The following is a 72,089-nucleotide window of genomic DNA, read 5'->3' as shown; positions in this document are numbered from 1 at the left end:
TCCGACCCAGGGTCGTACTAATTCGAATTGTCTTAAAGCTAAATGGATTTATCTTAATTCAGGGTCATACTAATTCCGGATTGTCTTAAAGCTAATTGGAATATGTCTGACCCAGGGTCATACTAATTGGAATATGTCTGACCCAGGGTCGTACTAATTCGAATTGTCTTAAAGCTAAATGGATTTATCTTAATTCAGGGTCGTACTAATTCGATTTAGTATGATACTATATAGAATATGTCTGACCCAGGGTCGTACTAAATATAATTAGCTTAAAGCTAATTCACAACCAGGGTCATACTATATAGAATATGTCCGACCCTGGGTCATACTAATTGGAATATGTCCGACCCTGGGTCGTACTAAATCGAATTGTCTTAAAGCTAAATGAATTAGCTTAAAGCTAAATGATTCTTATCAATTAGTACGACCCTGACGCTAAATATAGTAACTAAGATGTGGCCAATCAAAATACCTGTTACATACTCGGCACTCGTCAAGCAAGTTGCTCGCATCTAAACTCTCTTTATCCAGTACAGCGATTGTCTTTTCCAAGTACTCATGCAATTAAACCTGTCAGTTTGGCAGAACATCGCAGAATTCACTAAACCACTTATTTACATCAATTTTGTAACCGTTAATGCGTTATTTGTAGAAGAGAAAAAAATGACTCCTGGTATCAAGCGACAGTTAGACTCAGATAAATAGCTAAGATACTGCCTGTTTATATGTCTTTCCAAGACAGATCGTAGATTTTTGAGTAAAAAAAAAACAGAAAAAAAACTGCTAAAGCCTTTGGTGAAGTTTATGTATCTTTTAACCTAGGCCCTATTTCTAAAAAAAAAAAGAAGAAAAAAAAGACAACAAAAATGAAAAGTATAGAAAAATTTCATTTGTAATGTCATATTGATTATCGATTGATATAACTTTTGATCTTTGTTTTACATTTTTCTTTAACATACTCGTGAGGACAAAACCTGTTTTGTTGAAAATAAAAAAAAAACGAAATTTGTTTAGTGATTTGGTAGATAAATTGACCCTTTGGGACATAGATGATTAAACATTTATACCGTGTCTGTTAGCTGTGATTCCTAATGGGCAGTTTGCCGTAGTTCCAAATGGCCATTTATCAAATTAGATTGCTAAACGTTTATACAAGACAAAGTTTAATGGATTCCTAACAATTTCATACTTGGATGGCATTAAAATTTTCGGTTTTCCAAGACCAGGATTAAGTCGGGTTTTTAATTTTTTATGCGTTTCTTGTTGCAACATCCATTCGATATAACTTCAATTTAACTTCTACATTAGTTTATACACACTTAAATATAAACTTTGTATATTTTAAAACTATCTATTTTTAATTTAATAATATTTATTGTTAATATCAATTACAATGGGAATAATTTAGTAACATTTTCAAATAGATTCGGCCACGAGTTATATTAAAATTAGCTAACGGTCCTCTCCACAAAATGACATTAAAACGGAATATTGTAAACAAAGTCCATAAATATCATTTTAGTTTGGAAACTATACGTTGTACAGGCAATATTTTATTTATCGTTATGGCGTAGATCTGTATGCCAATATTACGAAAATTATTTTGCGAAAACAACCCCTTTTTGCGAGCAGTAAACAATTGGATGTACATTAATTAAAGGACTCGAACTTTACGTCGTTAGACATGTGACTGGAAATTTGAGTGGTCTAAGAGTTTTGTCATTCCACTAATTGCTCCTTTCACTGGTTACGAAAGTTCTAAGTTACGAGATACCTATGTAGTGAGAGAGATCGTTAAGTTATACACACAGAATCTGCCTTACTCTATTAGCTCTAATATCGAATGCATCCGTGCAAACATTGGTTGCAATTAGGTCACCAAATAGCGTGCAGCATTATCATTTACAAAAAAGGAAGTTACAATTGGTGCTTTTCAAAATCCAAATTCATTAAAAACGCAATTTAGGGGCTAGGGTTTAAGTTGCATACCTGTAGCACTTTGCGTATCATGCGCAACCCTAAATATTTGGCTACATGATTGCTATTTCTGTGTTGCGTTTGCTTCGGGAAATGGTTGAAATGCACGTGTATGATATGCGCGTGTCTGTATAAAGTAGTGGTCGAAATGCACTTTCTGTATGCAGTAGTGATCGTAACGCACGTGTCCGTATGCAGTAGAGGTTAAAATGCACGTGTCCGTATGCAGCAGTGGTTGAAATGGACGTGTCCGTGGCATAGTGGTTGAAATGCACGCGTTCGTATGCAGTTTTGTTTTCTGAAACCGTTGATATTGTGTTGCGATTTGCTATTCTAGTACTTTGGAGTACAGTACAGTGGCTAACAAAATATAATGCTGACCGTTTACATAACGATGTCGTAAATATAATATAGCACCAGTATTAGGCAGGTACTTCTATTCAAAGCAGGCAAGTTCGAACTTTCAGACTTGTAGAATTTTCAAATCAGTTCAACTGTAGCAACAGTTGGTAACTCAGTGAACCATATAGCGGCCATATAATACGGAAAATCTTTCATTATATCTGCCATACCTATCATAGGAAACATTTCTTACTATTTTAAAACAACTGAGTAAAAAATAAGACCTGACATAGTCGTAGAAATGTAGCGGTATTGCGTCACCGTGGCAACGGCTGATGAAACTGGTCAAATTGACAAATGCTGCTTTTTAAAAACTGATTTTAAACTAAAACGACTGAATACTTTTCAGTAAAACTTGACACACGATAGGCCTATAAGTACATCAGTTCCCATCGCATTGATTTATGATGATGAAGATTACTGTCTAAATGACCAAATTTGGGGCGAACATGCAGAATCACATAGTTGACCCGTCCGTACTTATTATTATTTTTTTTTTTTAAATGATTTCTTCATAAAGTAGACATTAATTTTATAGCGCCATTTGGTGTTACGCCAAAATCTCAGCTGAAACGTCATTTGTTAGAAATGTTTCCCAGTCCATTTGTCTTTTCTTTCACATTTGATGAATATAAATCGGTCACTTTAAAATTAAAAATATTTATTTCAGGGGACGCACGCTTCAGTTAATTGGATTAGTCGTATTCTTGTCGAGGGATGATGTAAAAAGATCACTTCCAGACTAAGATCATTTTACTTGAAATAGTGATCGCTTAATAATCGAATATTATTCGCATGCCATAATCATAGTAGACTACCACAAGACTGATAATAAATATATTTCTGCATTTTTCACCTTTTTTTGACGAACCCAATTTCATAGAGACAAAAGCCAGTCTATTCTACAGATTTTCACAGAGGAATGATGTTAAAATTATCATATTGGCCATAGGATATAGACTGTCTCAGTTCGTTACATTCAATTATAAAAATGTAAAAAATATATGTCATAGTCTAGGAGCTAGTCCGTAATCATAATACAGTATCCACAAAAAAGCGAACGCTTTGCCGGAAATGCACACATATCAAATAAACTCTCTTTAAAGTTGAGAAATAGAGGATATTACATGACTGTCTTTACATATTGAATTTATTAAACGAGTTGAATAAAATTATATAATGCGATGCTCTGCCGAGCATTTTATCAATTTTATTCAAAGAGTTTAATAAATTCAATGTGGAAAGTCACAAATGTAATATTCTTTTTATCACATGATAATTTTTCCTGCCGAGCATCAAAAATTCTTCTTTCTTTAGCTATCAAAACAAGTCAATTTGACCAACGTCTCCTATACTTTAAACGACGTCGACGTCAAAGGTTTATTACACTAGTGTATTATCATTTTTATGTAATGGCTTTATTACATTCCCGCGACGTCAATCATGTGATAATAACGAATATCCAACAGTTACAGCCAAAACAGCACATCATAAGTTTGAAATTCCAGTTTTTGTTCAGTAATAAGGGCTTGTAAAAGTTACTAAATTACCTTCAATACTATATTTGTCCCGAATCACCCTTTAATTAATTAAAAAACTTAATTTGTATTGTTATAGCTTTTGAAAATGTCGATAGCCGCTTGACCCAAGATTCGAGTCCAACTGAGGTCACGATCGAGCCTAATCATAATTCACCAGTACTGGTCTTTCCAGGGAGAGGACTCAAGAGAGTACGATCAATACTTCTACTACTACTACTACCACTACTCTGCTACTGCTTCTGCTGCTGCTGCTGCTGGTACTACTACTACTGCTACTTCTACTACTATTACTACTGCTGCTGCTGTTATTACTACTACTACTACTGCTACTTTTACTACTACAGCTGCTACTGTTACTGCTACTGCTAGTACTACTGCTACTGCTTCTGCTACTACACTGTTACTGCTGCTGTTTCTACTTCTACTACTTCTACTGCTACCGCTGTTACTACTCTGCTACTGCTGCTGCTTCAACTGCTGCTGCCACTGCTACTGCCACTGCTACTGCTACTGCTTCTGCTACTACTACTACTACTATTACTACTGCTGCTGCTGCTACTACTGCTACTACTATTACTGCTACTGCTACTGCTACTTCTACTACTACTGCTGCTACTGTTATTGCTACTGCTAGTGACTAATTTTAGTGACATACATCGTCACAGATAGCTACGTGAAATATTTTTAGTGCAGGCTTCTACAGTGAGTGTATCAGCATCGTCACAGATAGCCACGTGAAATGTCATCAGTGCATGCTTTTGCAATAGACATATGTTTTTACATACATAGCCGCGTGAAATATCATCCGTGCATGCTTCCACAATGAGTATATCTACTATTCTGCTACTGCTGCTGCTGCTACTGGTACTACTCTGCTACTGCTGCTGCTGCTGCTTCTGCTACTACTGATACTGCTACTACTGGTACTACTCTGCTACTGCTACTGCTACAACTCTGCTGCTGCTGCTACTACTACTACTACTACTACTGCTGCTGCTGCTGCTGCTGCTACTGCTACTACTACCACTGGTACTTCTCTTCTGCTACTGCTGCTACTACTACTGTTACTACAACTGCTAGTAGTGCTACTGCTGCTGCTGCTACTGCTACTACTCTGTTGTTGCTGCTGCTGCTGCAGCTGCTACTACTGCTACTACTACCACTGGTACTTCTCTTCTGCTACTGCTGCTACTACTACTGCTACTACAACAGCTAGTACTGCTACTGCTGCTGCTGCTACTGCTACTACTGTTACTACTACTGCTACTGCTACTACTGCTACTACTCTGCTGCTGCTGCTACTACTACTGCTACTACTCTGCTACTGCTGCTACTACTACTGCTACTACAACTGCTAGTACTGCTACTGCTGCTGCTACTACTGTTACTACTACTGCTACTACTCTGCTGCTGCTGCTACTACTACTTTGCTGCTGCTGCTGCTACTGCTGCTACTACTGCTACTACTACTGCTACTGCTGCCGCTGCTGCTGCTACTACTACTGCTACTGCTGCTGCTACTACTACTGCTACTACTACTGCTAATACTCTGCTGCTGCTACTGCTACTACAGTTACTACTACTGCTACTACTCTGCTGCTGCTGCTGCTGCAAACTACTACTGCTACTACTCTGTTGTTGCTGCTGCTGCTGCTGCTGCTGCTGCAGCTGCTACTACTGCTACTACTACCACTGGTATTTCTTTTTTTTTTTTTAAATCTCTTACTGATACTGCTGCTACTAACTACTGCATACTACCAACAATGCTAGTACTGCTACTGCTGCTGCTGCTGCTAATGCTACTGCTACTACTTTACTGTAGCTGTGCTACTGTACTGCTACTGAACTGCTAGCTACTACTGCTACTTACTACTTTACTACTCTGCTGCTGCTGCTACTACTACTGCTACTACTGTGCTACTGCTGCTACTACTACTGCTACTACAACTGCTAGTACTGCTACTGCTGCTGCTGCTACTGTTACTACTACTGCTAATACTCTGCTGCTGCTGCTGCTGCTACTACTACTGCTACTACTCTGCTGCTGCTGCTGCTAGCTATCACTGCTATACTTATCTGCTGTACTGCTGACTCTGCTGCTGCTGCTGTACTTACTACTGCTACTACTCGCTGTGCTGCTGCTGCTACTAGTACTTGCTACTAACTGCTCTGGCTGCCATGCTGTAACTGCTAACTACAAGGTAACTACTTCTGCTACTACTCTGCTCCTGCTGCTGCTACTACTACTGCTACTACTCTGTTGTTGCTGCTGCTGCTGCAGCTGCTACTACTGCTACTACTACCACTGGTACTTCTCTTCTGCTACTGCTGCTACTACTACTGCTACTACTACTGCTACTACAACAGCTAGTACTGCTACTGCTGCTGCTGCTGCTACTGCTACTACTGTTACTACTACTGCTACTGCTACTACTGCTACTACTACTCTGCTGCTGCTGCTACTACTACTGCTACTACTGTGCTACTGCTGCTACTACTACTACAACTGCTAGTACTGCTACTGCTGCTGCTACTACTGTTACTACTACTGCTACTACTCTGTTGCTGCTGCTACTACTACTCTGCTGCTGCTACTACTGCATCTACTACTGCTACTGCTACCGCTGCTGCTGCTACTGCTACTGCTGCTGCTGCTGCTACTACTACTGCTACTACTACTGCTAATACTCTGCTGCTGCTACTGCTACTACAGTTACTACTACTGCTACTACTCTGCTGCTGCTGCTGCTACTACTACTGCTACTACTCTGTTGTTGCTGCTGCAGCTGCTACTACTGCTACTACTACCACTGGTACTTCTCTTCTGATACTGCTGCTACTACTACTGCTACTACAACTGCTAGTACTGCTACTGCTGCTGCTGCTTCTGCTGCTGCTACTGCTACTACTGTTACTACTACTGCTACTGCTCTGCTGCTGCTGCTACTACTACTACTGCTACTACTGTGCTACTGTTGCTACTACTACTGCTACTACAACTGCTAGTACTGCTACTGCTTCTGCTACTACTGTTACTACTACTGCTACTACTCTGCTGCTGCTGCTGCTGCTGCTACTACTACTGCTACTACTCTGCTGCTGCTGCTGCTACTACTGCTACTACTGTTACTACTACTGCTACTACTCTGCTGCTACTACTACTGCTAATACTCTGCTGCTGCTGCTACTACTACTGCTACTACTCTGCTACTGCTGCTGCTGCTGCTGCTACTGCTACTGCTACTGCTACTGCTACTGCTACTGCTACCGCTTCTACACTACTACTACTACTACTGCTACTGCTGCTGCTGCTGCTGCTACTGCTATTATTACTACTGCTACTACTTCTGCTACTGCTGCAACTACTACTATATACAAAATGGTTACTGTCAAATGCTAAATTTTATACAAACTAATTCTTATAGTCAAATGATAAATGGTAATTCTCAAATTATTGAGCTTTATACATATATGATCAGTTTTTTTTTCTACTAATGAATGTCACTTTACTCCTTTGAAAAAAATCTACCTGACTGATTTGAAGCAGTAATATGTTGCACCTATTATGGGGACATGGAACCGTAACTTTTTGCTGTAAAATGCTTACTAAAATATCACATAGAGCGATGAACAATGAGTATATACTATATAAAGAATGCATTCATCCACTGATATTGTCAGCTATTTACTCAGCAATAAGCATTTAGCGTTTATTGTTTCAACAGTTAGCATTTACCATTGACAATTACCGTTTGACAGCCAATATATGATTCAAGCATTTGGTAAAAAGCATTTTTCAGTAACGATTTGCCAATTAGAAAGGCGCATCGGCCTTCCACAGGCACATGTATATACCAATGATAAATTCAAGTACTTAATCCGAAATGGCATTTTTTAACGCTAAATGCCAAATACTTAATGCTCAATATTACATACATTGCATTTATTATTACATATTTGTCATTTTTTTGCATTACGTAATTAGATGTAGCATTAAAATATTTGCTGTTTAGCATTTGGCAATTAGCATGGTGCATCGGCCTTTCATTGTAATATATGTCACTCGTTTTCGAAATATTCTTCATAAGGTATTTGGCAATTGACAATTAGCATGGCGCACTGGACTTCCATTACAAGATAAGCAACACTTCCGTAGATAGGTCAGATGTTGTTATTGAGACACGGCTTTGGATAGGTTGAACAAATGTAGGAAACCCGTTAAATTCAAGGCATGAGCTGATTGGAAGAAAAGGTAATAATTAAGATAGAGTCAGATTCAAGCAATACAATGTTTTATGTGAAACTTGGAATATTAGTATTTTACAAGTGTTTGACTGAATGTCTGACTTTTCAATTTGGCCTTTGCTAGACGTCTAGTAATAACACTCTATGACGGGGTAGGGGTAAGGAAATGGGTGAGTGATGATACGGGAATCTAAGACACAAATAGTAAAAAAAATAAGAGGGGGGGGGGGGGGGGGGGGGGGGGGGGGGCTGGGCAGTAAATTTGTAGGGATGGAAAGGGAGAGTTAGGGAATATTGTCGGTAGTGATGATCATCGGATAATGAGTTACTATGGCCTTGATTGTATAATTCAAACAAAGAAATAAGAACCCATGATCAATTAAATAGGTATCATTCGTTTTCTACTACGCACGGTACAAAACACAGGAACGATGATAGGTAATTGACTGCGGGCATATACAATTAATATAATTGATAATACGAACAGGTTGAAGTCTCCCTTGTGCACGTCTTTATATGAACAAGCGTTATCAAAGTCGGTGGAATTTCGTATTACTCGCATGTCCATCAATTTATGACTGGTTGTCTTTCAACATATCAGGGTTCGATCCTTCGGTGGCAAGGCCGTTTCATGTCGCATTTATCAAACATTTCCCTATTACAAAAATATAACTTGTTGCAGCTTTTACTTAAACGAATCAGACCGGACTGGGCTGGGCTAGTAAAGCCTTCTTTTTTTGACAGGTCAATTGTCTTTTTTAAATGTATCGTGTATGAAAGTTATCGGCGACTACGTTATGATTTTTAAATTAAATTATTACGAGCAATCGAAATAAAATTTCGTGTGATCGAAATAAGACATCGTCAATTCGAAAAAGGATCCCGTGCGTTCGAGATAAGATATTGGTGCTCGAGATAAAATGTTGTAGTGTAGCTTAGACCTAAAACAATTCTAAGTACCGCGGCGAGTACCGCATCCAGGCCCAAACCTTTAAAAATCAAATCAATTACATTGAAAAAACAAACATGCAGTTCAGAACAGTATGTAATTTCTAAACCTTTTCAATAGTCCACTCAGTGCATACTTTGGCACGCACGTACACACTTTATCTTATCTCCGGTTGTTATGACCCCTGAACATACCTTAGTTATTTCTTTCGTTATTTACTGTGTGGTGTTGCTACAAATAACGATGGGCAAGTTCTTGCGACATATGTAACGTTAAAGGTGCGACATACAGCGGCAGATGATTTTGTGACATTTAACACTGCTGCGACATTAAGCGTGTGTTGCGACATTGGACTGGGGACATTCGTATGCTATCGACAGAATTCTAGTTTTGTTTGTGCAGAAGCCCCTACAAAAACAACGCAGTAACCCTCTTTAAAAGAACTCGCGATAATGGATAATGTCACGATGTTTCAACGGTAACTTAATTTTCTAACCGGTCTGTCATTCTCTATCAAATGCCTCACATTGAGCATGACCGTCAGGTGCGAGTTTCAAACCCGACATTCATTTTTTGCTTGTTTTTGCTAAATCTTTTTGTTCAGTCAAATATAAAAATTGATGCTAGTGGCCGTGCTCGGTTTTCGTTTTTCACTATATAAATACGAATGCTGAGTTCTAATCCTAGAGCCATTGTCTCACACATTACTGAAAAAAAAATGTGGATACGGACTATTCTATATTTAAAGTTGCTTTTTAGAAATCAGTCTCAATATCTTAAATCATATAAATGAATTACTAGTAACAACTACGTGGTCATGTTGCAACAAGACCGGGGAGCTATATGCGGAACATTTTTCATATCACTCTCTCAGGAATGCAATATCTACATAATGTCATATTACAAATGACAAAATCTTCACCACAAAAAATTAAAACCTATGACAAAAATAACATAGATAAATTCAAATTGATAATTTCTATTTCCGTTAATTTTGCATTTATGAAATCATCAGTTTTTTCTTGTGGTAATTCATTCAATCAAGAAAGTTATTTACCACTGAAATATTGTTAATTGAATCATGAAACATATCTAGCACTATTACGTTATACTTTGTAAATACATTGTATAATGGAAATGTTTAGCAAAAGTATGTGGTTCAATGTAACTTTCTGTTTATCCAGTTCCGAATTTGACAAATCTGGCCTCGATATTCAATGGAAACTGTGGAATATCAAATGAAAAGTTTGCTTGACACTTCCTATTTATGTCTTGCGTTGCTTTTGATAAGTTTCATTAAAATCCAGATCAGTTAAAATTTTTGAAACTTTTGTGTTGATAATAAATTTTGTTTTTGGATACCAAGTAGTTTACTAACATACTGGTATCCAAAATAAGTATATTTGTATAAGAATATTGTTACTGCAATGTGTGTTGTTTTACAACAATTTCTCTATAAGCACATCAACATATTATGTTTTATCAATGAATAACAAATATAAAACCAGATTTTAGATTGACAAAAATGATGAAATGAAGTTTTTTTTCTTCGATTAAATTTCAAAAAGAATGAAAGGTGAGTATTACCACTATTTTTCTAAGACAATTTGTTCAAAAGATATTAAAGAAGTAAATAATGCATTTTTTCTTTTCTTTTCAGTGTATTATAACAAACGTTATGTTATTATTATTTATATTTTTATTGTATTTGTATTTCGTGCCATTTATTTGATCTTGCTTACGTAACATTTTTCCTTTTTTGCAATCAGTAATAATAATCTTAAGTGATTGTTGCAGTGATTCAGGTATATGGCTATATATGCATTCTCAACAGATACGTTATTTTGCCTAGGACAAGTGTCTGCAGCTGGAAATCAATTTTGATTTTGAAATTTCAGGCTTGTTGTCTCGTCAGCATGATGTCCCATTAAGAATCAGATAATGTGTATTTATGGCACTGGCCATCTGATAAGCTTGGAACCTGGTACATATGCGCATTAATGTTTAAAAGCAACTAATTAAGCCTCATAAGCGAATATTTAATCGATTGATCATTTACCCCGTTTTGTGTACGCGTATCAAATACACCATTACTATATCCCTCACACGATCAAGGAAAACTTGAAAGCGACATTTTATGATAACTGTTTTCAAGATTTCAAAATTTATTTCAACTGACCTATGGTGGCCTTGGATATAGACGAATTATGTACAGGAAAATGTAACACCTGATTTCATTGGTCAGTGAATTTGGTGCATTCTGGTATTTTGTCCGAGGGTCATACTAATTCAATTGTCTTAAAGCTAAATAATATGTCTTTAAGTTAATTCAATTTAGTACGACCCAGGGTCATACTAATTGGAATATGTCCGACCCTGGGTCGTACTAAAGATGGCGGCTGTAATTGAGGGTCATACTAATTCCGAATTGTCTTAAAGCTTATTAGAATATGTCCGACCCAGGGTCATACTAATTGGAATATGTCCGACCCTGGTCGTACAAAGATGGCTGCTGTAATTGAGGGTCATACTAATTCGGAATTGTCTTAAAGCTAATTGAATATGTCCGACCCAGGGTCATACTAATTGTAAATATGTCCGACCCAGGGTCATACTAATTGGAATATGTCCGACCCAGGGTCGTACTAAAGATGGCTGCTGTAATTGAGGGTCATACTAATTCCGAATTGTCTTAAAGCTAATTGAAATATGTCCGACCCAGGGTCATACTAATTGGAATATGTCCGACCCAGGGTCGTACTAATTCGAATTGTCTTAAAGCTAAATAGATTTATCTTAATTCAGGGTCATACTAATTCCGAATTATCTTAAAGCTAATTGGAATATGTCTGACCCAGGGTCATACTAATTGGAATATGTCCGACCCAGGGTCGTACTAATTCGAATTGTCTTAAAGCTAAATAGATTTATCTTAATTCAGGGTCATACTATTTCGGAATTAGCTTAAAGCTAATTGGAATATGTCTGACCCAGGGTCATACTAATTGGAATATGTCCGACCCAGGGTCGTACTAATTCGAATTGTTTTAAAGCTAAATAGATTTGTCTTAATTCAGGGTCGTACTAATTCGATTTAGTATCATACAAATTGAAATTGTCTGACCCAGGGTCGTACTAAATGAAATAGCTTTAAGCTAATTCTCAACCAGGGTCATACTTATTGGAATATGTCCGACCCTGGGTCGTACTAAATCGAATTGTCTTAAAGCTAAATCGGCATTTTCGACCCCAACGGTACGCCATACACAAGTGTTTATCGTTGTATTCATTGATGAAATATTTTGTTTAAAAGCTATTGAATAGTCGATTGACTGTTGCTGTCCCTGAACAGCTCTTTTTACAGATTACATGCATCAACAAAATTTATTTTTGATTGAATGGTATATGTACTTTTTAATAAAAACATTTCAGTTGAATCATATTTAGTATGTTTTCTTACTAGACCCAGTATGTTATGATACGTCTTGTGACTATTCTATTATTCAGTACACTTTTGTTTAAAACCATAGACTGTTGGGGTTTTTTTGTGCTTTTAGACGAAACAACATTGAGAAAAGATGTCATTCAAATGTAAAAAATACATCTTTCCAAAGTTGTGAAAAATATGTAGTTCCAACACTGCAGAAGACGTCAAAACACCTTTCACAATCAAAGAAAAAACTACGTCTTTCAGACGTTGTGAAAAAGACGTCTTTCCAAGGTGGCAAAAAAGACGTCAACGCACCTTTCATTATCAACCAAAAAACAACGTTTGTCCAACGTTGTGAAAAAGACGTCAACACACCTTTCATTATCAACCAAATAACAACGTCTTTCCAACGTTGTGGACAAGACGTCTTTCCAACGTTGCAAAAAAGACGTCTTTCCAACGTTGCGACAAGACGTCAACGCACCTTTCATTATCAACCAAAAAACAACGTTGTTACAACGTCAGGAAAAGACGTCATAACAACGTTGTAACAACGTGGTGTGTTTGCTGGGTAATACTTTGATATAAAATTCGGCAGGCGAAAGTTTTTTTATATAAGCAATAAACGGCCAGTAGATTCATCTCATAATACATTTTAAAGTCATATACAGCATATCCAAATTCCTTGGTGAATATTTCTATCATTCGATTTGTGTTAGTCCTACCTGGTTATATGGTAATTATTATTGATTTTGATTTTCACTAACCCACACCTCTTATGGTGCTAGCTACGCTCTGATCGTCATGTGAAGAAGCCATCTGACTGATATACAGAAGAAGGTTGGTGATTCTGCGCAAGTGCTTTCTTGTCTTTGAAGGTCGCCATATGGTCTGAACTTTGAACCAAACGGGTAAACATTTAGACAATAATGCAGATGTTGAAATATGCTTGGTTTTAACTTCTAGTATTTTGTCTGAAGTGATGTGCTTATCAATTATTTGCTAAATGTGGTTTATATTCCATTAATACCGTGTTCATCTGTATTGCAATTTACAAGAAACTGTATACGCGTACTGTCATTGATTAATATAATTATAATGATATATAATGATATATATTCGGGGAAAAACACTCGTGTTTATTATGATACTTATCGCCATTTCGAGAAATGCTGGAAACTTGGTGTATGATATTCTCAGCAAATGCGTTTTTTGTATTATTTTTCCTTGTCATGAGGATTGACACTAGCTGAATGATAACGGATTTAAAAGGTACAAAGACATCCTAAAGAGGGAAAATAGGGTAATTTAGTTTTGGGATTTCTGATTAAATCAAACACTATGTTAATGTTAAATTTGTTTTAAACAGACATGCCATTAAACGTTCATCATTATACCAGTGCTGATGAAATATGAAAAAAACAGCAGTTTTATTTAAGTTGTAAGCAGACAGCTATTCTGTGTCTACATGTATGTATTTGTAACAGATTCAGTAATGAGCACATGAAAGTATTTCCTAAAATTCGTAAAATTAACCTACTAAATCAAATTTAAAAAGATGACACAATTCCTACTAATATACGTTTATATTATATGCATATGTGAGAAACAGTTTAACGGATGTTTTAGTAGGAAATGGAGACGTACATACAGTTTTGACTTGTTCAAAAAGACATTTCCAACGTACAGACAAAATTTTAACAGTACCCTGCATTGTCTCAACCATGTAGACTTAGAATAAAAACAAATGAAATTTGGTAAGAAAAACGCGTTTCTATATTGAATATTTGCTTATGTTTTAAAAATGCATCTTAACTTGGTTACTTATGAATTAAAAAAAGGATATTTTTAGTTTATATTTATCTTTCGCTTTTCATTTAAATTATAGGCCCCATTGGATTTGTTTTGGGTAGTAAAGTGTCTTTTATATGCTGAGTCTATAATCGTAGAAGTGTAAAATTAATGTTACCATACATATAAATGCTCTTAAAGGGAATTCCTATAGTTTTTTATGCGCATCTTTCTGCGCAGCCGACACTTTCTATGGAAAACTGAACTGAAGTCAACATTTGTTGAAACATGTGACAGACAATCTTAAATATGAGGAATCTTGAATGAAATAACATTTTTGATAAGTTTTATCAGTAATCAAATGTTGATACTGGTTTATGTTGTATTGACAAGTACCATGCCTGACAGGTATCTTGCTATTTTTGTGGTTGTGTTTTCACATCGCATTTTAGTACAAAGACAGTGTTGTTCATATAATGTAAGATAATTGACTTAGTACTGATAAGACAATATCACCTTTCAGAATATTTAGTATTCGATTATAGAAGGAATTAAGAATTTTTAAAACTTTTTTTAAAATTTTAGCAGACATACATTTAATCAATTTGGCCAGGTTCGCGCCATTTCCGTCCGAACAGGTGTTGTATTCTAGCGGTTTTAACATAAAATTTAGCCTGGTGACCCATACATTTTTAGCCATTTTTATGCTCACAATACAATTATCTATACACAAGAAAAACAGGAAAAAATTCTATGAAAGAGTTTTTTCAAAATTTAAAGAAATATTCTTCACTCTGGGTATTTTTCATAGAAAAAAGTTCACAAAAGTAAATATGAAACAATATTCTTTTTTCATTTGTACCCATTATGGTAAGGACAGAGTATTACAAATATGACTATGATATCAAATAAGCATATAATAAAATCTGTAAAAAGAAAAAAACCGTATTGTGCTGTCTTGATGTATATTTTGGTTGGTGTTTATAAAAAAGCAGAAAATTATGAAAATGTTGAAAAATCGCTGGCAATTTCAGCAACAGTGGGTGTGTTCAAACAATTTTCCACAAAAACAAGCCTGGTGACCTATTGTTTTTATTTGTTCATTGTTTTCAGCACAAATTTTCCTATCATATATGTGAATTTAAAAAAATTCTATGAAAGGAAAAAAACTATAGGAATTCTCTTTAAGCTAGATGAAATAGGCATTATGTCTCGCATTACTACAAATCAAATAATTCAACTAATTGCTTCCTGCCTTTAAGGCCAAGGAGGATGTATAAAAGGGATCCAGGCAGTGAAGAGGCCACTTTTATACTGACAATGTCTCAGAGGATAAACTCAATTTCGAAGAAATGTAATGAACAGATTATTTTAGTTTTTGAAATGAATAATCTCCAGTAAATTTGGTTACTAAATTCCGAAAAATTTGAGCAATAAGCATTTGAATCATTGCAGAAATGTATTTCACAGAAAAAGATTCAATTGTCCGCCGGAAAAAAATGAGTATACCATCAAGATTATGGGATGCGTGCACCTTTGACTGAGTGCTACAAGGTATTAAATACCGCTGAATTAATCTGTCTGACATCAGCGAGAAAAAATCGCGTTTCATTTTCCAAATGTTAGTTTAATTATACTATATTACCATTTGGATATACACAATTCAACAACATATTTCTACAAAAAAATATCAAAAGGTAACAAGTTCAAACCATGTAACTGAGTCAAAATTTACCCCGCCTGAGGTTCAATTGTTTTACACAAATATAGTAAATACTTTTAAAATCTAAAATCTTCTTGTGACAATTAACTAATATTATGGCACACTCATTTTAGTTTATTCTTACAGTTGTGATCTTCTTAAAAATAGAATCAGTATTGATACTAGACAGACACCATACAATTACCTCTTACACACGAGTGAATTTCGTTATAAGGCAGGAAAATCATGAAAGAAACAAAATAACTTCATATTCTGGAAATTGAACAATCTTTCTACACTGAAACTTTATATATCAACACAAAATTACCCCTGAAAACCAAAAAAAAATCTTAAATAATGTCTGACTGTTGGCACTTGCATTAATTAAGGATATGCTGAATTCACTTCAATTGTTAACAGAACAGAACAGAACAGAAAATGTATTAGTCGAATGCATGATACAGCATATAGACATAAACAATGGTAAATACTAGAAATGCATGGCAACAAATAGTACAGAAGTATGAAATAACCTTTAGAAATAAACACAATAATAGCAATATTTAAAGCCCTCTACAGACGGTAGGTTTTTGTTGTACAACACCAATTAAATTCAAGATGTACAGCCAAATATTATCGTGTGTATGATGCTATTCCTTAATTTCGTAAATCTTAAGTCTTGACTTACAGATTAGGACATGTTCTATTTCGTAAGTTTTGCCTTACGTACCACCCACGTTGACAAGCAACAAATTGGTAAATAATTAGTTGATAAGAGGCAAGTGAATGAAATTCCAGAAACAACTGGCCAAAAAATAAACACAAATCTGAATATAAAATGGCTTCTAATGCATAATGGAAGAAGGATGACACTGAAAAGTTAAATGATTTGAGCCGCGCCATGAGAAAACCAACATAGTGCGTTTCCAACCAGCATCCGCGCTGTCTGATCCATGCCGTTCGCTAACGGTTTCTCTAATTGTAATAAACTTTGAAAGCAACCATCACTGATCCTGACCAGACTGCGCGGATGCACAGGTTGGTCTGCATCCATGTTGGTCGCAAAGCCACTATGTTGGTTTTCTCATGGCGTGGCTCATTTGTGTCATGCGTAATCAAATTCATGGGACATAAAAAGGTGAATATTATTTTTTATAATATTAATAGTTACATTCTTTTCAGTACCTGATGCACTATGTTTACTAGGTAAATCTCTTTGATTTATATGGGAATGGAATACTGTCTGTATGTGAAAAATGTACAATTTCAAAATTGTACATCTTTGAGATAATTAGTGTTGTACAACAAAAACCTACCGTCTGTAGAGGGCTTAACAAGAGTGTCTATTTGATTCATTCACGATTCAGTAAGTCATTTCTCTTTTGAAAAGCTTTTAATAAGTATAGAGCAATGTTATGGAGTAAACGTTTAGTGGTCCTCTAACACGTTTGTTCAAACCATGTAACTGAGTCAAAATTTACCCCGCCTGAGGTTCAATTGTTTTACACAAATATAGTAAATACTTTTAAAATCTAAAATCTTCTTGTGACAATTAACTAATATTATGGCACACTCATTTTAGTTTATTCTTACAGTTGTGATCTTCTTAAAAATAGAATCAGTATTGATACTAGACAGACACCATACAATTACCTCTTACACACGAGTGAATTTCGTTATAAGGCAGGAAAATCATGAAAGAAACAAAATAACTTCATATTCTGGAAATTGAACAATCTTTCTACACTGAAACTTTATATATCAACACAAAATTACCCCTGAAAACCAAAAAAAAATCTTAAATAATGTCTGACTGTTGGCACTTGCATTAATTAAGGATATGCTGAATGCTGAATTCACTCCAATTGTTAACAGAACAGAACAGAACAGAAAATGTATTAGTCGAATGCATGATACAGCATATAGACATAAACAATGGTAAATACTAGAAATGCATGGCAACAAATAGTACAGAAGTATGAAATAACCTTTAGAAATAAACACAATAATAGCAATATTTAAAGCCCTCTACAGACGGTAGGTTTTTGTTGTACAACACCAATTAAATTCAAGATGTACAGCCAAATATTATCGTGTGTATGATGCTATTCCTTAATTTCGTAAATCTTAAGTCTTGACTTACAGATTAGGACATGTTCTATTTCGTAAGTTTTGCCTTACGTACCACCCACGTTGACAAGCAACAAATTGGTAAATAATTAGTTGATAAGAGGCAAGTGAATGAAATTCCAGAAACAATTGGCCAAAAAATAAACACAAATCTGAATATAAAATGGCTTCTAATGCATAATGGAAGAAGGATGACACTGAAAAGTTAAATGATTTGAGCCGCGCCATGAGAAAACCAACATAGTGCGTTTCCAACCAGCATCCGCGCTGTCTGATCCATGCCGTTCGCTAACGGTTTCTCTAATTGTAATAAACTTTGAAAGCAACCATCACTGATCCTGACCAGACTGCGCGGATGCACAGGTTGGTCTGCATCCATGTTGGTCGCAAAGCCACTATGTTGGTTTTCTCATGGCGTGGCTCATTTGTGTCATGCGTAATCAAATTCATGGGACATAAAAAGGTGAATATTATTTTTTATAATATTAATAGTTACATTCTTTTCAGTACCTGATGCACTATGTTTACTAGGTAAATCTCTTTGATTTATATGGGAATGGAATACTGTCTGTATGTGAAAAATGTACAATTTCAAAATTGTACATCTTTGAGATAATTAGTGTTGTACAACAAAAACCTACCGTCTGTAGAGGGCTTAACAAGAGTGTCTATTTGATTCATTCACGATTCAGTAAGTCATTTCTCTTTTGAAAAGCTTTTAATAAGTATAGAGCAATGTTATGGAGTAAACGTTTATTGTCTGTTTTCATTAAATCCACGAATTTGAACATACTTCTCTGTCTATAATATCTAGGTAATACTATGTAGCTAATACGCAAGTATTTAAAGACATCACACTCCAACACAAAATGAAACTCGTCTTCAATGGTTAGTTTATCACACAGCTCACACAGTCTATTATGCCTCTCAATATTCCTATGCCTTCCATATTCAATGTTCAAACATTGCGAAGACACTCTTATCTTTGACAGTATTTGCCTATGTTTAAAATTCTTAACTTTCATGAGATACACCGAAAGCTCAAGTCCATTTTCCAACTCTCTAAACAGTGTCAAACTAGGACTACTGTCCATTTGTATTCTACACTCAGTAATGAAATTTTGTTTTAAGTACATGCAGAAATACATCGACCTTAACAGATGCAGGAAAGAACCATAAATATGCAAAACCTAACTCATGTAACAACATTTTAACATTATACAACCAGTTCTTTTTACCATTTTTTACAGTCAGTTAACAATGACTTATACACATTTTCTATAATAAAATTCTCACTCATTACTATCTTCAACCAATATTTTACCGACGAACGTACGAATCTTCCAGTTTACATATACTGGAAACCTGCCTGTTTCAACATACACAGCAGCATTACATGTTGACATTTTCATATTTAACATTCTCTTAAGAAACTTTCTATGTAGTCTTTCAAGTTTACCTCCATTAGTAAAACCCCATATCTCACATGAGTAACACAATGGGATGAAACATAGGAATCAAACAGATTAAGTCTGATATTAACAGGTATTTCCATGCCTCTAGTTAACATGTGTAGAGAGTTCATAGCTTTCAAAGCCTTGCCAGCCAAAGTTTCAATACCGTGCTTGAATGAGCCATTACTTGATTCAACAAAGCCTAGATGATTGAATTGATCAACAATTTCAATATTTTCACCTGCATACTTCCAATTTTCATTTACAATTAATCGTCCTCTCTTTTTAAAAAAAACAATTTTGGTTTTATTAATATTCACCGTTAGCTTCTAAAGTCTACAATAATCATACAATAAATCTAAATGAGATTGTAAACCTTCAGTTGTATCACTTAACAATACGGCGATATATGACCATTTTGTGTCGATTCGCCGTAAAACCCAACTCACTCACTCACTTAACAATATACAATCATCGGCAAATAAAATAAGGTATATACATATTTGGTCTAGATTAACTCCAGAAAATATATTACTTTGCAAAAAAAAAAAATTAATGCGTTTCAAGATCATTTATGAAAAATGAGAACAAGATTGGCGAAGTTGTTTCCCCTTGGAAAAGACCCATATCACATGAGAAAAATCAGACAATGAATTCATATGCTTTACACATGACTGTGCATCTTCATACATTGATCTCTATAATTTTAACATTTTGCCATCAATACCTTCTCTAATGAGCTTATACCATAGACCATTTCTATAAATAGTATCGTATGCTTTTTGGTAGTCAACAAAAGTTGCATATAAACGCTTGTTTTTACTATTGTACATATTAATAAGAGATTATAAAGTGAACATAGCATCAGTCGTATTGTGCCCAGACCTAAACCCAACTGCGCATCAGTTAACGCTCGCTGAAAACTTCCACGTCCGGGTTAACGTCATCCGTACCTGCCGCGAGGTTCTTGAAATGTGTGTAAAATTCTTCCATCGATATATTTTCCCTGGATTGTTTGCCCTTTGCACGAAACATGTTCCAGAATTCACGCGGCTTTTTATGCCTCATTTCATTCATTTCCCGCGCACGTTTCAGATTAAATTACCTCTTGCATTTTTTAACACAATATTTGTAATCTTTTCTACACTGCTTCATTTGAACAAAATTCTCTTCATTTCTTCTACACGTATAATGCTCAATTCATTCCTTATAATTCTGAAGTTTCTCTTTGCACTATAATTATCGAACCACTTATTCATAACATGTGGCTTTCCGTTGAGAAAACCTGGTTTCTTACGATATAAGGATTTTTCAAAGTACTTATTCGCACGAGATACCACAAACTCTGAATAGAACTGGGTTATTTCCTACGTTGAATAATTCTCATTAATCATGAATTCATCTAAGACATTTCTCTCAGACATTAATTCATGCCTGAACTGCTCCTTGAACGTGTCGTTCCATTTGTAATACACCTTCGGGCGTTGATTCGTATCGTTGTCACAGTTAAGCACCTTTAATCCAAATGTAACGTGATTGGAATACTCTGTATATTTATGCACTTTAAAATCCACAATATGTTCAAAGTTCAAATAACGGGTAATTACGAGATCAATCAAACTTTCACCGTTATGCGTCATGCACGTGAACCGACCGTTATCGTCACTTGACCTTGATCGACCGTTGACCAGACAGATATATGTAGCTTAATATAGGTCAAGGATTAAATCCCCAAACTGACTGTTCCCATAATCCATTGAACGTCGCTGGCAGGGCACATCATTCAAATTTTGATTAAGATCAACATTTTGGTTTCAACTTTATTTAAGCTCTGCACAACAGACTCAAGCTCCTCTTGTTTTTTCTTTAACTCTTCAACTGTCTTACTGTCAAATTTTCGGCTTGCTTCTAACTCTTTGATCTTTGTGTCGACATTATCAATTTTTTTTCAAGAATTTTGACATTTACCGTTAATCCAGTCATCATGTTCTTAATCTCCTGAACAGTTGAGAGTTGTTGATCCAATGCCGCTAAACGATTTAATATCTGACTGAACTGATCTTGGCTTGGGGGCGCTTGCTGTGCTGGAGTGCTCGTCATCTGTAATCCTGGTATATTTGGCCCAAGGGTTGTCATTGGTGGACCTAGATTCACCATGTTTGCACTGTTTTGACCAGAAAATGGCGACCCTTGAATTTGTTGTCCTGGCATATTATAAGTCATATTGTTCATACTTACCGGTTGGCCAAAGCTTTGATTCATCTGATTTCCACTGTTAAATCCTATATTTACAGCATATTGTCCATTAGCTGTATTCTGCATTTTGAAACTCTTTGACATGTTTGTCCTTTGTTGTTTGTTGTTTGTTGTTTGTTTGCCCGTTACTCGTATTTGGTGAAGGATTGTCTCGATAAAAGTTAGCAACGATATAATCAAACATTTTTAAACACTGAATCGTGATTGAATCCAAATTTAACACTTTAAATCCAATTTTTCCACATTTAAATTTTTCATTTTCAAATTGTACGTCAATTTTGTTGCGCATGCGTATCGTTCCATATGTGCATAAAGTTGATATTTCACGAACTAACCAAAAAGATCAGAATCTTAAATGTATCAGGTTTTTAGGTACCTATATAGGTACTTATATATAGCTACTTTTACTATTTAGCATGTATTCAACCGATGAAAACCAGTCTAAATTGAAAACCCATCAAAACCAAAATTTAACTCTGGTCCCGCCGTAGTTGTTCGGTTTAGAATGGTTTCACTGTATCTGGTATATAACAAAACTACTCATCGTCAGGTTCTGTTTTGTATCCGGTCCGTAAGACATTTCGATATTACTAATTTTCTTCGTAATGAGATGATTTCTCTTGCCTTTTGCATGACCTATACAAAGACGTTTAAGGTCAAAATCACACGTAAAGGTCAAAATGGGGTTTATCAATATGTGAATGTCTCGGCTAAACCTATCATATTGCTTGGAAAAAAAGTCTTACAGAAATTCGCCAAAATTTTAGAGTGCTGCCTAGCAAAAGATAAAAAGTAAGGGTAGATGTCCCGGAAGCACAGAGCACTGCAAACACAGCTATAGAAGAGTCATGTATCGCAAAGTAGGTCCACAACAAAAGACTCCTACTGTCTGTATTTTAGTTGGAGTTGAGTGTCTACTTTTAATGACAGTATTAGGGAGTAAAGAGTTGGGCGGCAGAGTGCCTGCTGCCCTGCTGCTAACGCATGACTGCACAGGAACAATAGGGTGGGTATCGTATGACGTGGTTTTGAAATCAACAATACCCCTATCGCGTGTAGCATGTATCCATGTCAACAATTCAATTTCAATATAGCCACGCGCCTAGTGTCCGATTAATTTACCTGTGCTTTTTGATGATAGACTACACATTATCTGCGTGCTCAATTACAACATTGTAAAGAACCAACGTGTCATTTACAGTGTGTGCGGGAAGCGTAAAATGATATCTAGAAACAAAAATTTGATAAATTAACTAGCAAAAAAAGTCAACGACTTCTGGAGTTTTTGATTTTACTTTACTTTTATTTACATTTAAAATTCATTTTTAATTAGTCTTAGTTTATCTTTCAGCTGATGCACGAGCTCCGTCATTTTTCCTTCAATATAAGTAATGTTTCTGAGTGCCTCAGCCTAGAAAACAAAGAAAACAACGTAGATAACACGAGATAGTTTTAGTCAAGAATCGTTTTGCTTCACAGAGTATACATGTAACACTTGAGCTTAAAGCAAAGTTATATCGGGAACTTGTGAATACTAGATTTGCGACAGTATTCAGGAAGAAATGAGAATGTAGTGACTGTTTTTGCATTTTCCACAATGGTTATCTTGTTTGTCCATTTGTTGAAGCGGATATGTGTTATAGCATTGCCTTTTGGATTTTTCCGATCTACATTTAATGTGAACAGCACTCTGAATGTTTTGCACAGTGCATCGATCTGGATAACTTGATACGCACATGCCAAATAGATGTTATCTTCACTGTCAAAGACCAGTTCTCGTGGGTATACGTCTAAATTGAATGCTATTTTCCTAACAAGTTTACCATTTGTGCCAAAAACAGAGACCGTGCAACTCGTCTGGTCGCACACATACAGTAAATTCCCAGTATTGTCGGCCGTTAGACTGTAAATATTCTTAAACAAAGGGCGCCCTTCTGCATCGTAAACCACATAACTGTTTATATTTCCTTTAAAATCGAGAAACTGAATACTCCAACTTGGCACAGAGTAGCGGGTTGATATATACTGAGCAACTGCAAGGCCGTGATTAAATTTAGTAACACTTGTGCAGTTAGTTAGGGTGACAAAACAGTTGACTGCTATTTTATGCTTTGTGCAAAATCGCATTATGCATTTGTTCTTGCCAATGATGAACACTGTTTCAGGATCTTGATACTTGTGGGCGCAATACTTCTCAGCTGTAATATTGTGATACCTTTTATAATTGGAAGACGTAGATAGGGTGCAGAGGCGTCCGCCCTCCTGTAGAATAGGAACAAAGTTTCCCTCCTTTCCATCAATCAGTATTGTAAAGAAATTACTTATATCTTTCGCATACACTGGGACAAGTTTTCTCCCGAACATTGATACTTGCTTCTTAGAAAATAAATAATCCTCTTTCCCTTTCAGCACATGGTTTTCGCTAAATCTTATCTTTTCATGATGTTTGCAACATTTCAGGCATAAATATTGTTCACACCAAAGACAGAATCCAACGGCCTCTTTTCCAGCATCACATATTTCACAGACAAAGTCGAATGCTTCATCTGATCCTAAATCCCGTGTGTCGAATTCTGTTAACCTTTCTGTGAACCATTTACTTTTTACTGTTTGTGTTTTCGTGGACACAAGAATGCTTTTGTCTGTTTGTGTTTTCGAAGACAAAAGTGCGCATTTGTCTGTCTGACTTTCTTTCGTGTTCAATTCTTTCTTCTCAATATTTTTCGTCTTTAAATGTCTTTTTTTCCATACAAAATAGACCACTAGTACAACAACAATTGTGACAATCCATTGGACAGTCCATTTTTCGTCATATCTATTATGGTAAGCCATTGAAATATGTACATGTGAACTCACGACATGGTGCTATTTAATATTTTATCAAAACCTAATTTATGAAACACTCGAATGTTCATGGGTTTTCATCTTTAACGTTTAGTCTATCCTTTTTGCTTTAGACGGGTGTATTACAATATCTGAAACGAAATGAAAAAAAAAACATAAGTAATATTGACGATTCATGCGAGTTGTTTTATTTCTGCAATTTATTTTTTCATGATCCATGTGTGCAGCACGCCGCAACCATTTTTGTACAAGGTTAGTTTAAAAGTATTTATTTCAGTATTCAACAGTCACATAGAAGTGTATTTCTAAAGTTTCGAAAACAAGCTTTTACAGAAAATTCATGAAAATTCGTCTCTTTGGAGTCTTTTATCAGGCACATATGTATTTATTTAAAAACTCCAATTCTAATAATACGTAAGTAAGTAAAATTGCATTATTATGAACAAGTCTCAGTTTATGCTTATGTACAAAACGAACCACTGATTCAGGTATCCATGAATGAAAGAAAAAACTTTTTGAATTTTTAGGATACATTTTTCACTTCAAATAAATGACTAAAATGTATTTTATAGGAAGTAAATCCCATGTTTAGCATTTAAAATATTCACATTTTTCTCCAAAAAGTTTATACAATATATACTAGACAGTTGGCGAAAGCCCTGAGAAAAAATTCCGTAGGCATTTTTTATTAGAATATGGTATCATACATCAAAATGTTCGTTGGGGTATATGGAATTCAGCCAGGGTGGATACCAGGCTCAAATATTCCTATTCAAGTTTTTGTGAGGCCCCAAAAAGGGGTGCACGTGATAAGAAATAATAATGGAAGTAAAATGTTGTTTAAATTACAGGTTAAGGTAAATCTGACTTAAAGATATAATAGAGTGGAAAGATTCAATTATATAATATAATTTGACGTATAAATGTAATTTTCAAGCGAAATTAAAGACTAAGAGGCCCTAAATTGGGGGTTCTCCGTCAGACGGCATTTACATGATGATGTGACGTATCCAATATGTTAAAAATTGCGGTACATTAGTATTAGTTAACATGTAATTAAGAAATGAACATATAAAAACTAAGACATATTACATTTTCTTGTAATTTCATATATAATTCAAGAGGCCCCAAAAGGAGTTACACTCAAAATGAACAATCTTAACCGGACATTTGCCATCAACGTAAAATTCAGTTAAGTGTGTGGATATACTCACGTTGTCTTAAAACATTAACTGTACTAAAACTTATTGTGTAAAGTAATTTTATTGTTTTTATTATTGCAGCATCACTTTCTAATGAGGTCTGAGAACACTAAAACCGAGACTTTCACAAAACACTTTGATACATATAAAATAAGTAAGTCTGAGAATTTCAAGAAATTGTAGAGCCAATATATTACATATATATGTTACTTCGCTGCATTTCATTTCCTAAATCACTTGCCCCTCATCGATGTGGGTCTGAGCCTCACTCGGGGCGTTGAATTCTTAATGTGAGGAAGCCATCCAGCTGGCTTATGGAAGGTCGGTGGTTCTACCCAGGTGCCCGCTCGTGATGAAATAATGCACGGAGGGGCAAAAAAAATATTTTCATTTAATTGTTACTACAATAAGAGTGCGTAAAATATCGGTTTATTGGTACTAACTTTTGAGACACATATAGTCAAATTGCCCAAATATGGAATACTGAACCGATATTTACACTCAAAAAAGTAAACACGCGATATCACTTTTGGGCAAATATTTCATTTTTTTTAGCAAAACATTGTGTGCAAATATTTGATGTACATTGATATACACATATAAATTGCCAAACTTTTCAAAATTCCAGTGTATTTGAAGAATAGTGAGAGCTATTCTGTTCACTCTGGTGTTGGTGTCGCCTTTGTTGATTTCCTCACCTTGGATAAGTTTTGTATGTAAGTTCATATCTTAGCAACCAATATATGTGTTGGATTAAAACTTTACATAAGGCTTTTGTGTCATCTAACCTTTTGAAATAAAAATAATCTTGACTGAGTTTAATACAAAATATGGTTCGTTTTCAACCTAGAATATTTGGAAAAGCATGTACCTAAAAAAACAAGGTGTATTTCGGAAACTACATGCATTTAATTAACATTTCACATAGTGCTTCCGGTCATCAAAGCTCGGAAAGTAACCAATATATGGTTTTGTAAGTCTTGTCCTTGTTAAACTTAGAAGTTGTTGAATAGTCGAGCGCAAGGCTTTTGGGCAGCTATTGTTATTAAAATCGTTATCGGACTTTATTAATCATTTAACAGTATCAAGACTTTTACGGATATTTGGTATGTCATTCCTTACTGATATTCGAATTTCTGTATATCGAAATGTAATTAATATGAGTTTCTAAGGCGGGAGTGAAATGAATTACAACACAGGCGCCATAGGCTCATGTAACACAAGTCATGCTTAGACTGTCCTAAAGAATGGATGTTGCATTTTTACTTTTTGATATTATTTTCAAAACACAAGGCTAGACAAGAAAAATCCCATGGACAAATATTCATTAAGAAAAACTACGTTCGAAGAAAGAACCTCCCTCCTCAAACAAAAAACCCATATCAGTGATATGGATGTGTACATGATATGAATGTGTACACGATCAACTTTACACTTAATATACATGAACAAAGTAAAATATATAGACAACGAGAAAGATACGGACACACAAAGGAACAAAGTGGAGCACAGATTTGGAACTGTCAGCTGCAAAAACACAACTTGGAAATTAAACCAGTAAAAAGTGAAGTAAACCTTTCTCCTAATCTTTCCAACTTTCAGAGTTGTCTAACAGTGTAAATAAAAGACGTAATGGCAAAGTATGTACAAATCGAAATGTTTCTGTAAATTTAGATACGAAGTAAGCCTAACAACTATTAAGACTTGTACTCAGTTCTTTTAACCAGAGCAAAATAGGCTTCTAGAGCATAATAAGCCTAGAACTGAAAAAATGACCATTAACACATTTTTAATGTTGAGCTGAAACTACGTGGAGGGCCCTCAGGTTGGAATCTAGCCCTGACCATCACTAAGGTGCCAAGAAAATCGTTTCATGCAGTCATTTGTACATAAAAATGCTTACTTTCAGGAATCCTTACAAGTATACCTATCGTTAATAACGAACTACAAAATATACATACTTAATCTATTATCAAAATTGTAAACAAACAGATTGCACAGGTCCTGGACATTCTTATGCCTACAGCAGAGAATATGAGGACAGAAAAGAGCCGATTTCTACAATCTGCAAGGTACAAAATTATACAAAATACTAATGATTACATTATTTTTGGAAATATTAGAATTTTCTAGCCCCTTTGTGGCTACTTCATAAACACTACCTACCAAAAACGTAGCTGGTTGGGAAAATAGGTGCCACATGTTCACATGAATATCAGTTATCCTTTTCAGGTTATGAAATACTTACAATAATAAAATGTTTTTTTTTGTTGTTTTTATTTTGGATTTAACGTCGCACCGACACATGATAGGTCATATGGCGACTTTCCAGCTTTAATGGTGGAGGAAGACCCCAGGTGCCGCTCCGTGCATTATTTCATCACGAGCGGGCACATGGGTAGAACCACCGACCTTCCGGATGGCTTCCTCACGTGAAGAATTCAACGCCCCGAGTGAGGCTCGAACCCACATCGATGAGGGGCAAGTGATTTGAAGACAGCGACCTTAACCACTCGGCCACGGAGGTCCCAATAATAAAATGTAAAGTTCTATCAGCTGTGCAGTGTCATTGTGACATTTACTGAAGTGGACACATGCTGGTGTCATGTAGTACATGAAATGCTGACCTCCAGATTGAGCAGCGGAAATCTAAATACTTGACAACTGCTCCACTGATACCAAATTGGTTAAAAATGTCTTTGACTTGTCTCTCTGGCTAGCTGAATCAAGTGATCTGATTGTTGTTTGGGGTATACTCCAATGTTACAAGAGATTAGATGAATAAAGAAACATGTATAGGTGACATTTCCAATGAATATAATTGTAGGCTTGCTACTAGTATATCAAGAGGGCACACATTTAAGAATAATCTGGTCTTTGAGCTATATTTATACTATGGCATATTAGTTAAAGTTCCACTTACATCCTGTTAAAGAGATGTGAATACCACAATACATATAAAATGGTGAATCATAAATCGTCATATGCTAAATATATTTCAGCAATGATTCTGTTAACTAATAACTACTTATTAATCTAAATTATCATGAAATGTGAGTAATCTAAACCCCTATGGAGCCTCAAAATTTATTTATTTTATTTTTCTTTGGTGTGGGTGGGCTGTAAAATAACTATCTAAGAACAATTATTAAATTGCTGTGAAGAAAACATTCTGGTAAATTTTATGGTTTACAACATATGAAAGAAGAGGACAATTTACCATTTTTTTCAACAAACTTTAAAATTTGCTTATCAGTTATTCTACAATAACATGAGACCCATAGTGGTGCCTTTTTTAAAAATTATTTTGTGTATTAGAATGCCTGTTACACACCTGAACCTTAAATACTCAACCTTACTATCGTAGAGATGTCACAAATAGAGTAACAACAATATACTTCTAAATTATGCGATACCTATAAAACAATTTCAAAATATTTTTTAAAAAACCCTGTAATGGGCCTCAAATTCTAAAATAATTAGTGTGATAAAAAATATTTATTCATATTAGAATACATTTAATCTAAAACAGATACACATTTCATCAAATAATGATAAAAATGAAAATTTTCTTTAATTTCCCTTAAAACTGAGAAAAAACTAATTGTCCCCTTTTGGGGCCTCACAAAAATTTAAAAATGGATTTTTGAGCCTGGTATCCACCCTGGTTATATAGAAGAAAAAATAACAAACATTTTAAGGTATGATACCATATTGTACTAAAAAATGCCTACGGATTTGTTAACCAGGCCTCTTTTCCAAATTAGCCAACTGTCTATACATGAACATGCTGTTTCACTGTCAGATATTCTGAAACTATTATAAGGCTTTAACATCAAACGGAATTATTAAATCATTTTATCCTACCATCATACAAGATATAGCACAAAATCGGCCTGCCTAATAAACTTTGCTTTATCTAGTCAGTGTCAAGATATCACTTTTGCGGGAACTTTTGAAATAACATATTTTATCTAAATTTTGCATTTAAATCATCACCATTGTATTGGAAATGTCTGAACTTAGAAAATGAATGGTCAAATCAAAGGTTTTTATCCTGAAACAAAAAAGTAATAGCTATTTTTCACTTTTACAGCACTTCAGCGGAAATTTTGAAAACATTTTTTTCCCGAATTTTTCATTGAAACTGTTATCATTGTATTGGAAATGTTCTAACTAAGAAAATAAGTGGTAAAATCACAAGTTTTTATCCAGAAACAAAAAAGTTTTCGATTTTCCACAAACTGAATTACACTGCAAACGTCATTATTATATGACGTCAAGTCTGCACACTGTTGCTCTTTCCAACAACCTTTTCCCAATTTTCTGAGCAGGTACGATAAATAGAATATTAGATTACTGTCTGAAAAAAATTAAATTTATTAGGCTCGTCTACGAAAAAATAGAAGGCTCGGCAGAGCCTCGCCTAATATGTTTTCTTCAACTCGCCTAATAAATTTAAATTTATCAGGCAGTAACCTAATATTCTCTATATAAATGTCATTTGGAAGCACAGAACTCAACCAAGGAAAATAATATCAGACTCCAGTGCATTAGGTTAAGAGCGACAAAGGGTCTTCTATTACATATGCCTCGTGCATTTGGACTGAAATTCTTTCTGAAAAGAAGATATTAAGGTATTCAAAAATTAAGATTTTAGGTTTGATGGTCAAGTTTGAGAAAATTACATTAATAATAATAATAATAATAATAATAATAAAGGCGCAATACGCAATACTCTCTCCAGTTTCTATAAATTTACGAAATTCGTAAGACATGTTTATTTTGCTCAGTTTAATAGCTCAATTTTCTACATAATGAGTCTTAGTTAAATGATCGCTTTTGTCATCATCTTTGATGATTTCTAAGTTGTCTGTGAGTTATATGTTTAGTGGTACCGAACGTAGGGTACATAAAAGTCTGCATTATAGTAGCCTTAGAATATATATTTATTTTATAAGTCAGAATGACCCGATTGAGTTGAATCGGACATAAATGAAATATGTGTATTGAACTTTTATGAATGTTAATATCTATATGCAAGATTGTCCGCCTTGATTCAAGACACAAAGAGTTTTAAAGATATCCATTAAACACTTTATTAGTAGTGTTCATGTGCATTTTATATTGTCTGCCAATGAAAATGGTGCATATAATTGTAGATTTTATTGCAACGTTTCATGCCTGATACTTAGTTTTGTATACATGTATATAGATATCTATGACAAAAATATGTAGTCTGAGCAAGTCATTGAGTCATCACAGTCATAATTGATATTATATTCACACTTTCTACCAGTATGTATTCTCTACTGAATATGCCTTTTAGAAAAAATAGATATCGATTTAAATTGGCTTTTAAGAAAAAAAAACAATAAAAATGTGTCTCACACCTTGAATCAGGTGCTAAGAATCTTCAATTTCAATAGGTTTCACCAATCTGATTAAAATCATCTCCTCAATAACGCTACGCATGAGGATCTGACAGCGACTCGTCGGAAGTCACCTTCTCGCGACCTTTCCACTAACCTATCAACGCCTTTCTTTCAAGTTTTTGAATGTGAAAGTAGAAGTCGAAAAATAAACTATATTTAGCCTCATGAGCCTTGGATCCAAATTTTTTAAAGTGTGAATAACACGCGTTTATAATTGTTATGACGACCGCATTGAAAGTTAAGCGACACAATATTTCCCATTCATTATTTCGTGTAAAACGTCCACTTGTTTAGGTTTTAGTTCTTTTATTTTAACTTTTGTCGAAAACAATTATGATAGCACTCAAAGTACAACGGGCAGCGCCATTTTGACGGTCGAGCCTACGTTAATTCTGTAACAAGCGTTTTGATTGGTTGAACTATAAATACCGTTTTTGGAAATCTGCGAAAGCAGGGTAGAACTGGTGACCGTCAGATCTTCGTGTACGAAGATCGAGACTTTAATCAGATTGTAGGTTTCCCGAAATTGTAACTAGTTTTTATGTACAATAGGGAAAAAAACTTGCCGAGGTTATAGCATGTCAGTTTTAGTTCATATTCTCTCATAAACCGAGACTATCGTTTTGCTCCAATTAGTAAAATAATTTCTGAAAGATTTATACATTATAAAAGTTTGTTTGTATAGTTCTTCAAAATAATGCACGTCGTACATTTAATTGATAATCATAGTCATCCATTAATCAATAGGAAGTGTTTTATTCACATTGATGGTACTTAAACATTCTTTACTAATATTTATGTATCATTTAGACTTTAAAATTCCACTCATTGTGCCGTGCGGATTGGATTCAACTAAACGTATGTACTTGGTCTCATACAAGTTGAATACCAGTAATATGTAAAGTCTTTTACCAGCATAAACATTTTGTTGCTACATTCCGTATGAAAAAGACCAAAAGAATTAGGAAACTGTTGTATGCCCTAGCGTTCCAATGAATACACATAGATAAGGTAGACTAAACATCCTAGATCTAAACAATTACAAAACCAGTGTCTAAACAAAAATTATAAACGAGTACCTGAACTCATTTTGTCTCATGTACCTACAGTCCGATTTACAACGACATTTACAACGCTACTGTCTCGATTTTTCGCCTGCAAGGCAGACCGATTTTACCGTATGTCTGCCTCTACGTCTCAAATAGTTAGGATCAAAACTGTGCTGGAAATCGACGCGATTTAAACTTTTACATACATATTTTTTCACTAGTGTTTTTATTTTTCACTAAAAACATAAACAATCATTTAAAAACGCCAAAATATAAACAAAATGTTAAACCTACCATAACACCTTCCGTACACATATTCGAAATTTGAAATGTATAGGTCGACCTCGTTTTTTGAGCCGTGACTTATTTATGCAGGACAGTTGATTCGCCATAAAAAGGGTAGGAACATATGTAATACATAATATAGCGGTATTTCTTATCGCTGAATGTAACGAATGCATGGCCCAAAGGGTATGGCGTTGGCTTAACAAACTTACTTTTCGAGGTTCGAGCCTTGGTAAGTTCACAATTTTTAATTTTTTTGTAATCGTTTGTTTCAATAAACATTGCACGAGAAAATTGTGCAATTCATTCAATCGATTAGTTAATGATGTGTTAGCTAGTCAAAAATAGACGAAAAAGAAATTGACGTTTAAGATGGCGCATGTGAAAGACCTTTTTACGGAGGGTTTGCAAAGTTTCAACTTCAGATTGGTCTAGGTGTATTGACCATGTACTGTCAGTTGAACAGAAATACTGGGAGTAAGATATTACTATAGACGATCTTCCAGCACCGGTGATCATCGTGCTTAACTCGGATTCAGATACATCATCTGACGCAGAGACTGACACAACAAGTGAAATTGAATTATGTGACAGGAATTAAAATGAAATAAAAGAAGCTAAATATATTAAAAATATAGAAACAATGAAAAATAAAGTCAAACATTATTATTGAAATATATAACATGGTTTTTAAAAAGAGTCTTCAAAGATTCTTGACTAAAATAAAATAAAAATAAAGTACACTAGAGAAAAAAAGACGGCCGTAATCTGGGCTTGAAGTCGCACCACACGGTTTGTAATCATTACGCTCTAACAACTGCGCCAGCGATACAATCAAGTTCATGGTAAACACAACATACATATCAACTGACTCTATAGAGATTTTCAGCCAGGAATGGACCGAGTATCAATATAACCCAATTAAAAATGTGTATCATTCCGTCACGGCTCAAAACACGCGGTCGCACAGGGTTTAAAGATAAACAGATCGATACACAGCTCTACATGACTGACGGTGTAAGACATACATGGAGTTTATAAGTGTTTTGCCTATCAAACGGAGGTGTTCTCATTAGTTAGGATATATAATGATTGTATTTGGAAAGAGCTTTCCAGACATGTAATTTTTGGTGTGGAAAAATGGGTTTAAATATGTATTTGAAGCTTACAAAGTTAGCAACGCAATTTGCGTCGCTAGTTATATAGCACATTTTCAGATTACAGGTATCACTACGTCACACTCAATGCGGTCATCCCTATTATTAGTAACAAACACACGTGGCAGAGAGATTTTCGGACAGTAGAATTCTATAGCACATAGAGTTAATTACTGTAAGGATTGCATTTGCACATTCTTATCTCACAGTAAATGATGTACCTGACCAGTGTTGCAAAATTTGTTTATATTTAAGGCACTAGTATGCATATTAACTGAGATGGTTGAATATTTGATGCATTTTGTTTATATCTTTTAATATAATCATAAATGGAATATACATGTAATAATTGATCATGTATACATATTTATGAGACTTATTCTTTGTATAAGAAATGCTTATAAAATGACTTAACAATTGGCGAAATGGGCAGTTAAAATAAGAACATATGCATGATTTATATATATATATGATAGTATAACTTAAAAAATTAATGGGTTGTAATTTTATAGCCCATTTTAAGCTACATAATGAATGTACCTAGTAAAGGTGCTGGACAACTTTTAAACTATTATTTTCCGCGATGTTATTAGATGATATTTGTTAATGATAATAAATGGATTGCATTTTGTTACAATCTCTACTTTTGTTTAAGACGGAAAATTAAGTTTAAATTTTTAACTTTTACACATAATGATTATTTATATAATCTTGAATGATAGTAAAAAAATGCAAAAAAATATATTGTTTTTAATTTTTGTTACATATATAAATTTGTAACATTTGTTCTGACAGATTCTACTTGCTTTTTTTCTTTATTGTTTGTTGCAGCATTATTATCATAGAATTCAATCTAATTAAGGCTTCAATAACAGATGGTTTATTTTCCTATCGGTGTCATCTGTTGTATACATTCACCAATGATAGAGAGCTAATACAGAACAATATGTGATTTGATTTTATGATAATCTTACTTAATAGGTTAAAACCAATTTTTAATGTTAATTATTTTTTATTCATCAAATTTTCGTGAATTATTATTTGTTATAACTAATGTCATAGCTCTCAGTATAGTCAATCTAATTAAATTTCAACACTAATAAGATATACTAACTAGTAATCTAATTTGGTGTGAAAACAGTTTACTGTACATGTTATAATAACATCAGGTAAAGTAAATGTTTCTGTAATTCAGTCAACAGAGTTCTAGGACATGTCTGAATCCATTTAAGTTCTTAAACAGAACAAATAATGTGTAAAACAATATTCAACCATCACATAACATTCATTGAGTCTATATAAATAACACCATCTCTCTGAATGTTTGTCCGAATCATAAAACCACAAACCTGGGATTTATCAGGTCATTCTAAAAATAGACACAGGGGCTGATTAGAGAATGTGCTATACGTATAAGAAGCGGGTGTAAACTTGTAAACTATATACAATATTTAATGGCCTTCGCTTACATTTTTTCGTTTTTATAACCTCCCAACAGGTTCAGATGTTATTTCTCAGTGCTTTCTTTCAATGTAATATAGAATAATAAAGCAAGAAACAAAATAATATAAATTTACCTGTTTAGTTTACCTGTTCCAATTCCGGGTTTCCTCCACTATGTTTATATTGACCGAAGTAAAGAAAATAAACTCAACTCAAGCAAAATGCCAGTAAAGAAATAAAATAATGCACTTACCTACCAATATGTAGTTGACGTTTGTCTGTTATGATGAATAGTTATGAGTTTCTTCAATGAATAGTAATCAAGTAACTGATTTTAGGAAATAACCAACTCGTCTGCGGGTATTTAAAAGACCTCATCAGGAGGTTGTGTCTAACGTCGCTTAGACTCTTCAATTATAACGTCGTCTAATATATTGCTGAATGTAATTGACCTTATGTCACTGTCGGACGTTCGTTAAAGATTCAGTGATGGTTTAAGTTTCCGAATAAAAATCATTTCACGCCGCTTCCGCTGATAACACTGTCTGTAAAGATTTTAATAAACGGGAATATTTTAAATTTCTGGAACTTTGTTCACTCACAAATAGTATTCTTCTTAAGGCATCTCGTTTGTGCTGGTTATATAGAGTCACTCTATGTCTGAGGTTGTATGTTTTGCCGATATATTCCCGCTGGCACTCCTGACATTGAATTTTATAAATGACATTCTTTACGTCACAAGAAATGGCTTGATTGACTTGGAATGTTTGTCCACATTTAAATTTAAATTTAAAAGATACACCTTCTATCAGATGTTTACACAGTCCACAAGTTGGTCTATTACATTTTGTTACTGTAGATGGTTTGATGTTTTCCGAAAACCTTGCTTTGGTCGGAAGCTTTTTTAAATTTGTCGGTTGTCTCTTTAACTTGTATTGGATATAATTTCATCACGGTTTAGTTCCTTTGCTGTTTGGATACCAGCCGTGATTAAGTCATCCGGGTATTTCTGCATCCGTAAGTATTGTATAAGTTCATTTTTCGTTAATGTTGTCTCATTAGAAACTATAAGTTTCAGGCGTCTTGCTTGTGAAAATGGAATACTTACTTTGGTATGCTTTGGATGACATGACTGAAATAACAAATATGTTTTACTGTCTGTCGGTTTATAAAATATGTCGGTTTCAATATTCTCTCCGTTTCTGATGACCACACAATCTAAAAATGGGAGGCGCTCTTCGTTAATTTCCATAGTAAATTTAAATGTTTTCGTTAAGACTGTTCAGTATTTGGTGTAGCACTTCTAATTCGTCTTGAGATTTACTCCAAAGGCTAAAGCAGTCATCTAGAAATCGTTTCCAGTCTGTCTTAAACTTTTCTTTGTATTCTGCACTGAACCGCTCTTCTTTTTTTTTCTGTAGAGTTTTTGCTCCAGGTATCCAAAACTAAGTGTGGCATAGGTTGGTGTAAATTTTGTCCAATCGCAGACTTTATTTTTGTTTGCAAACTGTTCAGTTATTTTCTTTATAATTAAAAGAAAAAAAGTTGACACTGAACCGCATAGCACCGCTTAATGGAACAGCAAGCGCCACAGGAGCGTGAAATCAGCAGCATAGCAGCCTAGCTGCCTGGCAGCGTTAAGTTAGCTCTCTTATATGTAACAGAACGTCTTAATATTTGTTTTATTATTATTATTTGTAAGGTGACATATCACACTAACTGGATGTTTATTGTTTTCATGCCATTGAAATATTATACAGAACTAAAAATGTGGTTTAAATATTAAAGTGTTTCCATGAAATAAAGAAAGAATTACAATTGATACCATCTAACCACAAACATGTACTTACTACTGAAATATCTGGCCGATTTAGGAAATATATCGCCGGTGTAAAGGTCCGCTGTAGCAGCCGAGAAGATCCACGAAGAACAATGGAAAGACAGGCAAACAAGGCAAGTGCAATGTTTACAATGTAATACGAATAAATAAGCCGCTGCCTTAGTAGACTTGTCCTACAATTTTCAATAGAATTCAGCATTGTAATACTTTGATATAAAATTTGGCAGGCGAAAGTTTTTATATAAACAATAAACGGCCGGTAGATTCATCTTATATTACCTTTTAAAGTCATAAACATCATATTCAAAATCCTAGGTGAATATTTGTATCATTAGATTTGTGTTAGTCCTACCTGGTTATATGGTAATGGTTATTGATTTTGATTTTCACTAACCCTTATTGTGCTAGCTACGCTCTGATCGTCATGTGAAGAAGCCATCTGACTGATAAACGGAAGGTCGCTGATTCAGAGACAACAACGAGCAAATAAAGAGTAATTTAGTTTTGCGATTTCTGATTAAATCAAATTTCATATTAATGTTAAATTGGTTTTAAACAGACATGCCATTAAAAGTTCATTATTATACTGGTGCTGATGAAATATGAGAAAACAGCAGTTTTATTTTAGTTGTAAGCAGACAGCTATTCTGTGTATACATGTATGTATTTGTAACAGATTAAGTAATCAGCACATGAAAGTATTTTCTAAAATTCGGAAAATTAACCTACTAAATCAAATTTAAAAATATGACACAGTTCCCACTAAGATACGTTTATATTATATGCATATGTGAGCAACAGTTTAACGGATGTTTTAGTAGGAAACTGAGATGTACTTACAGTTTTGACTTGTTCAAAAAGACATTTCCAATGTACAGACAAAATTTTAACAGTACCCTGCATTGTCTTATTCGTATAGACTTGGAATAAAAACAAATGAAATTTGGTAAGAAAAAAGCATTGCTATATTGAATATTTGCTTATGTTTTAAAATTGCATCTTAACTTGGTTACTTGTGAATTGAAAAAAGGATATTTTAGTTTATATCTATCGTTCGCTTTTCATTTAAATTATAGGCCCCGTTGGATTTGTTTTTAGGTAGTAAAGTGTTTTTTTTATATGCTGACTCTTTTATAATCGTAGAAGTGTAACTTCAATGTTACCATACATATACATTCTCTTAAGCTAGATGAAATAGTCATTACGTCTCACATTACCACAAATCAAATAATTAAACTAATTGTTTCCTTACTTAAAGACCAAGAAAGATGTTTAAAAGTGGTCCAGGCAGTGAAGAAGACACTTTTGTACTGACAATATCTCAAAGGATAAACTCAATTTCGAAGAAATGTAATGAGCAGATTAGTAGTTTTTTAAATAAATAATCTCCAGTAAATTTGGTTACTAAATTCCGAAAAAGTTGAGCTATAAGCATTTAAATCAGTGCACAATTGTACAAAGAAAAAGATATAATTGTCCGCTGGAAAAAAAAGAGTATACCACCAAGATTATTTGATGCGCACACCATTGACTGAGTGCTACAAGGTATTAAATACGTAAACCGCTGAATTTATATTTGTATATGGGCACCATGATGGCCTATGTGTTAAGATAATTTTGACAAATTTATTATGTTAAAGCAAATGATAAATAGAAATGTCGCTCTATAAATATGTTTTTGAATTTATGATGTGAAATTAAGATCTCGCTTAGCTTTATCGCTATTTTTAACTGTTGTAGCCACTCACTGCTTTTCGTCCGTCCGCACTTTTCTTCGGACGATATTTCCTTTCAAACAAGTCAGTGGAAGTTGATGAACCTTGTCCTGGATTTTCCTCGGATGGTCCTCTGCCAAAGTTATTCAAAACTCCATTCCAGACAGAACTTTGGTTGCCATGGCAACCAGACGGGAAATACATTAAAATCTTCTTGTGTAAACTATGATTCCCTGCTTGGCATGTAGCATTGTGTAGTAATAATCTAATTTTTTTTTCAAAACATGTCCCTGGGATTCGTTTGTTTTACCTAGAGTAATAAATGAAAAACTACCAAATTCTCTTTTCTAAAACACGAAGCCTTTCAGATTAGATATTTAGCAATGTAGCATTGTGTAATGGTCCTCTACCATGTCGCTACAAATCAAGCCTCAGGTGTGGGACACTTGTTTTACATAGACTTATATAAGAAAAACACATTAAAATCATCTCGTCTGAAGCTGCAAGATCCAAAGCTTATATATACTTGGTATGTAGCATCGTCTAGTGGTCCATTAACATGTTTGTTCAAAACATGTCCCTGTGTCAAAATTTGCCCCGCCTGATGATCACTTTTTTACACAAGTACATGAAATACTTATAAAATCCTCAATGTCCTGATCTTAGATATTTGACACGAAGCATTATGTGGTGGTTCTCTGCCTAATTGTTCAAATCCTTCCCCTGGGGTTAAAATTGACATCGCAAATGGCAGTAATTACTTGTTCTACATAGACTTCAAGAATTTATTTCTATCTTCTTATAAACCACAAGAGCTAAGCTAATGTGATATACATCATCGTAGAGGTCCCCTTATTTTAATTATCCCTGTATCTGTCATAGATCCGTCACTGGTGCTAATGTCTGCCAAACAACAGGTGTTTTAAGTTACATGAAAGTTTACGCTATCGTGTGCAGAATCGATTGTTCTTATCAGTTTTTTTTCCTGTCAGAGTAAGTTATGATACAAGGGCTATATTTACGTTTAAACGGAATTACAATTGAATATATGACAACTTATCATCTTTCTTCTCAACGGTATTTTGTTTTGTTGGTATTGTCAGATTACTAGTATTTGCTGTTCATTTCGGTATTATGAATTTGGTGCGTTCATACATTTTTTTTATAATTTTGCATAGTTTAAATAAATTTTATTCCCTCATAAAGTAAAGATTAAACAAACAGTAAACTATCATATGTACTCCTAGAACATATGCATAGTACTAGATGAAAATAATCACACATTTACTTACTTTTTCCTATAAATAACCTTACAGAAATACCTTCATTGGTGATGCAACTTGAAGAATATGTTATGTCTTAGTTGTGACAATTAACTAATATTACGACAGGACTCATTTTAGTTTATTCTTTTAGTTAAGATATTCTTAAAAATAGAATCAGTATTGATACTTGACAGGCACCATACAAATACCTACCAAAAGCTAAAGCCACAGATAAAACAAGTACATATCGAAACTTTAAACGACCCCTTAATCATTCTGACAATATTTTTCTTATTACTATTGGTGTATTCTTGAAATGTTTCACACATTTATAGTAATAAGTTATTAATAGCATATTAAAAATGCAGTAAACTCGAGTGATGTTGTGATATCATTTTATTTATTCTACTTCCCGAACCCATTTTTTAAGAATCACAAAAATATCCATAAATGTCTAGAATTTAGATACGAGTGAATTTCGTTACACGGCAGGAAAAAATCACGACAGAAACAAATAACTTCATTATCTTGTTATATCTTTAGACCAGTCTTTAAGATTTGGTTTGATATTGACCTATTTATTGGTGAAAACCCAATATCAATTCCTCAGTATCCTTATAAATGTTTGCTTGTATTTAGAAACGGGTAGAGGTCGTGATATAAATGAAATGATGACTTTGTGCAACTCCATTTTTTGCTGAAATTTTAATATGTAACCAACAACATATCTTTTTAACTAGGTATGCAATTTGGAAAAAGTGCAATCAGAATTATAATAGATATGGCCCAAATATCCGGGTGCAAGTTTCGAGAAGTATATGTCAAAAGTTTAATCAACAATATACTTAATAATAACCTCGTTTGTTATTTGTTTTTATTTGTTATTTCTGGAGCAATAAGACTTTTTATCATATTTTTTTAGCTTTGTAGATTTAAGGTACTATCTGTTTATTATTTACGTTCGTTTATTTTTGTTCTTTTAAAACTATGGGTGACATAAATTGCGTTTTTCACAGATGTGTTTGATACAACACTTCATAAAATCGAAAATGCAATATTATGCATAAATTAAACCTTATCTGGTGACAATTTGGTAAATTTATATAAAACGGTTGTAAAATTCAGATGGGGGCCTCCGTGGCCGAGTGGTTAAGGTCGCTGACTTCAAATCACTTGCTCCTCATCGATGTGGGTTCGAGCCTCACTCGGGGCGTTGAATTCTTCATGTGAGGAAGCCACCCAGCTGGAAGGTCGGTGGTTCTACCCAGGTGCCCGCTCGTGATGAAATAATGCACGGAGGGGCACCTGGGGCCTTCCTCCACCATCAAAGCTGGAAAGTCGCCATATGACCTATAATTGTGTCGGTGCGACGTTAAACCCAACAAAATAAATAAATAAAATTCAGAAAGTAGTTAAAAGTTTCGTTAAGTGTATAGATAATTGACATCAAAATTTACAAAACTGTATATAACGATATACGCTGAAACGCTTCCAAACCAAAACCCCTGAAAGCAGAAAACCCCTCCAAATTGGGACAAAATTTACAGTCCCGAATTTTTATTCCTTCTTTTATCACAGAAAAATACACCTGTCAGCCGGAATCACTCTATTCTGGAAATTGAACAACCTTTCTAGACCGATACTTATATATCAACATAAAATTACCCCTGAAACCCGAACACTCTTAAAGACTGTCTGACTTTTGACACTGATTAGCTGAAATCACTTCAGTTGTTAACATATGTGCATAAAAGGTTAATATTGCTATTTCACGAATCTTAAATGTATAAAGTTTTAGGTACTTATATATAACTACTTTTACTATTTAGCATGTATTCCACCGACGAAAACCCCATAAAAGGTTAATGTTGCTATTTCACGAATCTTAAATGTATAAAGTTTTAGGTACTTATATATAACTACTTTTACTATTTAGCATGTATTTCATCGACGAAAACCCCTCTAAATCGAAAACACATCAAAACCGAAATTTAACATTGGTCCGGCAGTTGTACGGTTTAGAAGGGTTCCGCTGTATCTGGTATATAACAAAACTACTCATCAACAGGTTCTGTTTTGTATCCGGTCCGTAACTGTCATTTATGAAGGAATTTAGGTATTACTTAGCGCAAATGTTCTTCGTAATGAGATGATTTGTCTTGTCTTGTCTTGTCAATGACCTATACCCCAACCTTTAAGGTCAAGGTCACATGTAAAGGTCAATATGTTTTGGAGACGAGTTGAGAAAGATATTAACCTAATATCATAATTGTATTGCCTGAATCCTATTGGTCACGCTGCTTGATTCTGAGATATATAACATTTAATTACCTCCCTTTATCCGAAAAACGAAGATATTTCATTATTTCATTACACATTCTATCTTTTTGAGTTTTTGCTCTGTATGAAGATAACTGAATCTCTTCTGATAAGTTCTCCACGAAAGATTTAAACCAACTTAACCATTGCGAATAATGGCCAATTTCAAATGCTGGAGACAAAGTCTGCTACTACCTTTTTTACCATTTCATTTGATATAACCTTGTCACCTACTGAGCAACTCATATCTGACACATAACAGTGTTTATCATATCGGTAAATATTCAGTATTTAAGTAATCATTTTATTGTTCTCTGCTTAATCATCCGCACTGACACATGTGTGCAACATGAAAGTGAATGTGCGAAAAGAGGCACACTCGCAACACCCGGATACGTCTTTAATCAAAAAGAATTTGCGTGCAAGACCCAGACCCCTGGCTCAAAGTATAATATGATATGATATGATATGATATTTAACAAGAACTGTCTTTAAAAAAGATAGTCGGCGCATTTTAGATCAATCCATAAAACGCGTAGTTCTGTATATGCTCTGTCATATTTAGCAAACAACTTCATTCACCTATAAAACTAAGCTTAAAATATGTTCATCAATGCACATGTTTTCAAACACAATGTGAATCAACCCCTGCTTGATCTTTCTGAGGTTTCCCGGAATTTAATAAAGAGCTCAAACTCGATATCAAAAATTGCAAATCTGACACGGTCAAGTACTATAGAATTATGTTCATTATTTAACAGGCACAACAGATAGTTACAAAGAAACAACAATATATATTAAACTTTACTTTTCAAAAATTTATTTATTTATTTATTTTATTTATTTATTTTATTTTATTTTATTTTATTTTATTTTATTTTATTTTGAATATGAAGAAAGTAATATTCCGACGAATGCATTAGTGTCGTGTGCAGTCAGGCAAATTGAATTTAAGATTATGTGCAGTGTAGCTAGAAAAAGTAACAGTGTTTCATGGATAGAAAAAACGTAATTGCTTAACTAATATAATAATGAAATGGCAGGTAAAGTAAGATGATTTATACTGATAAATATCAAAACCAACTGATATATGTAGGATTCCAGAATGCAAACACAGGTATTTTGCATTATAAGTTATTGTATATAGCTAACTATGGAAATGATAGTAAACATTATTACGATTGTAATAAAGATGCAGGTTCTAAATATGTTCAAAATATCATTTATCTTTGTACTCAGACTCCATAAAAATAGTTTAGCCTTGTGCTCAGATACCATAATGTTATGCTGTAGCTGAGATATGAACCGAGTTTGTGGATTCCAGATGGCATGCACCGTACCGAATGATTGGGTCAGTCCCCACCTAAACAGCCAGGAAACCATCCTTGATATACCTTACAGATGTTTGTCACAATAACTGGGTTAAGACAAGTAGCATTATAGAAATTTCAGTATATTATTCGAAAGGGAGCCAACTCTGTCGTCCTTAATTTACCAATTAACGATTATCTATCCTTCCCCGTCACTTGGAACATTTTGAAAACAGGTACATTTTCGATTCTTAATTTTTGTACATCATTCATCAAAATTCATAGGAAAGGAAAAGTTTATTTGTAAAAATCATATTGCATCGTTAAACATGAATATCTTTGTCAACTTATCATCGTATTTTAATTACAGATTAGATGAAGATTTTACAATAATTTGATGGATTTGCTAGCATTTCATCTATTGTCTTTGCAACGCTCGAAAAAAATGGCCGAATTAAATTTATCTGTACAATACTATCCTATCATACCAAAGAAGTATGATCAAGGTGATATCAAAATTAACATGCTAGTACATGGACTAGTATCTGTTATTATTATTTCTTAATTCAATATATGATAACAATGTGCGGAACATGATTTTGTATCTCGACACGAAAATATTTTAGGTAGCTTAAACATTCAACTTCAAACTAAGATTCTGATACGTAAACTACACTAGCACATGATATTTTAACCGAAAAACCTCTGCAATGCTTGAAAATAAATGGCAGAATTACGCCATCGAATAACATTTATTATACCTCGCATAAATGTCTAATGCAAATTTCCCAATCGTTTAACTTGAATAACATATCATATTCCCAAGTGATTTAAAATCTCGTGCGCAAAATCGTTATTTTCTTGCCTGCGCATTTGGTATGATTCGTAATTTAAAATCACATACGCAACAATTTTGATTTTCTGCGCATGTGATATTATTTAAAGGCCTAGATTCACTACTATATAAGTGTCCCCCTCCCAAATCCAATATACAACTCCCATCTCATCTGCTGCTTATCAGCGATTATGTAATAGTAACTGATTAGAAGGCAATTAGAACAGCAGGGACCCCAACTAGACCATGAAGATGTGTGCAGTGGAGTTGAAAGAAATTAATTTTTCTTCAGTGAATGTGGAATGATAATAATAACTATTATTATTTTGATATCATGTGGATGATAACAACTATTACTTTAATGTTATAATAATGATAATAATAATAATAATTATAATAATAATAATAATAATCATAATCATAATCATTATTATCATCATCATCATCATTATTATTATTATTATTATTGTTATTGTTAGTATGTTATTATCTTTTATTATATTACATATAGGATGATAAAAGATACAGTAATAATATTGAAAATAATAATGACAATAAAACACAAGATAGTGAAAACTTCATGAGTTCTTTGTGCTGACAAACAATTTTTTTCGATTTGGAAATTGATTTTCATGTATTCATGTAATCAACATTATTTGAATATAAAATTATTGTGTTCCATCTATACTCAATTTTCATTTTCAGTATGTTGCCAAAGGGACCTTTTTCATGCTTTGCTTTGTAACTTTGAAATGCACATTCTGTTTTCAATTTAGACAAATGTTATTTACAGTAGAGCTATTCTGCAAGCTTTAGATGAGTGAAAGTCACATTTTTTCAGAAATATCACAATTCTCCAAACAGAATTTGAAAAAATAAAAACTTGCGTGTTTCTTTAAGTAAATTTCTCATTATTTCATTATGGTGAAAATAAACTTCTGATTATTTTATTATTGTGTTTGATCAACAAATATTTTTCTTTACATAGAAATGCCAAAAAAAACACCAAACTAATATAACTTTAAAAGTTACCAATTATTCATTAATTTAAAATAAATTACATTGTTTCTTCTTCTCACTAATAGATACACTTGTAAGGTAGACTGACTCTCCAATAAACAATGACCCTTGTTTATTGGAGCCATACTGTGATGGTCATTAGCCCCCAACTGTGCTGGTGAAGACAAAAATCCCTTGGCCCACTGCCAAAATCTAGGCCTTTAAGGCGCTTATTATGGGATTAATTTTAATTTTAATGCTATGCATGTTTTAACCCTGCCGATTTTTTCTTTTTTTATGATTTGCTTTCCATGTTAAACTTTTTATCAACTCTTGAATCGAAACTATGATCATCGAATAGGAAATGATCTAACTAAGAAAAAAAGTGCCACACTTATATGTTTCGTTCAGAAATAAGAAAGTTATCGCCGTTTTCCGAATGTTAATGCTGTCAGTTTCGGCACTGACGCAACGCTCAAATACGCGCATAAATATAGGGGTTTATCAGTATGTGAATGTCTCGGCTAAACCTATCATGTTGCTTGAAAAAAAAGTCTTACAGAAAATTCGCCACAAATTCAAAGTGCTTAGTAAAGACTCCTGCTGTCTTTATTTTATTGAGAGTTAAGTATGTACTTTTACTGATCATTTCAATAAATCATTCAACTCATTATGTTGATTTTCCGGTATTTTTTTTACCTTTATATGTTTTTGGCATAATAAAATAAATATTACATTCCTGAGAGGGTGATATGAAAAATGTTCACCGCTCGAAATATGAATTTTGACCTCGGCTGACGCCTCGATCGATATTCATATATCTCGAGGTGAACATTTTTCAAATCACCCTCTCAGGAGTGCAATATCTATATATCATTATATTTTTATACACAAACTAGATTTACTTTCCATTGGTCAAAACTGCTACCTTTGAAAAACATTAATGCTATCATGAAAATTTAGAGCCACGGCATATATACTATTTGTATCTTAAATCATATTTTATAAGATATTGAAATCTTGCGCATTGCTATATCCGGATGAAGATAGTATTTGTTTCTGTTTTTAGGTGTTTTCGCACGTGCGCGGAACAGTCAAAATATTTCCTTTGAGTTAGGCGCTGTAGAAAATCAATAAGTGGAATAATAAGTGGATTATTACATGATAGGTTTAAACTCCCCAGTGGTGTTTTTGCCACTGACCGTTCCAAGGCGGTGCCCCACTGTGTTCCTATATTTGTTCGTTTTGTCCTCGTGTGTTTGCTTTGTATGTGAGTGTGTGTGTGTGTTGGCAGTGTGCACATTTGCGTGCTGTGAGTTTCGTTTTGGGGAGGCTGCGTTTTTGGAACGTGGCATTTATCCTTATTTTTAGCTCACCAGAGCACGAAGTGCTCAAGGTGAGCTATTGTGACCGGTCATTGTCCGGCGTCCGTCGTCGTGCGGTGTGCGTCGTCCTCGTCCGTCAACATTTGCCTTGTTAACACTCTAGAGGCCACATATGTGACCCAATCTTTATGAAACTTAGTCAGAATGTTTATCTTGATGATCTCTAGGTCATGTTCGAAACTGGGTCATATGGGATCAAAAACTAGGTCACCCGGTCAAATCAAAGGAAAAGCTTGTTAACATTCTAGAGGCCACATTTATAATCCTATCTTCATGAAACTTGGTTTGAATGTTTGTCTTAATAATTTCTAGGTCAGATTAGAAACTGGATTATGTTGGATCAAAAACTAGGTCACTAGGCCAGATCAAAGGAAAATCTTGTTAACACTCTAATAGTCCACAGTTTAGGTTTGAAACTCATGAGAATTAGTCAGAATGTTTGTCTTGATGACCTCTAGGTCAAAATTGAATCTGGGTTATGTGGGGTCAAAAAATAGGTCACCCGGTCAAATCAAAGGGAAAGCTTGTTAATACTCTAGAGGCCACATGTATGACCTTATCTTCGTGAAACTTGGATAAAATGTTGATCTTGATGATCTCTAGGTCAAGTTCGAAACATGGTTATGTGGGATCAAATACTAGGTCACTAGGCCAGATCAAAGGAAAATCTTGTTAACACTCTAGACTCCACAGTTTAACTCATGAGAATTGGTCAGAATGTTTGTCTTGATGACCTTTAGGTCAAGTTCGTATCTTGACCATGTGGGATCAAAAACTAGGTCACGTGCTCAAATCACATGAAAAGCTTGTTAACAATCTAGAGGCCAGATTTATGATCCTATCTTCATTAAACTTGGTCAAAACTTGGTCAAAATGTTTGTCTTTATGATCTCTAGGTCAAGTTTGAAATTGGGTCATGTGGGGTCAAAAACTAGGTCAGTAGGCTAGATCAACTCTGGTGAGCGATATAGGGCCATCATGGCCCTCTTGTTTTATTGATCCCACCCTCGTTGCAAAGCCATTTTCTTTTGTGGGCGGCCGTTCTAAGGGTTAATCAGCAGTTTCACTTACGGTAGAACTCAGTGGTGTTTTTTTACCGAAAGAATAATTTACAAAATAAAATCATTAAGAGCACCCAACGCAATTAGAGCTTCATAACGTTATTAAGCCTGAATCGATGCTGTAATAGAAAGGTTCAGGAGGAGGATAAGTCGGTATATAAAACCATGAACGGACGAAACAGTAAACTGTGTGGATAATCAAAGTACTGAGAGTACAGAAAGGCTGGCTACAACAAAACACTGAATGAAAACGGGAAAGATGGTTGCAAAATCTTAGATATTATGGGTTTTCCATATTAAACTAAGGCGAGCATAGGGTATTGTTGTGATGAACCAGCTTGATTAACGTGTGCATCCAAGTTAAAGTTCAATCGAGAAACCTAGTTTATCGGACGTAAACATGGGTCCAAGAGAGTAAACTATAGTTTAAGCCCGTTATACTGTGTGTTCGCTCGAAAATTTATGTTAGTATTCGATAATCCTAGTTTTTCGACAAAGAATGTAATTATTGGACACTTTGATTGCCGAGAACCATTGTTTACGGACGTGAACCTATGTTTAAGAGCATGAACTTGGGTTTACGAGCGTGAACTATAGTTTATGAACGTGAACGTAGGTTTAAGTTCGAAAAACTTGGTTTCTCGAACAAAACTATAACCTATGTTTACGGTCGTAAACCCATGTTCACGGTAGTAAACTTAAGTTCTCGATCGTTAACATATGTTCACGTTCGTAAGCTATGGTTTACACTCCTGAACCCGGGTTTACTCCCGTAAACAGGTTCACGCTCGTGAACTTAGAATAGCGGCCGAAATTCAAAATTCAATTGAAAAACCTAGTTGAAACCTGGGTTCGCGGGCGTGTTTTCGCTCGAAAATATGGGTAAGTATTAGAAAACCTGGTTTTACGTTCGAAAACCCTTCTTTATATGTAATTGTTAATTCTAGTTTTTTTACCGTAAACGTTATTATTGGACAATTGGCGTGCCATAACCGTTTATATATGTTTCTTAAGAAGCGATAATAAACATTGAGGGACATAATATCAGATAAAATATAAAGGTAACAAGCACAACATCTATATTTTGATATGCAATCCCCCCACCCAACACACACATTATGTCAGATGGGGCGATTTTCTTGTCGGTATGAGGGAAATTTTGGGCTCGAACCCCGCTATAAACCGGAATGTTAATGATTATTGTCTAGTCATGTTCCTTCCTTAATACGATGGTTAGGAAAATTGACGTACCCGTAATAATGTACTCCCTTTTTTTGAAGAGTATTCAATTCCTACCATGAGATTACTTTAACTAATTTTTCAGGAGGGCGTAGGTTCAAACCCCACTAGGACCAAACTTTGTTCATTATTTTTCTTTTTTCGAGTAAGATAAACAGGGTTTTTTAAGACTTATTATCATTGATCTGTCGTACAAAAGCGGAAATGTTTTATTTGATTAGCCATTTCTTGCTGTTTCAAATGAATTTGACCTGAAGGATGAATGTTTAGACATCTTTGAAAATACTTAGTTACATTTGTAAAAGTTCTTGATTTTGCATTTATTATTTAGTTTACAAAGTTTGGAATAAATGTAGGTAGGTAGGTTATACTTCTGTCCTACGGTTCTTTATGAATGCATAGAGCAAGGCCATACTTTTAAGAGTTGGTGCTTAATTTCTTTCCGATTAAATCCTTTTACTCGAGGCTCCTCAGAAAAATTGTTATCGACAATTTTATTTTGTGTTTTATAATTGTTACGCAATATTTTGAGGTTTCATTTAGAAAAATATTTGGTAAAATGAATTCTCTGTGATCGTTTTGCGCAATGGCTATCACTTTGAAATTTGTCTCTGTTTCAGCAAAGACATAATTTATACAAAATTAACAAATAAAAAAAAACAAAAAACAAAAAAACGACACGGTAAAAGTCGTTTAAAGATGAATCACACCGCTAAAATATGTTAACTTCAGGACTGTACCAAGTTAGTGCAATTGTTAAACATTACCAATACGGGTCCACTATCATTAAATAACCTGAAAAAAATTGAAAACGTGTGTTTAAACAAAATTCGCTTACATCTACACTCCCACCTTTAAAGCAAATTGGTGACAAAGCGCTTTTTACATTATATCTTTCAGTATTCGTCAGAATGTTGAAAACGAATTTAGTATAAAAATAGCCTAAAAAACAGGTATAATGTGGTCATTTGTTTCTTCTCACGTTACTGTGGCAATCATGCAGCGATTACGTCCCTTAGTACCTATAGCAAATGATCTGAAAGAATAGATTCTTAAATCTTAAGCCCTAAATATAAGACCTGACATAACTCATATCACTATAAGTTCATTTTAATTGATATATCATATTTCTTATTTTCCATGTTATGTCAGGTCGTCGAATAATGCGCAGTGTAATTCATATCGACGATTGTTTCTCGGAACCAGCTTATTATTAGCTACTTATAGACCGAGGTCATAATCTATAACGAAGCGGTCAACGTTGAGTTACGAAAAGTTCCTTTCATACGGACATTTCATTCATGGAGGCGAATTAATTTACCATCATTACGTAATATTTTCTAATGTTATCTTTCAAGTATTTACCGTTAGAAAAATAAAACATTATTATAACATGTTTGACAAATAGATCTATTGAAACAGGTAAGTTTAACAATCTTTATACAACTCTATGGCAAAACTGATAAACGTGGCGGACTATTTGAATTGCGCATGAAATTATATTTTGTGTTGTCAGTCTCAGCACCTGTTGAACTTTATGGGAACTCGATATATGATTATAATAGTCTGGCGAATATCGCCAGCCTAAAAACAGGTGTACAGAAATAAACAGATGGATCTAAGCGCGTTTGCGGTCCGCCTATCTCATACGACCCAAAACGAGACAGTGTAGGTATTATAATTCCCAAAGAAGCTTAACTCTAACACAAGTGACCACAACACACGGTTGTATAATGACACAAGCAAAAAGTAAGTTAAGCAAAGTAAGGTAAAATCCGAATAGCATTTCGTTGCGTTTTACCCCTGGCAACATGTAAGTCAAGAATCGACTCTATGCGTCCGCGAAGCTTTATGGAATATAACACTTGAGCTTAAATATTATTTTGCAGATGGAAACTTGTGAATACTAGATTTGCGACAGTATTCAGGAAGAAAGGAGAATGCCGTGACTGTTGTTGCGTTTTCCACAATGATCATCTTGTTTGTCGATTTGTTGAAGCGGACATGTGTTATTTCGTTGCCTTCTGGATTTTCCTGATCTTCATTTAATGTGAACAGCACTCTGAATGTTTTACACAGCGCATCGACCTGGATAACTTGATAAGCACATGCCAAATAAATGTTACCTTCACTGTCAAAGTCCAGTTCTCGTGGGTATACGTCTAAATTGAATGCTATTTTCCTAATAAGTTTACCATTTGTGCCAAAAACGGTAACCATGCAACTCGTCTGGTCACACACATAAAGGAAATTCCCAGTATTGTCGGCAGTTAGACTGTAAATATTGTTAAACAAATGCCGCCCTTCTGCATCGTAAACCACATAATTGTTAATATTTCCTGTAAAATCGAGAAACTGAATACTCCAGCTTGGTACAGAGTAGCGCGTTGATATATATTGAGCAACTGCAAGGCCAGATTAAATTTAGTAATACTTGTGCAATTACTTAGTGTGACAAAACAGTTGATTGCTATTTTATGCTCTGTGCAAAATCGCATAATGCATCTGTTGCTGTCTATGAAGAACAATATTTCAGGATCTTCATACTTGTGTGCGCAAGAGCCGACAGATGATATAGGGCAAGCCGTTCGACATGTGTCGAACATAGATATGGTGCAGAGATACCCGCCCATTTGCGCAATAGGAACAAAACTTTCCGTCTTTTCATCAATCAGTATTGTAACTAAATTTCTTATATATTTCGCAGACACTGGGACAAGTTTTCTCCCGTACATTGATACTTGCTTCTTAGAACATAAATAATCCTCTTTCCCTTTCAGCACATGGTTTTCGCTAAATCGTATCTTTTCATGATGTTTGCAACATTTCAGGCATAAATATTGTTCACACCAAAGACAGAATCCAACGGCCTTTTTCCAATATCACATATTTCACAGGCAAAGTCGAATGCTTCGTCTGATCCTAAATCGCGTGTATCAAATTCTGTTAACCTTTCTGTGAACCATTTACTTTTTGCTGTTTGTGTTTTCGTAGACACAAGTGCGCATTTGTCTGTTTGTGTTTCCGAAGACAAAAGTGCGCATTTGTCTGTCTGACTTTCTTTCGTGTTCAATTCTTTCTTCTCAATATTTTTCTTCTTTAAATGTCTTTTTTTCCATACAAAAAAGACAACTAGTACAACAACAATTGTGACAATCCATTGGACATTCCATTGTTCATCATATCTATTATAGTAAGCCATTTGATAGCTGTAAATGTGAACTCATGACTTTATGCTGTTCAATATTTAATTTAATTTATGAAGTACACGAATATTCAAAGGTTTTCATCCTTAACGTTTCGTCCATCTTTTTTTTCTAAAGTCCCACCCCATCGTTGCTTTAGGCATCTGAAACGAGCAAGTGATTGAAGTATTGCCATGCAATACAAAGTCCCATACTTTCTCTACTGCATTATAGCATAATGATCTTATATCTGTCAATGATGTATATATAATATATTGTACTATATATATAATATGTTATAACATAACATTTGGATTGAAATTTGCATACACAAAAATCTACAGTTATTGACTGCTTTTAACAAAAAATATAACAAATATTTAATTTCAATTTTGATAACATGTCATTTTGAAATTGGTGAGACAATATGAGAAGAAAATTCAGTAAGAAATCAAAATATTAAAAGGAAGCAATTCTGATAACAAGAGGGTCACGATGACCCTGGATCGCTCACCTGTGTAATATGAGCTACATGTTTCAAATGTCAAACTGATGATAAAATATTAAGAAAGTCACATTCATGGTCAATGAAATTCAGTTTTACGATTTGTGTACAAAACTGTGTATGTCATCACAATTTCAAGGCTGTATCTTAAAAACCAAGAAAGTAGGTCAGTAGGCCAAGGTCATAGTCAAGTGACATCATATTACTTGGGGTCATCAGGTAATTATAATTAAACAGTCTTGGAAATATGATCAGATGATTTTTTAAATATTTTTCCTATATAACTCACATAATAACTAAGTGACCCCAGGGCCCGACCTCTTTTAACCCCAGGGGCATAATTTGAACAATTTTGGTAGAGGAATACTAGACAATGCATCATACCAAATATCAAAAGCCTAGGTCGTATGGTTTCAGACAAGAAGACAAGAAGATTGTTAAAGCTTTTTCCTATATAAGTCTATATAAAACTTGGGACCCCCAGGGCAGGGCCTCTTTTCACCCAAGGGGTACAATTTGAACAATTTTGGTTGAGGACCATAAGACAATGCTACAAACCAAATATCAAAGGTCTAAGTGTTGTGGTTTCAGACGAAGATTTTTAAACTTTTTTTCCTATATATAAGTCTATGTAAAACTTGGGACCCCCCGGGGCGGGGCCATATTTGACCCTAGGGGAGAGTTTGAACAATCTTGGTAGAGGACTACTAGATGATGCTACATACCAAATATCAAAGCCCTAGGCCGTGTGGTTTTGTACAAGAAGATTTTCAAAGTTTTCCCTATATAAGTCTATATAAACCATGTTACCCCGGGGCGGGGCCATATTTGACCCTAGGGGATAATTTGAACAATCTTGGTAGAGGACCACTAAATGATGCTACACACCAGATATCAAAGCCCTAGGCCCTGTGGTTTTGGACAAGAGGAATTTTTAAGTTTTTCCTTTCGCTTGCCATGGCAACCAGAGTTCTGCATGGAATTCAATTCTTTGAATAATTTTGAAAGGGGGCTACCCAAGGACCATTTCTGTGAAGTTTGGTGTAATTCTGTCCATTGGTTCTCAAGAAGAAGATTTTTTTTTAGAAATTGTTGACGGACGACGCAGGACGGACATAAGCTGTCGCAATAGCTCACCTTGTCACTTCGTGACAGGTGAGCTAAAAATACACCTTTATTTAAATATTTTACACACTGGACAGAAAAAGATCAATTGTGACTTTTGACCTTCAAGTGTGACCTTGACCTTGAACTAGGGGTCTGGTTTTTGCACAAGACATATCATGTCATCATGAGATATATTTGTGTCAAGTAATATTTTTATAATCCCTTAATGGGTGTAGTTATGGTCCAGAAAGCAAAAAAAAATTATTGACCTTGATCTTAAGGGTTAAGGGTGTTGCGCAAGACGCGCTGTCTCATTATGAGAAACGTTTGTGCCAGGTAATATTAATGGATGACAGAGTTATTGACCATACAAGAAAAATAACTGTGACCATTGACCTCCAAGTCTGACCTTGACCTTTGAGCTAGGAGTCAGAGTGTTGCGCATGACATGTCGTCTTATTATGGGGTACATTTATGCATAGTAGTATTAAAATCCCTTTAAGGATTGTTGATTTACAAACCGAACAGGAAAAAGCCCTTTAGGGCTTTAACCTCCGAGTGAGACATTGACCTTTAAGCTAAGGGTCCGACTTTTGCGCATGACACATCGTCTCATCCAGAAATATATATATTTAAATCCTGTTTTGCATGACAAAATTATGGACCGGACAGGAAAAAATATTATATTGACCTTTGATCTCAAAGTGTGACCTTGACTGTTAAGCTAGGGTTCTGGGTGTTGCGCATAACACCGCTAAAGATTCCGCTAAAATATAATTGGTCTGCATTTATGCATTAAATGAAAAAATGATTTACAATTAGATATTGAGCAGACGATAAGTATCTGAACATACTTAGGGTAGTTTTGTTGCATTACGGTAGTTTTTGTCATTTGCGTGGAAACGGCACTTGTTCCCGCTAAATTTCTCCGATATAAGGTCAAACAGTACTAAATAGGTAATCAAGCAGCACTTCCGGGATAGTCGGATAGTGGCGGAAAGAAAAATTCCTCATATCTTTCTTAGTTAAAGTAGCATTTTCATGTTTTATTCTAGCCAGTTCATGTTGTTATTTCATTGTGGACCTAAACTTGACATTTTGTAGCATTTTGACGGAAATGATTTGCATTTATAGAAATGTAAACAAACCTTATTACTCATGTGTTCTTACCCACATTTTAGCTGTCAATTTGGAAGATGTTCCATAGTGTTGACCTGTCAGACAAAAACTCTCTCTTAGAAGATACATGGCCCCTACTTTTCTTGGTGTTTTAGTAGTTTATAGGTCTTTTAGAACATAAGTCTAGTAATTCCTTTTTAAAATGAGCCTGGTTATTCGTTACAGCTCTCAGAACATTGGTAATTTCATATAGAACAAATAGCATATTTATTTACTACTGTACAGCCTATAATAGATGAACATCTGTCATACGCCAAACTGGTTATTTGTGGTAAAAGTACCTATACTGATTTCAGTGCAGACAAGACATTTACTGGTGGTTACATAACTCATTTCAGAAGAACTACACAGAGTTCAGGACAATTTAGATGCAATGATAAATGAAATAATGGAGTGCTAGTACCAGTTGTAAATAAATTAGAATGTGTATTATGCCTATGACGCAGATTTCATGTCAGAAACGTTTCTTTTACAAAAGTTTGGAATATGAGGTCCAGTGATTCTATTCATGTTTTTTCATGAACCACTTTTTTCTATACTACTTAGCTAAGTTCTGATACTCTATTTCCTAAAACATGGCCATGTAGTTAACAACCTAACATATTAATAATAGTTCATTACCAGTCTTTTGCCTACACAGAAACATTTTTCTGTCTTCAAACGGTACTTAAATACTTCTTTTGTGATAGCAAATAAAATGTATAAGATAACGCTTATACTGCATTAATCCTGTAAAGGAATTTCTAGTTATATTTAAAACTAAACACCCATTGTAGCGAATTATATATCAAAAGCAAAGAAAGAAATACATACCTTTTTGAAATCAAATCTTATAAGTTGCCTTACATGTAGAATTCATGTGATGTTTAAACAATTTATGGTTATGAAACTTCCTTTTTGTTATCAGTTGCGTACATGCCCTGTCTACTAGGTCAGTAGTACATTCAAATATTCGTAGGATTATAATTATGTTTTGTGAGTAAACAAGACAGTCTTGTCATGTAAAACAGCTTAACTGTCAGTCTAATAATACTGGGATTAAATTTCAAGGTCATTTAAACACCTAAGTAACTGAATTATTTTTTCTGTAAATTAATTCTCAAAAAATTAGAATTTGCTGTAATATATTCATTTGTGTTAGTTCCTATAATTTACAGACATGATTTATTATTAAGGGTAAGGCGTCCGTTTTAAATTATCATTATTATTAACATTTTGCACTTTTATAGAGATTTTTTTTCTTCTTTTTTTATCATTTTGAGTTCATTTACAGTATAACTTATTTCAAGGTAAACGATTTAAAGTAAAACATGTAGCTGCAAGACAATTCCATTTTTCCTTAACTTAACACACCAAAAAAAAGTAATTGATAACTTTTGATTGTCTTATTAACGCAGACGTATAAATATATAGAGAGAGTTCATTTTAAAAGTTATGGTGCTTCTATAACAGAAAAGGGTAAGTGAAATCATAAAAATAAAATGAGTTAAGAATTGATTTTTGTTCAAACATCACCATAACAAAAATGTTGTTTTTGTTTCGTTTCCCGTACTTTGGGCAATAAATTAACAAAAATGGCCATATTTTTTTTTCAAAATTAGACATTTCCTATTGACCTCAATGGAAAACAAGGGTGGTAATTTTCAATGTTAAAAAGGTAAGTGAAAACTTTAATTTTCAACTTTTTAATGTTATATCACTTTAAGGAGAAAAAGCAAAATCGGTATCTTAAACCATTTAAAAGGTATAATAAATTAATCGAATGTATCTTCTTTATTTAATGTGTCAAAAAAAAAGTTTTTGTTGGAATATGTTAATGTGTTTTTACAAGCTTTCGTTGCTAAGTAACATAAAACCGTTGACGCAATCTTATTACTGATACAATCTATGGACAAATAATTGATACGCAATATAATCATTGATTTATGTGAGACTGTAAAGATTGCTTCATATATTAAATACCCTTATACTTAAAGAAAGCGCTCCTTACAACCGACAATGTATCATGTCAAAAGAGTAAACCTTATGCATTTAATTTGTACCAAATCTAGGAATACTAGTATCGATCCTGTCAAGAAAACTTCCTAAAAACGAGTGAGTCCTGTCTCCTAACTGCTCATAAAGTCAATGTATTTACACATATCTGAATGAGGCCTCTCTGTAGTGGTTTATGGTTTTGGTGTGTGCTTTGTACATGTTTTGTTTTGGGAAGTGTCTTTGCAAATTCTTCTAGAAATCCGTCCGCATTGGGTTTTCAACATAAGTTACAGATAATTGAAGTCCGCGCTATGTTTGAAATCATTGTCACAATAATCCCCTTTTCTCTTGAAAATGCATCTTCTGCCTCTTAAGTAAAAATGCCATATGGTTTACTTCTACGTCTCATGAATCAATGCGGAATTCTATACGAGGGGTGATCAAGGATATCCGGGGATTTTCTTTTATCTAGTTTAGCAATATACCACTCTGAAAACCGTGTAAGTTGTACTACAACATAATTTATATCGACTGTTCGCCATAAATGTTTATAACTGCTGTCTGGGCGTTATAGTAACAACAAAACGCTGAAGCGTGGATGGTTATAAAATACATGTACAGGTTAAAGGTCAATAATTAAAATCCTTATTTTATTATTTTATTTTGTATTTAAAAAAGACAACTAGCTCGACATAACTGTTTCCTACACCAAATTTTTACGAACGTTTTGTTTTGAATTAACAAAGAAATGAAAAGAAAAGGGGAGCTAAATAGTTTCTGGTGAAAGGTCAATCCATTGTGATTGTCTACCCTAAAATAAATCATGTTTACTGCAGAATAAACTTTTCCTAGGTCGATAAGTCATCCTGTTGACCTCACGAAAAGGCAATAATTGTACAGTTTTAATTTTGATAAAGAAAAACATATTTGACTGCACCTTAATATTCCAGGAAAGAAATTGCAAAGTCACTTCAACGCTGTCAGGGATTTACTCTCTTGCCTATTTCTGAGTCACTACTTAAATTTTGAACATATATGGGCTGAATATTGCAGGCTCTATGAAAGTTTACGTAATTATATATCACCCCTCGTATAAAAGTCTATGCTTTACTGAGTCTCATGTTTTATTTTGCTATTTCAGAAACATCTTTTGTTTCTCAGAACAAACATATTACTGTTTCCTAGGTTACGTGAATATCACAGAACTACCAAAATAATTTAAATCCGTAGTCTTTATAGTGGTGAATTTTACGAATCACTTTTTCAATGGAGTTTATATCTATTCGGAACGTACATCGTATGTCGAATATCTCTCTTTTGCTTTTTTTTCCATTAAATTCTTTTTTTTTTTCAACGAATATAAGGAAGCATTGCGTCACATATCTATTATAACACTAACGTTTTATGTCACTCATATCCTTAAGGTAGTTTCTGCATATAAATGCTGAGGACAAATAAAATAATAGCAAAAAAAAAACACAAGTCACCGCACTCCTTTTTATTTTAAAGGACGTTTTCTTCGCCCACTGTTTAAGCATTTCTGAAATTTTGCAAAATTAAAATAAATGTGGTACTTCATAAAACATATAATATCTCATTTAATATTATAGGGATTTCAGTTCTTACAAGTTATTATGAATAGAAGTTGATATACAGGTTTTTTGTAATACAGGCCAGGTAGGATTGGTAAAGGTGCAATGTTATTGATCTCTATTCCCTATGCCTAAATATTATATTCTTTTTCAGAATCCATCAGCACATTACATAAATGGACGAGAATACTGAGTATACAAAACATAGAATAGCTGTCATGCATTGCACCGCTTAATGGAACAGCAAGCGTCCGGGGAAGCAAAGTGTCACACATTGTTTTTATCGTCTGCTGGACTCCAATATCTGTCCACATTATTACACAACCATATACGGCCGAAGGGACAAGCCATGAAATGGCTGTACTTGAACAGTGGTGGGCGGTGGTCAACTGCCTGGCCTACCTTAACAATACTCGCAATTTCGCCCTCTATTTTCTGAGTGAATCAAAGTTCAGAAAGCAAGTGAGGGCTTTCTTCAGACGCGACAGTTCTACAACACTAGCAGACGTGTATTTAAACTCTGTGTTCCAGTATCAATATAGATGATTTTTTCTATATGTAATAAAAGGTAATGCTACATTGATGTCTGATCTGAAGTATGTATATAAATAGATCTAGTATCTTATGGGCTACTGTTGAAATGAAAACAAGTGCAACATGTAATTCCCTTGCTATGTGCCTGATTACCAGTGTAACGTGTTGCTGTGTGGTATTTGTAAAGCCATATTGGAAACCTGCAATAGGTCCAGAATACTGAAGCACGCATATATGGACGCTACGCCACAGTCATATTACCCTGTTACTGAAGGAGTTGCATGGGTTTCATGTTTGATACAGGGTACACAGTTCTGACCTACACCTACAGGGTTCTACATTATAGTTCCCAAGCTTAAAATAGGGGCATTATATTTGTTAAAACAAAAACACTAACTTTGAAACAGCTGGTACTCTTTTCAAATTTACAAAATTGTATGGACTTGTTTTGCCTCCATTTTAAAAATGGTATCCTCTTTTAATCTATATTGTTAAACGGAAGTTACATGTATTTCCGCCATGTCTAAAGTAGTTTATGACAGTGTCATTGCAAAAGCCCTCATTACTACATTATGAAACAACATTATAGTGTGATTAACGAGAAAACGTCATAGTACTTTGTTTGGCTCCAGACCTTTGTGGTATAATTTGTTGTATTCCAGACGCATATATAATTTATATATTTGTTTATTTCTGCGAATCTAATAAAATGTTTATTCTTTCTTATCACGTAACCATGCTGTCATTTTGGTGAATGTAAATTGTAGCCAAACGTTTTAACATTATCATCCTTGTTCTTAATTGCTGCCAAGTATTTAATCTACTTTTGGAACAAACTTGAAAAGATAAATATTTCAAAATACTTACCTATGTATACACTGAAATACGTATTCAGTATTGTCTGGGTATAACCTATGTATAGCTGTACAGTATTGATTCTGTAGGTGCGAACATTTTCTGATTTATTTCTGCATACTTCAAAGGCCGGAGCTAGTTGGAACAAAGTTTACATATTTGCTATATTTTTGCACCCCATTAATAGAGTCTTATATTGGCAAGTATCAAGTGAAACATGTACTTCCCTTGCTATGGGCCTGATTACCAGTGTAACTTGTTGCTGTGGTGTTTTTGTAAGGCCATATTGGGAACCTGCAATAGGTCCAGAATACTACAGTACGCATATAAGGATGCTACGTCACAGTCATATTACCCTGTTCCTGAAGGAGCTTCATGTGAGATACAGAGTTCACAATTCTTACCTACACTTACAGGGTTCTACATTATAGTTCCTAAGCCTAAATTAAGGGCATTATATTTGTTGAAACAAAGGCACTAACATGCTTCTCTTATACTTAATTCTAAAATAACATTTTAAAAAATGCTAAAGGAAGATTTCCAGAAAGCATAGAAACCCCAAACACAGCCATAGAGCCATGCATCGCAAAGGTCCACGACAAAAAGAAGCTGTAACGGAAATATATTGTAGACGGGTACTGTTAACGGACATGAGAATAAAAAGGTAAATGACAATTCCCTCGAAGCCATCAGCTTTTTCAAAAATGAAACTACTTATTACTACTTTTTTTTCCTTACACATAATAAGGTAATAGCTGCACCACGGAAATGTCGATAACTCCTATCCTTAACGCCACATCTTGGTGGTGGCGCTAGGGTTAAGTAGCCGTGTATTTGTACGTCATAGTTATGACCTCAAAGCGTCATATTGTGAATTACGTAAAAGTTTTACATGAAAATTCTTGATAATATGATGGAATCGAAAAAATATAGATCTATCTCAAATATAATGATCTGAATAAAATCATTGTTTGTCAGTTAGATGCGTACTATCATATAACTCGTGCTGCACTCTCATACTATTTTTTTTCGCATCTTAATGTGAAACAATGATTTCATCCAACGACAAATCACTTTTAGGGATATATTATTTCTAGAAAAGTGACTTGTTATATTCTTTTTTAGTTTTGACTACTTTAAAAATAAATAAAATTTGGTAAGAATAATTCGTTAACCCGTTAACGTTTTAACGATGTTTTTTTTTTTATTTCACAACTTTATTTTGTGAACTGAATCCTTCCTTTTTATGGCATTTTTTTAAACAGTAAAAAACAAAGAAAAATATCAAACAGGGAATGCCACGCACCAAAGGCGCAGCCTCCTCAAAACGAACCACCCCCCCCCCCCCCACACACACACACCAGCACGCAAACGCGTGCACCACACACACACACACACACACACACACACACTCAAAGCTTACACATCAGGACAAAACGAACAACACACACACTCAAAGCCAACACATAAGGACAAGACGAACAATAAGCATACACACACGCGCGCACACAAAGTCAACACACAAGGACAAAACGAACAAACAAAGGAACACAGTGGGGAACCGCCTTGGAACGGTCAGTGGCAAAACACCACTGGGGAGCTTAAACCGGTTTATGGTGCACACCCAACCTCACTCTTACCCCCACCATGTTCCAAAGACATGGGACAGTGTAAATAAAAGTAATCCCCTCCAGGTGAATCTCTAACACACGTAATGGAAACAAAAAGGCATGGCATGTAAAACACAAAAATGCTCGTGTATAAATATATAAAAAGCAAACCTTAAGAACCAAAAACGTATGTACTCCATGCCTTTTCAGAAGACAGAGCAACAAGAGAAACACCCTTAAGGGCCCGACGAAACAGGCCAGAAGACAAATATCAAAACAGTTCAGTCCTGGTAGGATTTAAAAACTGCTCATCATAGAGTCCTCCCACTCTTCCGTCAGACGCAATCAAAGAGGGAAGCGTAGTGTCCAACTGTAAACGGGTTGAACACTAAACATGCGGTATGTCTCAAAACAGTTGGGTCGTAACCTCTTTTAATAAAACGTTTGATAATCTTTTCAAATACATTTGGAAAATTACCGTGACCCAAGATCTTACGAAGTTTGTAAACCACATCCCCATAAAAAACGGGTTTAGAAATACCTTCTCGCAGAAGTGTCTTTAAATTACTATTGAATTTTAAAACTATAAGTAAGCCCTATTTAATTTGTATTTAGGTAGTAAGATGTCTTTAATATCCAGTTTTTTTCCCATCCAACTCTTACATAAGCATAGAAGTATAAAATCCATGTTATTATACATACTAAAACTTTTAGGCTATATGAACAAAAAGTATCTTTAACAAAAAGATACACGGCCGCATTAGTCAATACACACTTTAAGCTACGAAACATGCATGCACTCTGCACTATTATATACGATCGGGTATTTATGAACCAAAACAAAATGTATTTTTAAAGTAGAATTTTTAAGTTTTTTATGTAGAACATGTTTTACAGAACACATATTTACATTATCATGATTATATTAATCATAATCTAGGAAACGTTGACAAAAAATAAGACTAAAAAGGGGGAGGGGTCGAAAAGTGTGTGTGTTGTGGGGGGTGGTGAAATGACCATTTTTGAAATCGCCAAGGGATACGAAATGACCAAAATGGGGATGAGTTGACTTGAGGACGAGTTGACTAGGGGATTAGTTGACTGTAAATCGTTTACGGGAGATCACTCCGTATCAGAGTGGCAGAGTCGAACTCTGCCACAGGGGATTCAGGTTTATGACGTTTTACAAGCTATTTCCACAGCAGCCTTGCAACGAATTATACTGTCTAACAATATAGCTCAGGGCACCTGCACACCCTTAAGAAAATATTATCTATTCCATTTGGAAACCTGCGGAATTTTCATCCACCAATCAAAATGTGTAATATTAATCAGCTGTTAAATTACCTTCGACTAAAATATAAACAGGAAGTAAAGATGAAATCAATACTGGCCTGCGGCCGGAAAAAGGCATTATGTCTCATTACTTCAAACAAATAATTCAACTGATTGTTTCCTGCCTTAAAGGTCAATGAGGAAATATGAACTCGATCTAGGCAGTAAAGTGGCCACTTTTGTACGAAACTCAACTCCGATGAAATATAATGAACAGATTATTGAAAATTTTGAAAATAATCTTCAGTGTATTAGGTCACTTATTTATGGACAATTTTAGTTATAAGCATTTAAATCAGTGCAGAAATATATTTGACAGAAAATAGGTTTTATAATTGCCCGCTGGAAAAAAATGAGTATACCACCTAGATAACTGTCATGGTAGTTATACTATTGGCTGAGTGCTTCCAGGTATGAACTACTGCTGAATTTATCTGTTCATTTTTTCAAAAGGTTAGTTTAATCATATGTTATTGCTTTTTTTGCAATATACATTGTACATATTTCAACAACACATACCTGCAAAGAATATCAAAGGGTAAAAAACCGGACAACAAGCTCTGACAACATAACAAACTATTTTCCTTTAACCAATCTGAACAAAAACACGAAGACATAAATAAGCACTAAAGCCGCGAACAATAATATGATATGTTTCTGTTCTAAGATGCGATCTGTCGTTGGTATTGATAAAATATAGCTGTTTGTATTTCGTTGAATATGAAGTAATTTTCTTTCTCTCTCGGCTGCTTTGTTTATTGCCGTTGCTGCGTGGCTTGACTAGATTATAAATATATATCTGTGATATATTTCAGAGAGTTATTTGTAGAAATATTATGGATAAATATATGGACTCTATGAAAAGTTATGGTTCAAGATAGTTTGGGCAAATTTATTATGTTAAAGCTAATGAATATTAGACATGTCGCTGTAATTTTTTTAACTACGACGTAAAATTGAGGACCCCTGTTAGGTTCTTAGCTATTTTAGAGCTATTGTGCAATCGTAAAACGTATTCTCCATAGAATAAAGGCCGAGGTGATCAGATTGAACTTTTGTGATCACTCGTCACTCACTTTGTGGTAGTAGATGAAACTTGGCCTGGATGTTCCTTGGATAATCCTCTGCCAAACCTGATCAACGAATTCAATTCCTTGCAGAATTCTGGTTGCCATGGCAACAACAAAGAATAAAAGGTTAAACTATTATTGTATAAAACCGTAATGACCTGAACTTTGGCATTGTTCTGCGACCAAAAGTGTTGTTTTTTTTCTCAAATCATGTTTTATGGGGTTCATTGTTTTTTGTTTAAGGTAGACTAATATAGGAAAAACTTGATTGATTTTCTTGTCTAAAACCTGAAGTTTGTTTAACTTAGATGTTAATGCAATGTGTGTAGTCGCCGTCTACCATATTTCTTCAAATCAAGCCTCTGAGCTTAAAATGGCCCAGGGACACTTGTTTTTCATAAAATCGTCTCGTCTGAAGCTGTATGATGTAGCATCGTCTAGTGTCCTCTAACATGTTTGTTCAAACCATGTCCCTGGCTCAAACTTTGCCCCGTCCTGAGGTTCATTTGTTTTACACTTATACAGCAAAAAAACTTTTAAAATCTTCTTGTCTAAAACCACATTGCCCTGAACTTGGATATTTGGCATGTAGTATTGTATAATGGTTCTCGACCAAACTTGCTGAAATCATGCCCCAGGGGTTAAAATTGGCATCGCCATTGTGGATTACTTATTTTACATAGACTTCAAGAAAATCTTTAAAAACCAACAAGGCCTGGAGCATATAGCTTTGTGGTATACATCATTGCGTAGAGGTCTTCTTATTTTAATTAGTCCCTGTAACTGTCACAGATCCGTCACTGATGCTAATGGTTTTAAAATACATGAAAGTTTACGCTATACTTTGCAGAATCGATTCTTGTTATCAGATTCGGGCGTGATTGAAGTGTCATATTCACGTTTTAACGGAATTACAATTGCACATGAAAACTTATTGTCTTTGTTCTCAACAGACTTTTGTTTTGAAGGTACATTTTTCATTGTCAGATTACTGGCTGTTCATTTTGGTGTTATGAATCTGGTAGCGTCCATACATTTTTTTTTTTTGTAATTTTGGATAGTTAACACATTTTTTTCTCATACACTGATACATTACTTGTGGATTAAACAAACATTAAACTATTATATGTAGACCTAGAAAATATGCATAGTGCTATAGATCAAAATAATTACACATTTACTTACACATTTACTTATTTCATTTTTTGTGTAAATAAGTTCACATAAGCGTCAGTGATGCAAAGAACTTACTAACCGGAAGATTACATCACACATGTTTTAGTTGTGACAATTTATTAATATTATTACAGACTCATTTTCGTCTGTTTCCTCAGTTGTGAAATCGCGTAAAAATAGATTATTTTTGATACTAGACATGCGTATAGTTCAACTCGTAACGTAAGTTTGTACTAACTGGCACCTTACCAATACCTAAAACAATAGTTCACAAATACTTTACCAACTATTTCAAAAAAAATCAGAAATGCAAAACATGTAGAAATATCGTTTATGTTCTGGGTTTGTTTGTTTTTTTGTTGTTGTTATTGTTGTTTTGGTGGGTTTTTTGGGGTTTTTTTGTTGTTTCTTTTTTTTTTTTATTTGGAGGACTTAACAATTTTACATGTTTCTGTGTATTAAATAGATCTACTTCGTTTATTTTTGGCTTTCAAAACAAGGGGTAATGAAAATCCCATTAATCACAAATGCATGTCTTACTACATTTCATAAAATAAAAAAGATCAAGTCAGGGTTTTTTTTATCAAGTTGTGTATGCAAGTGCCGAATAAACGAGTCTGGAAGAAGGTGCAGTGTTTTGTTTGTTTTTTGTTGTTGTTGTTTTTGTTTTGTTTTGTCTTTTGTTTGTATGTTTGTTTGTTTTTTGGGGGATTTTTGTTGTTGTTTTTTTGTTTCAAAGACCCTGAACCTGATCAAAAGTTGTTCGTGCATTGTTATTTTTCATTTATTTAGTTACTTTATTTAATTTTTCATTATTATTTTGATTTGCAAAAAAATGCGAAACGACCAAGTCAAATTAGCCATGTTATTTTTTTTTCAAGTGGTGTATGCAGGTCCTAAATGAATGTTCATTCATTGTTGACCATGCAGTCACTAACGTTGTCAAGTTTCCCACCCAAAATACAATTTTCAATAAAACATCTCGTTTCACTGTTTTTACTATGTGAATTCTTGTTCTTTTATGTAAAATTCATGTCTTCACTACAGGTTTATTGTATTATGTGAAGCTATAAATGTATCATGAAATTTAATGCTAATAAAGTTATGTTATGTTGTGTTATGTTATGTTATGTTATGAATGCGTCTAAAGTCCGTCCGCTTTGTCTTTTTTTTTTGTTCTGTACAGATAAATGTCAGCGCTATGATTGAAAGTATTGTTACAATACTCCTCCTTTCTCTTGAATGCATATTCTATTCCTTAATTAGCTAACTTCTGCGTCATATCTGTCAATGTGCAAACATATGCCTATACGAGGGGTGATCAAGACTTCTCATGGATTTTCTTATAATAATTTAGTTTATCAATATACCTCTCTGAAAATTTTACAGAGTATACTTTTACTTTATATATATTGACTGTTCTCCAGGAAAGTTTATAATTGCCGCCCGGTCGTTATTGTTTAAAAAAAAACGCTGTAGCGGAGAAAGTCATAGGCCTTCTATACATGTACATGGTAACACAATAATTTTAATATATTGAACACTGGCTGGACATTTGCGCAAGTTGGTGCATTAAAAGGTTAATACAAGATATTTTCGACTCCATACGTTTTTCTGCTTCAAAATTATAAAGCAATACATATACTCATTTCTTGTTATGAATGACGTCATTACATTTTTGAAATGCATGAGGGTAATGTTTGTTAAAAGCTATGAAATGCAAATAGACCTGATTATTTATTACGAAAGCATTGTCCATGCCATATGTTTTCTGTCACTATTTTTCTTTCACTGACGTTATAGGCAAATAAATGTCATGAATAAATCTTTCATGCGAAATAAAGGGCAAAATCTAGGGGTATAATAAATTTTGCTTCATTAGGTCAATGACTAAATAAACTTTTGACGGAATAGTTTTTTTTTTTGTATTTTTTTTCTCAAATCGACGCCATCTTGCTTGTTTTTTGTTGTTGTTTCTTTAGAACAACTACTAAAGACGTATTGATGCAACGATTAAACAATTTTATTAGGTACATGAGACCGGCAATGTAATTTTGCAATTACCACAAGAAGAATCGCTCAAGGAAACGGAAGCTGGGTCATTCAGGGCGTTTTGGTTACTGTCTTATAAATAAAAATTTATAAGGTTCGTCTACGACTTTTATATGTTTTTCGACATCACCTAGATCTAATAAATTTACATTTGTAATACAGCAACCTAATAATCTCTTTATATCATCAAAACTCCAAAGGAACTAAATATTCACATGAAATGCATCCCAAGGGATTTTTTCTCAGAATTTTGATCCTTACATGAGTAATATTTTGTCTTCATATTCCTTGTAATAACATAACTATTTTTATTCAATCTGTAATTTATTTCCATTGGTATAAACACAATAACATGATTAGTGCTCGAAAGTGATATTGACACTAGGGTGGAGCCAAAACCTTATATTGACCTCACTACAGCAGTGATTTCATCACTTGCGACGTCATGAATTATTACGTCAAACGCAGTTTAAAAACTTTACCAACCACTGCAAACGTTAGCAACTATGTCCGAAAGTAAGATTTTAAAATAAATCAGTCGTTGCCTTTAAGGTTGGGTCAATATGAGGATATATAGATCTATTCGACCTGGGAAATTGGATGAATATTGCATAGCTACTTGTAAATTTTATAGTTTATGTAATTATGTATCACCCCTCGTTTTTTTTTTTTTTGGGAGGTGGGGGGGGGGGGTTGCTTTCAAATTACTGCGTCTCATTTTTACTTTTGCTATTGCATCTTTACTTCTCAAAAACATGCAGTACTGTTTCCTAGGTAACGTGAATATAAGAGAATTACCAGGAAAGTTTACGTCAGTCTGTAGCCTTCATAGCGGTGAATTTTACGAATCACTTCTTCGATGCATCTTTAGAAGATGTTTCGTACGACGAATGTTGCTCTTTTGCTTTTTACACTAAATTCTTTTTTTTTTCAAAGAACATAAGCAAGCATTACCTCACTTATCGATTATAATAGTAACGTTTTATGTCATATCGTTAAGATAGTTTATGTATGTGCGGATAAAAAACAACATTTCTACATAAGAATTTAGGTAAGTGCTGACTTTTTTTTAACTTGAGGATATACTGAGAAAATTCGGCATGTAAAAAGGCGAGAACATGTCGAGGGCTTGGCGCAAAACTATTGTATCTTGTTCTTTATTTATATACACTTACAATAGTTTTGCACCAAGCCCTCGATGTGTCCTACTTTTTGCAAGACTAATTTGCATCTCAAGCTTTTATACCGAGATCCTATGGAAGATCAAAAATTGGATAAATTCATCCAAATATGCCGATTGCCTTAAGTAAGTACTATGAGTTTCTTTTCCGTATGCCGTGTCCAAACTTTATTCTACCTTTTCCGGATAAATGACTTCATGCCATTACACCCCGTTTAATTTAACTTGCAGAACTAGCTGATGAATGTTCAATAAAAATTTCACTATAATATTTTACAAGAAAACAACTAACGTCTACAAATAATGTAACTCATTTGTGTTATCAAGTTTAATATTGACCTTACCCCATGATATCAAGTGAAATTTGCTATTTTTCTACCACTATGCATGAAAAAACTGTTACTGAATGTCATGCGTTCATATGTTCTTGGTCATAAATATAAATAGCAAGATCATAAGTAGTGTTTCAGTACATACTGTGTACCTTTCTAAATGTGTTTTACATCTGGATAAGATAATATAGCTGTTTGCTTGACTTGAATGAACTTTCTTAAACCCTTAAATACACATAAGAAAGCCTGAAGAAGGAACAGATAAGCCTAGTGCCTCGAAACATCGCCTCCTTGTTAGGTAAAAAAAACATTTACAACGGAGAAATGTAATGTACTTTGCAGAAAAATCGCAATCTGAAAACATCAAAAGAAACGTAAGGTCCACTTGCGGCATTAAATGTACAACATTGCTTTCTCAGTTTACTAGTGTCCAATACTTCGAAGTGAAGGGTCACAGGTTCGATATCCTTGATCATCTTATATAGTCACTTAATTTGCCATGACATGCTCTTTCTTTTTCACATTAATCAGAACCGTTTTGGTTTAAACAATATTTTATTCATATATATTTACAACATGAAACGTTACATAGTTACAGCATGAAGGATTGAGTAGAAAGCCAAGCTTATTTGAAACTCTCTCCTTATCGTTTTAACAGTTTCGTTTCGTTTGATGGATTATCAAAGATATATGATCAGGTAGTACAATTGATGTGTTAAATTTGTGATAGTCTGACTGTGATAATTTCAATTTAATAATTTCAATTTGTGATAAAGGTGTAATTTTTCATTTCAATAATATGTTTTAATAATTGCCTCCCTATGTCATGCCATTAATGCTAAGAACCATAATGGAACTAAGAGCTTGCTCTTTATTGTGATATCCTTGGTATTGAGAGCATGTCATGGTTTTCTTTTGCATAATATAGTATTTAATGATGCTTATTTTTTTATTCTATATTGTATTTGTTGATCATGCAAATGTTATCCTTTGTCGAAATCTATCTATCTATTTATCTATCTGTCTAAGCATTGAGTCTATGCCGGTCAAAACGTATCTTCTATACCTTCGATATATTTTTGTTCTAATTATTTTACAATATATAATTATAATATCAAATATTTGTAATCGTTTTCATGAAAAAAACGGTTGAAAAAGAAATTTAAGAAGACTGGGCATATACATAGGGATGTTAAGGACTGGCAAATATTTTTTGTTTATATCTAATAGCTTGAACACCAATTTTGTAAGATTTCGATTTCAAGCGGAGGACTCGAAATACATCAAGTAAATATGCCGTGCGCTCGAGATACAGTGTCAATCGTTCGAGATAACATGTCAAACGCTGGATATATTTAGTAGTCTAGCGCTCGAGATAAAATGCCCTGTGCTCGAGATAATGAGTCACGAGGTTACATAAATTAAAAGATTTTCGAAGTCAGACAGTTAAAAAGAAAGAAAGAAAAACTATTGAAACTCATGTGATTGGTCTAGAGACTTCGTAATCTTTTTGTTTTAAGATTGAATTATCTCGAACGTTCCACTTATGATCCTGAACGAGCGACGTGTTATCTCGAGCGGTCTAGATAGTTGTGTATAGTGCGCCAAAGATAATATTCCGATCGCTCTATATAAGAGTTTGTGCGCTCGAAATATTAGTCTAGCGATCGAGAAAATATGCCTAGCACTCGAGATTTATATTCTAGTCTATTCGACTTACTCAAATGTGTATTAAAAGTAATTATTATATTCTTTTTCAGAATCCATACGTACATTACAAAAATGACAGAGATTACGGAATACACCGAACATAAAATAGCTGTCATTTTGTGGAAATTATTTCCGCCTATGTGTCTTGGGGTTGGAACATTTGGGAACATTTTGACGATTATAATACTGATGCAACGCAGAAATCGCCAATCTTCAACGGCTATTTATCTTACGGCCCTGGCAGTGGCCGATTTACTCGTGCTTTGGGCTGGTCTTTTAAGACAATGGATAAAATATACGTTCGAAACAGACCTCGTGAACCTATCCGTAATTTGGTGTAAAACGCAAGTATTTTTGGTTTACATCGGATTCCAGTGCTCCTCCTGGTTTTTAGTAGCTGTCACCTCAGAGCGTTTTATCGCTGTATGGTTTCCGCACAAAGCTAGATTTGTTTGCAACCCGAAAAACTCGTGCGTTATCATTGTTATGATCACCAGTTTTATCGTGCTTTTAAATACTCACTGGTACTATGGATTCAGCCTTATCTCCCACTCCAAAAACAATGGTACAGATGACTTTTATTGTGAAAACATTGACGATGACGATTATAACACTTTTTTAGTGAAATGGGATTGGGTTGATTTATGTTTAACATCTTTGATACCTATGACTTTATTTTTGTTTGCAAACTGTTCCATTATTTTCATTATGATTAAAAGGAAAAAGTCGACACTGAACCGCATTGCACCGCTTAATGGAACAGCAAGCGCCCCGGGACGCAAAATGTCACAAATGACGGTAACGCTTGTTATAGTCAACATAGTATTTATCGTCTGCTCGACCCCAATAAGTATCCACATTATTAAACAACCATACACGGCCGAAGTGACAAACCAAGATACCGCTGTACTCGAACTGTGGTGGGCTGTGGTCAACTGCCTGGCTTATCTTAACAATACTCTCAATTTTGTCCTCTATTTTCTGAGTGGATCAAGGTTCAGGGAGCAAGTCAGGGCTTTATTCAGACGCGACAGTTCTACAACAGTAACGGAAATGTCTTAAAACTCTGTGTTCCAGTATCAATATAGATGATTACTTCTTTATGAAATGAAAGGGAATGCTAGATTGATGTCTTATCAAAATGTCTATTGTAATATTTCAGACTTTCGGACGAAATGAAAAATAAAATTCCCTTGCTATGCGCCTTGTTACCAGTGTAATGCTTTATTGTGCCATATTAGACATTCGGCAATAGGTCCAGACTACAGAAGCCCGCTACGTTACAGTCATATTACCCTGTTACAGGGGAATTTGCATGGGTTTCATCAGAGAAACAGTGCACACAATTCTGACTTAATCCTTACAGGGTTCTATATGATAGTTCCCAAGCCTAAATTACGGGCATTAGAAACACTTACTCTGAAACA

At 34.3% G+C, this 72,089-nt stretch overlaps 2 protein-coding genes and 1 long non-coding RNA gene across 6 annotated transcripts; 1 reads left to right on the top strand and 2 right to left on the bottom strand.

Annotated features, from left to right (window-relative positions):
- Nucleotides 1-23,154: 23,154 nt before the first annotated feature.
- Nucleotides 23,155-35,696, bottom strand: LOC123524238 (uncharacterized). Of its 4 annotated transcripts, none has more exons than XM_045302289.2 (2): nt 35,549-35,696; nt 23,155-24,855 (listed from the first exon to the last, which is right to left on the bottom strand). In XM_045302289.2, exon 2 carries the CDS (start codon nt 24,710-24,712, stop codon nt 23,393-23,395), a length of 1,320 nt encoding a protein of 439 aa, XP_045158224.1. In that variant the 5' UTR covers nt 24,713-24,855; nt 35,549-35,696; the 3' UTR covers nt 23,155-23,392. The 4 variants fall into 4 exon arrangements, with proteins under 4 accessions (XP_045158224.1, XP_045158226.1, XP_045158223.1 ...); XM_045302291.2 differs by having other exon boundaries at nt 35,553-35,689; XM_045302288.2 differs by lacking the exon at nt 35,549-35,696 and adding an exon at nt 35,430-35,484.
- A 14,961-nt stretch (nt 35,697-50,657) lies between these two features.
- LOC128555749 (uncharacterized) lies at nt 50,658-56,556 on the bottom strand. Its single transcript, XR_008370318.1, has 2 exons — nt 56,053-56,556; nt 50,658-52,612 (listed from the first exon to the last, which is right to left on the bottom strand). It is a non-coding gene; the product is annotated as an uncharacterized LOC128555749 (long non-coding RNA).
- Nucleotides 56,557-70,734: 14,178 nt separating this feature from the next.
- Nucleotides 70,735-71,724, top strand: LOC123525654 (thyrotropin-releasing hormone receptor-like). Its single transcript, XM_045304798.2, has one exon. It carries the CDS (start codon nt 70,735-70,737, stop codon nt 71,722-71,724), a length of 990 nt encoding a protein of 329 aa, XP_045160733.2.
- The last annotated feature ends 365 nt before the right edge of the window (nt 71,725-72,089 follow it).

Source organism: Mercenaria mercenaria, chromosome 3 (assembly GCF_021730395.1).
Source record: "Mercenaria mercenaria strain notata chromosome 3, MADL_Memer_1, whole genome shotgun sequence".
Lineage (NCBI taxonomy): Eukaryota > Metazoa > Mollusca > Bivalvia > Venerida > Veneridae > Mercenaria > Mercenaria mercenaria.
Note: the sequence above shows the minus strand (reverse complement) of the source record. Positions and strands in the feature narration are given on the sequence as shown.

Excerpts from the sequence above, each read along its gene's own strand:
- LOC123525654 (XM_045304798.2), top strand. The coding sequence starts at position 70,735 with ATGACAGAGATTACGGAATACACCGAACATAAAATAGCTGTCATTTTG.
- LOC123524238 (XM_045302289.2), bottom strand. The coding sequence starts at position 24,712 with ATGGCTTACCATAATAGATATGACGAAAAATGGACTGTCCAATGGATT.